Here is a 66,129-nt window from a genome sequence, read left to right as displayed (position 1 = left end):
ACCTGGGTTTGAATCTTGCCTTTTTTCACACTCTGTTGACCTTTTCAAATTAACCGATCTCTGAGTGTCTGCCATTAAAAATGGCACAATAGGGGAGTTCCCTAGTGGTCCAGTGGTTAAGAATCCACCTTCCAGTGCAGGGCACACAAGTTGATTTCTGGTTGGGCGGGGAACTAAGATCCCACATGTTGCTGGGCTACTAAGCCTGTGTGCTACAATCACAACTAGAGAGGTAGTGTGTTGCAAAGAAGACACAGTAAAGCCAAAATTTTAAAAAAAAAAGGAGGGAGGCAATAATAATTCCTGCCTTTTCTGTGCTGTGCTTAGTTTCTCAGTCGTGTCCGACTCTTTGCAACCCCATGGACTGTAGCCTGCCAGGCTCCTCTGTCCATGGGGAGTCTTCAGGCAAGCATACTGGAGTGAGTTGCCATGCCCTCCTCCAGAGGATCTTCCCAACCCAGGGATCAAACCCAGGTCTCCTGCGCTGCAGGAGGATTCTTTACTGTCTGAGCCATCAGGGAAGCCCAACTAGACAATTAATAGCTATTCAATTTTATCAAGTGGTGGGGATTGGCTGTACGTACATAAGTGGACGTGCATGTGTTCTTCACGCGGGTTTCACACTCAGATGCTCTCACAGCCACTAGGTATACACAAGCCCATCCTGCCGCAGGACAATCCGGTAAACATTCTCTCCCAAATGCTTTCTGGCTCAGAGTCGTACCATCAACTCTAACCTTCATCATGGTTTACTCTTCTGGTTTGTTTTTTACTCACAGCAGGGCCCAGGGGACTTGCCAGGAACACAATAAAAGCCTGGCCAATCTGGCCATGTGCCCCACTTCCCTTCCACATAAAGGCTGTCTAACCTCCAGGCATCTGGCCTGAAAGACCGGGTCAGGACCTGTTTGGCATCTGTGGCTTTGCTTAAAAGACCTGCTAACAGGAAAGTGTCTGGTTCCTTTCCACCCCAAACAGGAAGGGCCTGCCTCTGTCCAGAGGACAGGGCAGCCAGTCACTCATAAGAAACACACCCACCTCCAGGCTCTGCTCTGGAGTGTCAGCCTAATCTTTGTGGGAGGGAGTTTTGCTCTCTAGGAAGGTTGGAGGTGTGGGGCTCCAGGGGCCCCTCCGAGGGGTGGGCGGTGGGTGATAACAACAGCTGGCATGGAGCAGGCCTCGAGTGTTCAACGAATACTCACTGAGCACTTACTCTGTGCTCTGTGGGGAAGTAGGAAAGTCCTAGACATGTTTTTTTTTTTGTTTTAACATGTTTCATTTTATGCTATGTGTGGTTTATATATATATATAAATTTATTTATTTTAATTGTAGGTGGGCTGCCATCTCTGGGGTTGCACAGAGTCGGACACGACTGAAGCGACCTAGCAGCAGCAGCCGCAGCAAACATGGTTTTTGAGATTCGGGAGTTTGTAGACAAACCATGCCACTTTTTTTTTGCCTTTTATTTATTCATTCAATACAGGTTCTCCCTCTCTCACTCTCTCTCTCTCTCTCTCACACACACACACACTTTTTTTGGGTGTTTACTGTTTCAGGTGTTGTACAAGGCGCCAGGGGTGTTCAGAAATGAACAAAGCAACCCAATGACAGAACAAGTTGGCCTCTAAGCAGGTAGGCAAGCCTTGAATTACATGGTACAATTGTGAGTTCCACAGGATTTCACAAGTGGCGAAGGATCCCTGTGGTCTGGTTTTTACTCTGGTGGGAGTAATAACCTCTCCCTGCTTCCTCTCTCGCCTGCTAGTCTGTTCTCCAGATAGCAGCCAGAGTAATCCTGGTAAAACAGGTCAGATCCTGTTGACACGCTGCTAAATGGCTCCCTCTACTGGCTTCCCTTCTCATCCTGAGTAAAATCACAGTCCTTGCAGGGTCCTGCTGCTGCTGCTGCTGCTAAGTCGCTTCAGTCGTGTCCAACTCTGTGCAACCCCATAGACGGCAGCCCACCAGGCTCCCCCCGTCCCTGGGATTCTCCAGGCAAGAACACTGGAGTGGGTTGCCATTTCCTTCTCCAATGCATGAAAGTGAAAAGTGAAAGTGAAGTCGCTCAGTCGTGTCCAACTCTTAGCAACCCCATGGACTGCAGCCCACCAGGCTCCTCCATCCATGGGATTCTCCAGGCAAGAGTACTACAAGGCTCTATTCCAGTACTGGAAGGGTTAGGAAGCCAGACTGGGTGGAGGCAGCTTAGAAACGACCAAATAGCAAGAACACTCTACCAGCCATAGGCTGGAGGGATGAAGGGAAGGAGCCCAGGAGCCAGGGTCATCGAGGGAAACTGGGTCTCTGGAGAGACACTCATTGTGGCAGACAGAGAAAGGAGGGGATGAGGAAGGAGAAAGAGCCCTCAGAAAGGAGTCTTAGCCACTGGACTACCAGGGAAGTTCTGATCCTCCCTTTTTTCTACTACCTAATTTCCCACCTAGATGCTCACTAACCATTCTAACTGGAAGCTACCACCTAAAGGAAACTTTGAAATTGAAACCAGCCTGCAGTATTCAACTCCCCAAATGAGGACCCGAGGAATGGATCAGGCAGAAACAGACCCAGTACTAAGACCTTCCCAGACACATTCTGCTAAATGCTGATGCGTGAAAAGCACCTGCTGTCTTCCCTAAGTATGCATGCTCAGTCGCTTCAGTCGTGTATCTGAAGTGGGTGCCGTGCCTTCCTCCAGGGATCTTCCAGACCCAGGGATCGAACCAACATCTCTTATATCTTCTGCATTGACAGGCAGGTTCTTTAACACTAGTGCCACCTGAGAAGCCCCCTAAATACACAAAGAATCTGCCGGCAGATACACAGAGTGAGGATTAAAGTTTGTTGCAGATAATCATCCTCAGGCAAAAGCCTGGAAGGCAGGAAGGTACAGGAGTCAATCTTGAGTCTGTTGGCATTAGAGAAAAACCCTTGGAAAGAAGCCCCAGAACAATGTGGAGCTGAGAGGAGTTCTCTGTTTCACAGAGTTCTCTGACCACAGACCCTGTAAGAACAATGAGTTTGGCCCAAAGGCCTGGTGGTGAGCTCTGCTTCTGTTCTTCATTGTCTGTGTGAACATGGTAACAAATTTCACTTTCCCAAGTTTCAGTGTTCAGTCTACAAAATGTGCGTTAACAGCATGTCTATTTCACAGGGCTGTCCAGATTAAATGAGATAATGGATATACATAAAAAATTAAATGTCACTCCTTTGATTAGATGTCTCAGAAATTCCCCAGTTTTAAATTTAACATCTAACCTCCTCCACAAGGCACACAGGATCTTCAAGATGTGACTTCTGCCTACTTCTTTCATTTATCACCATTCCCCACCCCTGCAACTCTGCAGACGAGCCAGACTGAATCACTTAGAATTCCCAGAACTTTGCTCTTCCCTGGTGTTTGCAAATAATAGCCCTTTCTGCCGGTTCCTGATATACAGCCCCCAGTTAATTCCTGTTTTTTCTTCAAAGCTCAGTTTAGGAAGCATCTCTTGCAGGAAGCCTTCTTTCATCACCCCTCCACCCTTCACGTGGGCTAGGTGCTCTTCCTCTGTGTTCAGAGCACCCTCTGCATCCTCCGATTCTAGGATGTTCAGTAGTTGATTGGAATCACAGGTTTTGCTGTCCCTCTTCTGAGAAAGCACTTCCTGGAGGACAGGAGTTGCCCTGCTTCCTGTTTCTCTACCTCTAGGCCTTCTAGAACCTGACACCTAGTAGACCTCAGGACATGGCAGCTGAGAGAAGAATCCATGAATGCAAGCATGCATGAATCGTGGTACAAATGAAGGGGTCCATGATGAGCAACAGTTTTTGTATATCCATCTCTCTTTTCTTAGACTTAAAAAATAATTTTAATTAATTAATTAATTAATTTTTGGCTGTGCTGGGTCTTTGCTGTTGTGTGAGCTTCTCCCTAGTTGAGGCCTGCAGGGGCTACTCTTTGGTTGTGGTGCGTGGGTTTCACGTTGCGGTGGCTTCTCTTGTTTCGGAGCACAGGCTCTAGGGCACTCGGGCTTCAGTAGCTGTGGCACGTGGGCTCAGTAGAAGTGGCTCCTCAGCTCTAGAGCACAGGCTCAGTAGTTGTGGCTCACAGGCTTAGTTGCTCCTCGACAAGTGGGATCTTCCTGGACCAGGGATTCAACCCGTGGCTCCTGCATTGTCAGCTGGATTCTTTATCACTGAGCCACCAGGGAAGCCCTATCCATATCTTAAAATACTTCAATTCTAAAAAAATTTGAAAAGAGGAAGAAAAACCTAGAAGTCCTGTCCTCTGCTTTCCCCACCAGCAATAACCCAGTTCTCTCCTCCCTGACTTCTCCTCTGGGTTATCTTCCTCGATCTATAAACTGAATGGCTACATCGTTTTTAGTCATGAAAAAATTTTTACTCCTGGGACTTCCCTGGTGGTCCAGTGGTTAAGACTTCGCCTTCTGTTATAAGGGGTGTGGGTTCGATCCCTCGGTGGGGAGCTAAGATCCCACATACCTAGTGGCTAAAAAACCAAAACATAAAACAGAGACAATGTTGTAACGATTCAATACTTTGAAAATGGTCCACATTAAAAAAAAAAGACTTTCAAAGAAAAGAATTTTTTTTCCTTTAACTTTGCTTATTTGGACCTGTCTATAGAGCTCTGTGCGGAGAAGGCAATGGCAACCCACTCCAGTACTCTTGCCTGGAAAATCCCCATGGACGGAGGAGCTTGGTAGGCTGCAGTCCATGGGGTCGCTAAGAGTCGGACACGACTGAGCGACTTCACTTTCACGCATTGGAGAAGGAAATAGCAACCCACTCCAATGTTCTTGCCTGGAGAATCCCAGGGATGGGGGGAGCCTGGTGGGCTGCCATCTATGCAGTCGCACAGAGTCGGACACGACTGAAGTGACTTAGCAGCAGCAGCAGCAGCATAGAGCTCTGTGACCCTCTACATCCAGAGCTGAGCTCACATTTACTGCTAGTATAATAAAGATGACCTCTTGCCTCCTTTTCTTACCTGAAGGCAATAATCCTTTTCCCCCTTTTACAACAAGAATGTATCATCCAAATATTAACAGTAATGGAAGCATTTTTCTTGAGGTTCTATGGTCACAGTGGTCTCTAGCACTAACTATTTCAAAAGTACTTTTGTCCATCTGTTCTCTGTTGTATGATCCCAATCCAGATGACCCTTTAGTGCCTGAGATTGCTTGAATCATTGGACTGGTCTTCCCATAGTTTTTATGTAATGGCACATACGAGAACATCAGAGCAAAGACATACAAGTTCCATATGCCATAGATGCCAGTGAAAAAGGCACTGTTCACTTGGACTGTGACATTGCCCCACTTCCAATGACCTTCAGTCACCTAATGATGAAGAAGATGATGTCATGGCAGCACAGGATAAGGTGATAAGCATGAGGAACTTGAACTTGAAAATTAGCCCTGAATTCTCCCGGCTGGTTTTGTCCATATGTTTCCTAGTGAATCTGAGGTTCTTGCTTCGTTGGGAGAGAATTTGCATACAAAGTGATATTTGTATTAAGAAGTGGATTTATTTATTTAGAAAGAAACACATTCCACAGACAGACTGTGGGCCATCTCAGAAGGCAAGAGAGCCCTGAAGGGAGTAATTCTGAACATACCACTCCACCTCCAGCCCAACGTGCTCCTCCTTCCGTTTCCTATCACAGTGAATGACTAACCTATCCACCTGTCAAGTGTGGAATTTACCCAGGACTTCTTGCTTTTTTCCCCACTCAAACTGCTCACCAAATCTTGCCCATTCTACTACCTATGTATGTAAGGGATCTTTTCACTCACCTCCATCCCCACAGTTAAAACCTAAGTCCAGGCCACTATTATCCCTCACCAGAACTATTCCATTGATCACCTAATTGGTTTCTTTGCTTTTAGGCACCTCCCATCTCCATACATTCTTCCTATTGCAGCCTGAAAATGCAAATCTGATCTTCCTTTAAAATCTTCTGGCAGGAGGTATCCACTGCCTTCAAGACAAAGCACAAACTCTAATGAACTTTACAAGATCTCAGCTCTTTAGCCCTCTACTCTTCTGGCTTCATCTCCTACCACACTCCCCTTGCCAGTAAACTTCAAACATATTGAATCATTTGCTTCATAGCTAGGGAAAAGCACTTTTCCCTTCTAGAGAAGTGCTTGGCTTCCAGTCATCATCTGTAGTTTGGCTCAGATGTCACGTCGCTTTTGGAGAAAGTGTCCTTGTGTGCTCTCTGAGCTTTCACAGCCTCATTGCACTCTGGAGAGCTCGAGCCCCCTCTAGCCTGTACAATAGAATGGTCAGACGCACAGGCAGCGGTGTCTGGTAACCGGGATTCCAGTTCCACGTTGGCCATTTATCAGTTCTGCGACTCAGGGCAAGCGAATTTTGCCTTCTTGTCTGTAAGGTGGGCACAGTATTTCATTAGTCAATGGTGAGAATTCTATGAGATGATGCAAGCTACCTGACAGAATTAGCTATTATCCTAGAACTGAAAACTAAAGCTCGATTCCTCACCCTGACACATCTTCAGGGTTCAGTTTGTGTGTGAATTACCCGCCCCACCCCCCCCCCCCCCAATCTTTTGGCCCCGCAGCATGTCACATGGGATCTTAGCTCCTACAAACTCGCATCAAACTCGCGCCCCCTGCATTGGAAGCGCGGAGTCCTAACCACTGGGCCGCCAGAAAAGTCCCCTGTGTGTTATTTTAAGGCATACGTTTGCTCCAGTGTCACCTCGTAGTCTGTTACCCGACAAGGTAGTTAACGGGGAAGCGACTCGGTCCGTCAGGAGTTTCCGTCTGGGAACAACTTCCAAGGCCCCCAGGTGGTTCAAGCAGTGCACAGCCCAAACCTACTGAACTAGGGCATACCATTAGAAATCTGATAGAAAGAAAGGCCTTTTCTAACCATATAACCTATGTTTATAAGGCCTCTTCTCTTTCACTTCCAACCTCGAATTCTATCAGATCAAGTCAAGTGAGAAACAGGACTGTAATCAGGACGGACCGGGTAGGCTCAGCTTCCGCCCCGTCCCGACCGCGGCGTTGGTACTTCCTTTCCTCAATTCCCTCTCAATAATGGTACCGTCCACGGAGGGGGGAACGAGAAGGGATTCTGAAGTCCTCCGAGTTCGGAGGGCGGTCCTAGCACAGAGTCACCCCTCGAGTCGCGGCGCTGTCGTACCGCCCACTGCCCTCTGATTGGCTGCCGAGGGCCCGCAGTCGAGCCCAGCGCGCCGCGCCGCCCTCAGTACAGCTCCGGCCGCCGTGCCGCCTGGCTCTGGTTTACCTTGTTCTCTGCGGGCTGTGGGGGCTTCGCGCCGCGGCCGTTAGTCATGTCGGGTAGGTGACTTCTTCAGCGAGCAGCGGCAGCGGCGAGAAGGGGCCCGGCGGGGTTGGGCCGTCTTCCCGCCCACCGGAGGGCCCCGAGGGAAGCCTCCGGCCCTGAGGGAGGCTGGGGTGGGGGGGCGGCCGCGGCCGCCGCCATGTTGGACTGAAGGGACGCACGCTCCCAACGCTCTCCGTCTGCAAAACTCGGCGGGAGCGCCTCGAGCCCCCAGTCTCTTGACCCAGCCCTTGGAACCTGAGGCGACGTGCCGCTCCCGGGGGAGGGTGTGTGAATCGGGGTGGGGGCGGAGGCCGCTACGCCATCGTAGGGGCGGGGGGAGCCCGTGATTAGAGCATCAGCCGGAGAGAATCGGTGCTTCTGGTTCTCCGCTTCGCCTCAGATCTTTCAGCGAGGCCTCAGGCCAGTCGTCTCGCCGTCTCGTCCCTCAGTTTCCCCATCCGTGAAGTGGAGCTGGGCCTTCCTGACTCACCCATTCATCAGGTGCGGGCCTTGATGCTCTAGGAGCCCTTTTTAAAAGGATGTTGCCTGACACGAAATCCTACATGTCGTCATTCATGTAGTAGCCTCCCTGATTCGAGTTGGGGGTGTTTGCATCTAATTCAGCATCCTGTTCACCCTTCTCTGTCATCTTCTCAGACTCTCTAAAGTTGTCTCCTCACGAGCTTGAAAGTGAGCCTTGTCTATTATTAATGGGCTCGTGTAGATGCTTGCTGCATTTACGTTGAAACATACAAACGAAAGGAAAACGCAGTCTTCCACCAAATGATAAATGATAACACTTAAAATGATACAGGAACCCCCCGCCTCCCACCCCACCTCGTTGTGTGGAGGAGACAGAGAGGCCTTGGTCTCATCAGGACAGCCCATTTAGATCCTGCTAAAGCAGAATATACAGTCTGGAAGGTGGATCTACTCTCTTTTTGGAGTATAGCCGATTAGCAATGTTGTGGTAGTTTCAGGTGAACAGCAGAGAGACTCAGCCATAGATACACATATATCTATTCTCCCTCAAACCCAGATCTGCCCTTGATTTAGCACTCTTAGATGCCACACAAGGTCCTCTGCCGTTTGGTACATCACCGGCTGCAAAGACAGACTCAGCTTTCCACTTACTAGAAACCGTCACAAGAGTTAGATACTACTGTTGAGGTGGAAAAGCAGAACACGTACCTGAAAGCCGTGTGATTGGGATGAAAATGACTGCTGGCAGAGTATTTTACATTTTTTTCCCCAAGGGAGAACCTGTTGATAGGAAAAAAAAAAAACAATTCCTTTTCTCCAAGTAATCCAGTTTTGCAGACGGGTGGAAATGTGTGACAAAAAGAAAGCAACAGGCTAAGAGGAGACCATGTTAGCAAGAATATGGGGAATGATGAACATTCCTTAAATTAACATGGATGTTAAGTCAGAATGTTGACCTTTTGGGGAAAGGGGCATTTACCTGATGTAAGAGGGTAGTAATTGAACAGAATTAATTTCTTTAATTCTTGCTCAAATGAGAAGTAATTTCTTACCCCAAAGTAGATGTTGGGATACATTTAATTAGGTGCATAATTTGGAATGAAGTCTAGTAAAGTTCCACAGAAGTACATGTAAACACACTCTAAGGAGGGTGTGAAACCTCTCTATGATTTAAAAAAGTTTTCATACCTTCATGGAGAAATTTACCATTTCAGTGGATATAGTTCTCATTAGCAACTATTGACCTGTCTTGATTTTTAATGTGATTATTGGTTTAAAGCAGTGGCTTATTTTTGTAGGACTGGGTAGCTTTTATGGAAAATTAGATTTTAGAGGTAGACTGTTTGCAAAATCCATGATTTTCAGTGTGTCATAATAGTGTATGAGCTGGTTAATGCGTTATTACAGATCTTCAAAATCACCGACAGTACATATCCTTGTTTTGTAATTTGAGTGTTTTTAATATTGAAATTGACTTTCATGTCAAAAAGAACTATTTAATAATTTGCTTATTTCTACATTAAGTCAATTAAGTTCTACTTAGTGTTAGATAATATTTGTACATTTTGTAATTTGTGTATAAAAATAATACTTACGACTTGGTATAAAAATAGGAATGATGTTTTTGACTTATTCTTGATGAATGTTTAAGTTAATAAATTTAACAGCTGACTCCCTCCTAAACAACTAATAACATTCAGCTTATGTAAATCCGTTAAACATTCCAAACTATACTTAAAAATTTATCAAATTGACTCAACCACTCTAGGTGCCTGACAAGACAGATTTATAAATCTAGTAAGATAAAGTGTGTACATAATCAACAATTAAGTCAGAATTGTAAATATTGTGAGTCAGACTCTCAGATAAATATTAGCTGACACCTTTGAAGTTAAAGTCAAATCTGTTATCACTTATACATATAAAAGTTACAAAGTCAAGATACTTCTTTTGGCAGTATGGCAGACTAAGATAACTTGCAAATATTCTGTCTACAAATAAATAAAAATGCGGGAGCTTAACATAAAACAAAGGGCGGGCTTCTGCTGCCAGAAGTGAAGTAGAAGCCAGCATGGTAGGCATAGAGCTAACTTGGTGGTTTCCCTGAAGAGGATGATGTAGGTCACAGTATTCAGAGAGTTGGAGTTTATTGCTCAGTTAACTAAGCACAGGAGATGAAATATTGAAACCTTTAGAGCCTTGTAGTGGGACCTGAGACTCTTACTTAAACCCTGGATGTTTAAAGGACTGTATCTTTAGTGAGAGAATGAACTAGAAAAAAACCTTTGTATCAGCATAGGAGATAACAAACCTGGGCCTTGAGTAAGGGGGGAAAAAGTCTTTTTCCGAGAATTTGTAACCTGGGACCTGGGCTTCATAGTTCAGTGTACATTTAGACTAGTTATGAGGTCCAGGAAATCTCAAGCCAAGAAATTTAATGTAAAAGTTGGTTCTAGACTGGCAGTAAGAACCTTGGGGTTCTTAGAAACAAATGAAAACCTTTTCTGAGGAAATTTCAGAGCGTGGGTCACTAGGAATTTTATTGCAGAATTCTGGGAAACAACTCACCAAAATGAGAGTGACAAATGGTATTTGTACCCCTAATTAGATGGTTTGGACAAGCGTATTGTAGGTTTAAAATTATTAAAAACCTAAAAAGGAATCAGCCCTAAGACCAAGACTTGAAAAAAGGTTACATATATTTGAAAAAGAACCAAGTGTAACTTCTAGAGGTAGAGAAAGTGGCTAAGTTGAATTGCAGATAGACGTAGCCAGAAGAAATAACTAGGGAGATAGAAAATAGATGGGGTTTAATAATTACCCAGGATTCAATTCAGAAGGTTAAAATGAAGAGTGAGAGATTAAGAAACGTGGGAGGGACTGTCCTTGGTTGTCCAGTGGTTAAGATTTGATGCTTCCAATGCAGAGGACGTGGGTTTGATTCCTTGTTGGGTCACTAAGATCGCACATGGTCTGGCGTGCAGTCAGAAAGTTCAAAAAAAAAAAAAAAGGAAAGTAGATTGGGAAGCTCTGACATACATCTGAGTTTGAGAAGGAGAAAATGGTAATTGATACTTGAGAATTTTCCAAAATTGATGGATCAAGAAGCAGTAGTCTCAAACATGAGACATAAAAGTCAGTTCATACCCAGATACATAAATGTGAGACTACGGATTTATGAAACACCAGTAACAAACCTATCGGAAGAAATAGGGAAGTGGTAAGATTGGTAATTTCTTAAAAGTTTTAAGAAGCCGCTAAATAATGAAGTGATCTTTGAAGTTTAGAGGAAAAATAACGTATGACCTTGAATTTTTTATCCAAATAAAAGACAATACCACTTTCAGGCCTTTACTGAAGGAACACAGAAAAAGAAATCCAGAAGGGAGGGGTAGGATGCAAAAAAATGTAGAGGAAATAAATGCAGTAGATAAAAAGTATTGACTGTATGGAATCTTGAAGATTAAAATGATTACATTTAGAGTTTTTACAGTGGAAGCAAATGATACAGGAAAAAATGTGGAAGCAAAATAATAGGTGAAGGCTGTAATTGGCGTTGTAGCATTAAAATTCTTATATTCTAGTGGAGGTTGAAGATCATTTTGAACTTGGTCAAAAATGTATGTTAAAAATTGAACATAATCTTTAAATTAATGAATGGTAACTTATTGCTGCTGTAACTTATTATAAAAACAGAATTTGAGCATCTAAAGCAGTAGAGGGGGAAAAGAGGAAAATCCAGGAGAAGGAAGTGAAGGAGTTGGGGGAAAAAAGACCCTGGTGAGTCCAGTATAGGCTAGTAGTAATAAATAAAAAGTAACAGGAGTGGAAATATGAAAACATCCATTGAGAGACAGATTGTCCACATTGGGAAAAATTGATCTAGATTTATGCTTTCAAAAATGATACAAAAAGTGAAAATGTTAGACAGTCAGTGATGCCTGACTCGACCCTGTGGACTGTAGCCGGCCAGGCTCCTCTGTCCATGGGGTTATGCGGGCAAGAATACTGGAGTAGGGTGAGCATTCCCTTCTCCAGGGGATCTTTCCTACCCAGGGATCGAACCACGAGCTTCTGCATTGCAGGCAGATTCTTTACCATCTGAGCCACCAGGGAAGATCTCTAAAGCATCAGAATAAGAAATGTTAAGAAATATAGAGATAGGAAAGACTAATCGGGCAAACATCAACCAAAAGGAGGATTGCTTAGTTACCAGTCAAAAGAAAGTTTGGACGTTTTTAGTGATAGTCTTCATGTTAAAAGCAATGTTAAAAGGAAATTCACCAGGAAGGTGTAAATATGTACTTTTATGTGCCTGACAGTATAACCTCAAAATGTGAAGGCAAAAAAACACAGAAGAAATGGACAAATACAGAATCAGACAGGGAATTTTAAGTTTAAACATACTTCTCTGTGTAATTAATAGATCAGGTAGATGAAACAGTAGGAATAGGAATGATAGAATTAACAAGCATCTTAACAAAATTCTTTGAACATTTAGAAAATGCAGTTCTTTTCAAGCACATAGGGGGCATTTATGGAAGTCAAAGTATTTACGAAGGGGAAAAGCAAAATCCTGACAAATACCCAGAATAGAGAAAATACCTTTTTCTGGCTGCAATGGGATATAATTAGAACCACAAAGAGTATCAAAACCCTGTACACTTAGAAGTAAAAGCACTTCTGAATAATTCATGGGCCCAGATAATAAGGCTCAAGTGCCAAGTACTTAATAATGAGCAGTTGTTTGAAATGCCTTAGAATTTATTTTTTGTCATACAGTTTATAAACTGATTTTCTCTGAATGTAAATCATCTCTACTTTTTCAGTCAAGTATACTAAGGGCTAGACTTGTTGGTCAATATGCTTCTATGTTCTAGAGTTTTAAAGTCAGCCAGCTGAAGAAGACATATTTACACTTCCAGAGAGAAGTGACTGGGTTAAGAGCTCTAATCCTTACTTCATAGATTAGGGTCGTATAACATGTGTGCTGTGTACTTCTATAATTCTTGCCTGAGCCAAAGTATAATAAGATCTTGGACTCTACTTTGTTGCTGGGAGAACCCACATCAGTGCCTTGGGATATAATTTAACCTAAAGCTTTATATCCCTAGTGTTTGTATATTTGTTTCACTCTTACACTCCCTCCTTCCACTGTAATCCTTCTTAGTTTCTGAATTGGTTGAAACTAATTTCCTTTGCCATTTGATAGAAGCATCTAATATTTTAGATACACCTAGTCTTTGAGATGCATCTAACCTTTTTATGATCTAGGTAGATTCTATATTCTTTTCATATATTTCTTACTTGATTGTTAGCTACAAATCTAGTCATTTTATTATTACAGGCTTGTGCGTGCTAAGTCACTTCAGTCATGTTTTACTCTTTACAGCCCTATAGACTGCAGCCCACCAGGCTCCTCTGTCCATTGAATTCTCCAGGCAAGAATACTGGAGTGGGTTGCCATGCCTCCTCCAGGGGATCTTCCCAAGCCAGGGATCGAACCCATGTCTCTTAACATCTCTTGCACTGGCAGGCAGGTTCTTTACCATTAGCGCCACCTGAGTATTATGGGCAGTGATGCACAATTTTTTTCCACCTCGGTTAGCCACCAGGGAAGCCAAGTTCTCTTTTCTAGTAGCTAAGTCATGTCCGACTCCTGTGATGATGCTGTGGACTGTAGCCCGCCAGACTCCTCGGTCCATGGGATTTCCCAGGGAAGAGTACTGGGGTGGGTTGCCGTTGCATTCTCCAGGGGATCTTCCCGACCCATGGGTCAAACCCGCAACTCTTGCATTGGCAGGTGGATTCTTGACCACTGTGCCGCATGGGAAGCCCCAGTTCTTTTACTCATCACTGAGAAAGTTAGGTCATTCATTTGAATCTGAGGAGAATCCCAAAGGATGCATACTAATTGGCCAAGTCCCTGAAAGCATTGATAAAGTTGGGGTTAAACAGCTGACTTAGCTTTTTACCAAGTCTTCAGAGATCTTATTGTTTCTGCTGACAGCCAGAGCAATCCAGTCCAATCCAAGGGAGTGCTGTATATTCTTTTCCTTTCCTTTTCTTAGAGTGTGATTTTCCGTTTTTTTAAAATCCTGATTAGTTTTAACAGATGTCTCTTTGTATATAAAGATAGTATAGCTTGAGCTTTGGAGTTTTTGTTAAAAGGATGGGTTTTTCACTGATTGTTTCTTATTTATTTACTTGTTTTTTGTGACATCAGGACATATTTGTAGAGTAGTTGTTTTCAGAGATATTACTGTAAATAGCCAATACTGTTGACACAGATTTTTCCTTGCACTATATTTTTAACTTGTAGTTTTCCTTTCTGTAGTTACTTTTTATAATATTTTCTTATCACATTTCATCTGTAAGAGCTAAAGTCAGCCTTTGAGGGAAGCCTACTTTTAAATAAGATTAAACATTCTTTTTATGTGTTTTAGATTCTGGAAGTTACGGTCAGTCTGGGGGTGAGCAGCAAAGGTAAAGTATATGCACATTTCAGTAATACCATGAATGAGTAGAACTGAGGAAAAAAGATACATTTAGTCAGGTGTCCCTCTTGAGATGTGGTATCTTGATGTCTTAGAGTTAAATATTAGCTTGTCGAGGGGAAAGAGTTGGCCTAGGTACATAGATGCTATAAAATATATATATATTTTTAAAGGCTGTTTGAATCAGTAAATATAGATGCCCCCTAGAGATTAAAACAAATCTCACAGGTATTGTAAAGATTGTTTTCTTTAAGAAAGTTTTCAGCAGAAATCATTATTAAAAGGATTTAAGCAGTTGAACTATAGCAGCTTCTTTGAAAAAGCATTTTTTTGATTGTATATAATATGCTAACATGTTTCTGGAGTGGATTTTCTTGAAGTGCTATGATAGTGTTTAGTGTTTTTAAAGGCTCCTTGCCATGCTCACAATAAAAAGTCTGTTTTTATGTGAATACATTCACATGTAGTAGAATTCTCTTGCTTCCTAGAAATACAGCCTTTAACTTACACTATAAATGTTTTGCAGCTCAGTGTGAGATTTTCAGGAGAGCATCTCAGAATCATCTGTCATCAAGTTTTAAGCTTAATGAAAACAAGACCGATTTGACTTTTTTATTTTTATAGGATAGACCCTCATAGTAGGCAACTGGCAAATGTTTATTCAATGAAATATATTTTATAAAGTTAAATTCTTTTAGTACTTGACAGCTCTAAACTAATACTTTGTTTGGCAGATGTTTTATTTTTCTTTGGCATATATTCAGAAAGTTTATTTCTGTTAAAGCTTATATACAATAACATTAAAGAAAGTTCGAATCTGAGGAAGCTACATGTATTCATTCAGTCAAAAACTATGCCAGGCTGTGTTGTAACACTGAGGGTACAATACACTTTTACTCTGTGATAGTGCTCTGAAGATATGCATACCTCTATTACTGAGGCACTAAAAATTGGACATTCAGTGCCACACTGTGCCTCTTCTAGGATCTTAGAGGCAAGTTAAGGTAAATGGTAGGAAGAAATTAACCTGTCAAAGCACAGTTAAATTGATTGAAGCTCTAACTTAGAGTCTTTTTTTTTTTTTCGCGTTACATATTTATGAGTCTGGCTACCATGTAGTCATTCCTTTCTATCCCAGCCTCTCACCATCCAAGCATAATTCTCTTGGGACGTTTTAGCTCTGGTGGTAAAGTTTTTGTTTGTTCTTTTTTTTGCACAATAAGCGTATTTTTATTTATTTTTATCTTGGGCAGCATTGGGTCTTAGGTGTGGTGAAGTTTTTTTTGTGGGAGATTGTCAAAGCAAAACTTCTGGTGATTGACATTCAAGAGGTCTCGGAACAACTTCATTTGTGTTTTGACAGTCTTTGGTTATCACCTTTCAATTTAGACTCTTAAGAGGTAGGCAGATTGACCATTTTTCAAGAAAGAAGCTTGTATTTGGGTTGAAAGTTGAAAATAAGGATAGCGTTCTTGTAAGCTTTTAAATTCTAGCACATATCTTTCAAGTAGTACGTCTTTCTTTTACAGTTATTCTTCCTATGGAAATCAAGGCAGCCAAGGTTATGGACAAGCACCACAAGTAGGTTAAATATAAATTGAGTTCTTTATAAATAGTTTTAATTTTAAATATACAATGAAACTTGTATTTATCTAAATTTCAGAGCTATTCTGGCTATGGACAAACTACTGACTCTTCATATGGACAGAACTATAGCGGCTACTCCAGTTATGGACAAAGCCAATCAGGTTGGACTGATTTGTTAAATTTACTATTTTAGAAGTTAAGAAATCAGAACCTTTCCTAAATGTATATCCATTCAATCTTTAGGTTATTCACAGTCCTACAGTGGTTATGAGAATCAAAAGCCCAGCTCATACAGCCAGCAATCTTACAATAACCAGGGACAGCAAAATATGGAATCATCAGGAGGGTAAGGAAACAGTAGAGTGCTGAGGTTGTGTTGGGAAGTGAAAGGAACACTGTGGGTATTAAACAGTTTCCACCAAAAAGGCCTTGCTTTAAACACTTCAGAAAAGTGTTGATGAAGTATGAATTTCATAGTTTTGTGTTATAAATAATGTGGAAATTGTCAGTTGCTATTTTGTTGTTTTCATGTGTTAGTTATAAAATTAGTTCAGCTCTAAATGAATGCATGTGATTTAAATGTTAAAAAGTAAAATTTGGACCTCTGCTTTGTACCTGAGATGAAATAAACTGCCTGTGTTTACTTACTTTTTATTTCCATTTTATTTTTTAACCATTTTAATGTCTTACCTTTTCAGGGACAAAAGTATTAAAGAAAAAGTGCCAAAAACTATCCACATATTTCAGATACATTAAAAAATGTTTTAATTGTTAATATAGGTAGGTGAATATTAGCAATTTTACAGGTCTTTTTTTAATAATTTTTGGATTTGAGGGGCCTGTCCTTGTTATTAATTTTAATAATAGCAACTTTTTTTACTGTGCTTTACAGTTCGTGAAATGCTTTTGCATTCCCTAATGTAACTGGGAGTGCACTATGGGATAGTACCAGTAATTATCAAAAGTAAAGAGAAGTTGTTAAGATTATATAGCCTTGCAAGTTACAGAGCTAAAAAGTGAGACAGAAATTGAGGTCACTAGTATTTTTTTATCTCTGCAGGAAAGAAATTATTCTAAGTGAAATTCAGTTAAATAAAAGCATTGGGAAAAAAAATTAGGAAAAGATTTATGAGATCACATTTATCAGTCTTAATAGATAGAAGAGTGCTTTGAAAAGTAGAAATGGAATACAAACATAGGGAATACTATCCTGAAAGCATGTTATGTTAGAAGGTTCTTCAAGTCCTATCGGTTAGTTTTAAATTTAAGGAGAATCTTTTTATAAGGATACATTTTTGGAAATGAGACATCTAAGTGTGGACCAAAGAGAAATGTTAGATTTGGTTTAAATCATTCTCAAGGAAATTCTAGGATTCTGACCATTGTGATGTGTTTTGGATAGGGAGTTGGGGAACATACTGATCTTTATTAGATGTTTTGATCATTTGATGCAGAATAAGATGTGACTATTAAGATAGGAGGCCATTTTTGTCCCCCCTCCCTTTTTTTTAAAGTAACTCAAAACATTAGAACTCAAATCCAATGAACACTCCCATCATGAGAGCAGGTAATTAATAACCATGTTGCTCAGAACCTGTTTAGAATTTTTGTAATTGCCGGAGATAATAAAGCAGTCTTCTTTGATAGTTAGACTTCTTTTCAGTTAAAAAGTGGCATCACAAAGCAAGTTCCTTCTACTCAGCAGACTAAAAATTTGAATGATTTAATTGCTAGTTTCTAATAGCAATATTTTGTACTATTGGATATCCTTAGAAGAGTATACTAATGATAAGGTTCTAAAGATAAGAAAGTAGTCCCCAAAATATTAAATATGGTTTTCTTACTTCTCTATAATAGTTTTCAAAGCTGTGTGCTTTTTCTCATAATGCGACACCTCTTTAGTGATAGTAGAATTATTGTTTGAAAGTCATTTCATTGGTGATAGATTCTCTAGATGTAAAAACTAGATAATTCTCACCAGAAAGGAGTAGTAAATGTGGTTGAGGTCTTATAGCCATCACTCAGTCAGCTTAACTACAGTAAACAGTCCTGTAATGTCACTTAAGTTGTTGATCTCTGTTTTAGACAAGGTGGAAGAGCACCTTCATATGACCAGTCAGACTATGGTCAACAAGATTCATATGACCAGCAGTCAGGCTATGATCAACATCAAGGCTCTTATGATGAGCAGTCAAATTATGATCAGCAGCATGATTCCTATAGTCAAAACCAGCAGTCCTACCATTCACAAAGGGAGAATTACAGCCACCACACACAAGGTAAGATATGCTGATCTCTTTTTTTCTTTTTGGTTGTATTTTCTTTTTTTTTTAAATATAAATTTATTTATTTTAATTGGAGGCTAATTACTTTACAATATTGTATTGGTTTTGCCATACATCAGCATGAATCTGCCACTCTTTTTAACCTTCAGAGAATTGTTTGTATATTGAACTTTGTTTTGAAAGCCCCAATACAAATTACAGATTTCAACTGTAAAAATTTGGAGTGACCTTGAACAGATGTTCTCTCTCATATCCATCAAAGTTAGTTTCTTAGATTGATGTTTCTGAACTTCTTAGAGGCTCCAAATGGTCACGTGATTTTTTTTTTTGCTGGCTAATTAAAAAGTTTCCTTTGTTGTCTCAATAAAGTGATCAGTTGACAGTGCTGCTACTGCCATTTTTTTTTTAAATTTGAAAATTTTGTATTTTTTGACTGCACCATGAGGCATGTGGAATCTTCAGCTTCTAGCCAGGGGTTGAACCCTTGCCCCCTGCAATGGAAGCACGGAATCTTAACCACTGTACCACAGCAGGGAAGTTCACACTACCAGTTTTATTTTTTGGTGGTGGTGCTGTATGTGATTTGAGAAAATTGTGATCCTATATTAACTTTCTCTAACATCATACCACTTTGTTTTGGTATTTAAGAATCTGACCAGCCATAAAAATGAATGCTTCAAGGGCAAAGGTCCTGCCTTACTCATTTTTATGCCTGCTTAATAAATATTTGTTGACTAGTTGAATGAATGACTTAGCAACTGAGTAAAAGAGAAAGTTCACTCACTAAATACCTTATTCAGTGAATATATTCACTACTGTTTCTCAGTTTGAAAATCTGGTTATTCCTTATCTGTGGTTTATTTACATTCAGATATTTTTGACATGAAAAAAAGTAGCTTTTAAGATTAGGATGTCCTTTTAATTAACTAGGGTTCTGTACCTAATGTACTTAAACTATTTCATGTGACCATCACATCAAAATGTGTTAACCATGTCACCATTTTGTTGTCTAACTTTGGTAGAATGGAATTTGACACAGGTATAATTCTCATACCTTTAATTCCAGATTGTGTTATGGTGACTTGCATTTGAGTTTTGTGCACAGGTGCCATTTTCTGAGGGTCACAGGTGATTTAAAGAGCCATTTAGGGTTGTGTTGTGGAAAGCCTTTGTCAGAAATTTCAAGTTACTCATGTGTGTTTGCTTGATTTTCTTTTCTGTAGATGACCGTCGTGATGTGAGTAGGTATGGAGAAGATAATAGAGGATATGGCGGGTCACAGGGAGGAGGTAGAGGGCGTGGGGGATATGACAAGGATGGAAGAGGTCCTATGACAGGATCAAGGTAAGTTTTTAGGTACAGATGCCTACATTTCTTTTTTTTTTTTTTTTTTAAGCTGGTTTGATTCCATCATCTGATTTTGTTAAGATGCCTAAAAAAGAGATTTGTATTCTAGACAAGAGGACAGAAATTCAAATTTTATTTTCAGTGTTAAGATGTCACATAAATTATCTCAAAATAGGTCTTCTTAGCAGTTAGTTTTTGTGGTATTAAAACCAGTGGAGAAAACTTCCCTATTATAATGTGGTTAAACCACTTAACAATGTTTTTCATGCCAGAGCTATAGACTCTAAACTCATTTAAAAGATGACTCTGGGAAATCCAAGTGTTTCAGTCTGTAGAAGATAAAAGGTAAGTTTAGAATTCTAGATTGGAAGATAGAGAGGCTGTTTTTTAATCTTGAATCCCCTTGGGATGGGAAAATATAGGAAGCAATAGCAGAGTATAAAGTTGAGGTTGGCAGAGGAGAGAAAGATTGTATGTAACTGAACTGTTTTGTTCCTATTTTTAAGTAAATAATTACTGAAATAATTAGTACAATGTCATATACCATTGTGTATTTTGTGTAGACTAAGCTGTGGAAAAGGAATGACTTTTTAATTCAGCTTTCCTTTTTTTTTTATTGTTAGTTTTACCACGTTTTGGTATTTACTTACGGCATATGTTATGAAAGCTGGTTTTAAAATTACTTTCAAGTATATTTGTAAATTTAGCACTTTTGCTCTAAAAACAGGAATGAAAAAATAGTCGGCACTTATTGTCCTCAGATGAAATTTGTACATTGCAAATTTCATGTATAAAATATACAGGCTTAAAGGATTATTTGTGTTCTTTGGGAATTGAAATTGTCAGCAGCATGTTAACTGGCAATAATACCTCAGTACTCTTTTTGCTTCTTAGGGACTGAGTGAGTATCTGTTCCCTGAGGTAACCTGAGAAAATCAGTTACATATAGCACTGTTAATTTTTCAACTGAGCCAGGAATTCTGTCTCACTGACTTTTTCTGTTTAGCGTGCAGTGCTTTGATCTAACAAATCTAAAGTCTAAACATATTTGAAAAATGTTTATAAGACTTGAACATTAAAAGTTTTGATTAATAGCCAAAGTCAATGTATTAAGGTAAAGCACCTATGTTGTATGCCTCTTCATTATCAAAGAGGATAGTGTATCATCATGTGGATATAAATGAACAGTGTACAGTGATTCAGTGCTTACTCTCTATCCATAGTTTCCACCCCTCAAACAGCATCTCAGACAGGATAACTAACAGGTTATGTGCTTTTCCAGGTAATATGTTTTAGATCAGTGGTCCCCAACCTTTTTGGCACCAGGGACTGGTTTCATGGAGGACAATTTTTCCACTGACTGGGATTGGAGGGGGATGCTTTTGGGATGATTCAGGTGTTTTACATTTATTGTGCACTTTATTTCTATTATTATTACATCAGCTCCACTTGAGATCATCAGGCGTTAGATCCTGCAGGTTGGAAACCCCTGTTTTAGATAATTAGCCGCCTTGGGATGCTATATGTTTTATAGTATATCATAAGTTTCATTTTCTTCATAAGGAGGTTATAATTATATGTATAGATTACCTGTTAAATTATGTCTGTCTGAGAATAGTAGAATTCCACTTTTTAGAAGGAGGAGAGTAGGGAAGTCTTCAAAAATATGTTTTCAACTTTGGCAGATGACTTATCTTAGAATCAAAGAGTTGAAGGACCTTTCCTGATAAAGGAGGGAAGATCCATATCTTAACCAACCCAGGCATTTTAAGCGCTTTGATAACTCCTTGGCAACATATTTCAGTATAATTTTTGACCCAGGTATTGAATCATGAGCTAAATTTTTGATTTTCAAAAATTTTATTTAACTTTAGAAGCTCTTCAAACAAAATCTTATATACAAGCCCAGTATATATTAGGTCAAAATATCTGGTTCAGGTCAGGGTAGAATTTGGGCCTCCCTCCCCCTCTACTCCCCTTCCCACCCCACTAGTAAATGGAATGTACATAAAAGGTCTTTTTAAGAAATTTATGTAGTTGATTATGTTTACTTTCTATATTGGATTGGCAGACTTTATGTGAAAGGCCGCATAAGTAATTTAGGCTTTGCAGGCCATGTGTTTTCTGTTGCAGTTGCTCAGCTCTGCTCTTGTAGCACCAGAGCAGCTATAGACATTATATAAGTGAATAAACATGGTTTTGTTCCAATAAAACTTAATTTATGGGTACTAAAATATGAAGTTCATATAATTTTCATGTGTCACAATATCTTGCTCAGGATGTGATTTTTTAGCTTACTTACAGGAGTAAAGTATTAAAAAAAATAGAGGCCCAGTTTCAGGGCTTACTTTCCTGTACTTGGTTTTACATTTAAGTACCAAAATACCCAAACATGTTTTGTTAGTCTTCATTAACACTCCCATTTGTGTTTGTAATCATCTTATTTAAAAATAGCAAGATTGAAAATATCCTTTCAGGGCTGTTTGAAGAATATCTGACATTAGTTGGCTTTATTTAAAGAAGAAGGGGCACAGTTTGCTGGTTAAGGTGGGATGGGTGGTAAAGGATGGGACATTCTTAAGATTCAGGTTGTTGCTTGACTGCAGGAAGAATTCAGACCAAAGAGATCTGTGAGCTTTCCAGTTACCAAAGAGAAACATGTGAAGGCTGTAGGAAACAATGTTTTTCTTTGGAAAACACTTGGCAGCAAAAAAGATTGAACTTCTAATTGTCATCTGTTAGGTTGGGGCAAATGTAATTGTGGTTTTGAACTGAATTTTAAATCATTATAACTAGGTTCAAACACATCTTTATTAATCAAAGTAGAAGCTGTTATAATCAACCATTTTTGCCAATGACAGATAAGTTTGTTTATTTCTGTAGCATAAAAATCCATGCTTCTGGCAACCATTTTTGCCAGTGACTGACAAGTTTGTTCATTCCTGTAGCATAAAAATCCATGCTTCCGGATTCGATGAAGACTTGGAAAGCATTTTCTGCCTTCTACTGGTTACGGAAGCATTTTCCCTGCAAAAAGTTGTCGAGATGCTTGAAGAAGTGGTAGTTGATTGGCAGGAGGTCAGGAGAATGTGGCAAATACGGCAAAACTTTGTTGCCTGATTCATTCCACTTTTGAAGAGTTGGTGGTGTGATGTGTAGTTGGGCCCTTTCTGTTGACCAATGCCAGCTGCAGGCATTGCAGTTTTTGGTGCATCCTATCAATTTGCTGGACATACTTCTCAGATGTAACGGTTTTGCTGGGATTCAGAAAGCTGCAGTGGATCAGATGTGCAGCAGGCTACCAAATAGTGACTGTGGCCCTTTTTTGGTCCAAGTTTGACTTGGGAAGTGCTTTGAAGCTATTTCTCAGTCCATCTACTGAACTGGTTGTCACCAGTTGTCATATAAAATCCACTGTTCGTCACAGTTCACAATTCCATTGAGAAATGGTTTGTTGTTGGATAAGAGATGATGACACTTGAAAATGCTTTTTTTGATTTGTGGTCAGCTTATGAGGCATCCACTTATCAAGCTTTTTCACCTTTCCAGTTTGCTTCAACTACCTAGTAATCATAGAATAGTCAACGTTGAGTTCTTCAGCAACTTCTCATGTAGTTTTAAGAGGATGAGCTTTGATGATCCTCTCAGTTGGTCATTGTCAACTTCTGATAGCCAGCCACGCACTCCTCATCTTCAAGGCTCTCGTTTCCTTTGCAAAACATCTTGACCACCTCTGTACTAATGTGTTCGTTAGCAGTTCTTGGGCCACATGTGTTGTTGATGTCATGAGTTGTCTCTGCTGCTTTACGACACATTTTGAATAAAAAAATTGCTCAAACTTGCCTTTTGCCTAATACCTTTTCCCTAGTCTAAAATAAATGTAAAATAGACAGCAAGTAGTAAGTCATTAGCAAAAACACAGTGAGAAATGTGCATTAATATGATGTATAACATAATCACATTTATTTATTTAAGAGTGTATTACAGTATCAGATGGCAGAGTTCAACAGTGCAAAACCACAATTATTTTTGCACCAACCAAATAAAATGCCATTGACCTTCTAGTGTACTAGAAGCTTAAAAGCCATAATTTTTCTCAGTGTTTTTAACTTTATCATTGCAGTGAACGCATTGCAAAATTACTAAAACTAGATGATCATTTTCCATTATTAGTATGTCATCACATTAAGTAGTTTTTTAGGCTTTAACATCTTAAGTCTCAAAAAGTTATCTTGAATTTTGAATGTTCTTAAAAGAGTTTTTGAATAGCTTGCTTGGAAATGTGCATGTGTGCTAGTGATAGTCCAGACAGTGCTGCCCAATAGAAATATGTGGATCAGCAGTGAGCTACATATGTAATTTAACATTTTCTAGTAGCTATGTTAAAAAAATAAGCAAGTGAAGTTAATTTTAATAATAAATTTTATTTATTCTAATATACCAAAAATATTTTATCATATTATTATAAAAATTGAGATATTGCACATTGTTTTTTTCATACTAAGACTTTGAAATCCATTTTGCATTTTACATTTAGAGTACATGTCAGTTTAGGTTCTCCATATTTCAGAAGGTCAACAAACAGCTACATATGGCTAGTAAATGCTGTATTGGACAGTGCAACTCTAGAATGATAAGATTCTTGGCCTTCTGAAATGTTGATAAGTATTGACTCCAGAAAGCCTTTTTACCATACCTATATGGAATGGAAGGAAATAGAACATAAATACTGAAACTTCCCTGTGGTTCGCTGGGTAGGACTTCACCTTCCAGTGTAGGGGGTACAAGTTCATCCCTGGTTGGGGAGCAAAGATCCCACCCACATTCCTTGTGGCTGAGAAACCAGAACAGAAACAATATTGTAACAAATTCAGTAAAGATTTTTAAAATGGTCCACATCAAAACGATAAAAAACAAACAAACAAACAGAGCTACTGTTGAGAAATGGGATCTAAATCCACTTGAGTCATTTATGTTTGGAATTAATATTAGTCTGGCATGCTGCAGTCCATGGGGTCACAGAGTCGGGCACAACTGAGCAACTGAACTGAACTGAATGTTAGTCTTCATATCCAAAAAATTACATCCTGGACTACTGGGATGAAAAATCAAACATAGTTTTTTAAAGAACTAATATTTTTCACCTTTTAGCTAAGTTGCTTTTTCTCTCTCGTTATTGAGTTTTCTGAGAATAAAGATTCCTGTATTGTCCTGTTACTTTTTGGAAGTTTTAGTCCTTGAATATAGATACATTTGGAGTTTTAAAAATTAAATTTTGGAATAGAGATTCTGTTGAAGAACATTTTCTTGACAAGCACCTGAAATTAAATCTGATGATCTTCTCTAAATATGTAGTGCTGTAACAGTGAAGGAACCCTCAGTCTACCCTTGAGTAGGTTTCTCGTCATTTTGAACCTGGGACAACCATTTCTGTAGTTGAGTCAAGAATATACAGTTGAGTTTCTTATGCAGGGGACACTCAGTCGTAAATTTGAGTATGGTTATATTATGTCTCTAGTAAATACCTCTACTTCTTTACTTTAAAACATTCTTCAGGAATTCTCTGTGTGTACAGTTTTGCTTTTCCTGGGAAGAGAAAAAATGTGTTGTGGCAACACCTTGACTCAGACGTTCATATGCCTTCATGTCTTAATTTGCTAGCGAGGCCTTAATTTAGTTTATAGAAAAGGAACTTGTAACTTGACTGTAGATTTGAAAGAAAGATTCATAACCAAAGGCCTGTCTTCTGTTAACTGATTTGGTAGTGGTACTGTTTGAGGTTTGTTTATTGTATTTGATACAGTGTTTCCTAGTAAGGAACTGTAATTAATTGAACTCACCTCATGCGAAGAGTTGACTCATTGGAAAAGACTCTGATGCTGGGAGGGATTGGGGACAGGAGGAGAAGGGGACGACAGAGGATGAGATGGCTGGATGGCATCACCGACTCAATGGATGTGAGTTTGAGTGAACTCCGGGCGTTGGTGATGGACAGGGAGGCCTGGCGTGCTGCGATTCATGGGGTCAGAAAGAGTCGGACATGACTGAGCGACTGAACTGAACTGAATAAGGAAAGAAAAGTGTTGAAATACTGGAAATTGAAAGAAAGCCCCACATAAAATTATAGATTATCTAGACCAGTGCTTCACTAACTGTAATATACATACGAACTCCTTGGGGATCTTATTAAAATGTAGGTTCTGATTCAGTAGGTCTGGGTGTGCTTGCTTTTCTGAGACACTTCTAGGCTCTGCCTTTGTTGCTGTTCCGTAGACCACCTTTCAGATAGTAAGGATGTAGACCAGCAATCCTAACCTTTTTGGTACCAGGGACTGACTTCATGGAAGACAATTTTTCCATGGACTGGGGATTACGGGGATGGATTGGGGATGATGGAAGTGCATTACATTTATTGTGTACTTTATTTCTAATCTAATGCTGCTGCTGATCTGACAGGAGGTACTGGTTTGTGGCCTGGAGGTTGGGGATCCCTGATGTAGACCTTTATTTTGTGAAAGAGGAAACAGAAGCCAAGGGAGAATTACTGACTGGTCTGTTTTCAAGATTGATTAGTGATAGTTAAGACTGTATATCCTGAGTCTCTTAATTTGAAGACTGGTATTAACATACCGTGTTTGAAGTGTTCAGCTGTTGAATTTTCAAAGTGCTCAGTAATGATAATTTAAGTTAAAATATTATTAAATGGAGGAATAGGAAATTATAAACCTATTCAAATTTATTTTATATCCTTTATATTTTACAGGGAGTATGTCCTTTTTTTTTCCTCCTTATTTGTTCAAAGTTGTATTGCTGGCCAGAATAGATATTATGGGAACTAGATGATGTATGAAATTGTATATTTTCCCCCCACTGCAGCCAGATATGAACAGTTTGGTTCTTGGTTAAGGTGACAGCAAAATAATTCAGTGGTATCTCTTCTAGCACTTAGTTGTGAAAAATTACTGTTAAAAAAAAAAACAGCTTTATCCTGGGTGTTTTGATGTCCTGACATAGGGATATGGGCTCAATATTTTCCCTAGTTCTTTTCTCATCATTTCTAGTGATCATCTTTGAAGAAATCTGAGATATCTTGTTTCTAATAAGATTTTTAGTAGTGTAATCTCAGAACTCTGGCTTCCTTTCCCAGAAGAGTTAAGCAGCGATAAAAAGGCCATTTAGAAGTAATGGGTTGACGGGAGGGCCCCTTGGGTAGTGTTTGGAAAGAGGAGTCTTAGATACTCAGCAGGGAACTGTGCACATGAAAAGGCCTGAGCTTCACTTTGTCTGCGTAGCCTTGAAATAGGCTTATTCTCCTGTTTAGATTTCCTGGGTATCAAATAAAAATTAATAGCAAATTGAGATGCTTGTGTCTATGACTATATACCAGTTGCAAGGGAATTTTTTTTTTTTTAACATCAGGGTAGTTAGAATAGACTTAAAAATTTTTTTCTCATTTAGTCAGAGGATTTTTCTCAGGATGGCTCAGAAAACCCGTCTCGACAGCAGAGTTATTATTAAAGGGACGTTAGTACATTGGAATAGTTTCTTGAGTTACAGTAGAAGATGAGTAGTAGTAGAAAATTAGGTATCACTATCTGAAAACTTTTTGATTATTTTTATGTCCGTATCAGCACATGAATCTTAGAGGATTACATGGTTCAGTTAAGAGAAACAAACTTTTAATGTATGAGTATTTAAAGAGTTCCTTGATAAGAGATTTTCTTATATAAAGCTATGCACGCAGGGGCATTGACTTCCTGGCAGTGGAAATTGCCACTTAAAGTGATTTCTTGTGGAGTATGTAGCATTCTGTCTCTGATGTAGTCTCCTGATTGGTGTGGAGGGCACTGAGTAGCTTGAATTTCAGCAGTTCTGTGATGAGATCTAGCATATGGCAATTTATACTTTCTGCTAGCTCATTTTGCTAGGTATCTGAATGATTCATATTTCTAAGACTGCTTTCATTCAGTCTCACTTTTGTGTGTATTTGTACCTCGCTTTTTCCCTCATCTCATAAAAGCCACTGTTTGATATCACAGTAGAACATAGTGCTTGAGCTTTTTCCTCTCCCATTCTGTCAAAATTTTAACTTTGCTTTATATTCTTCTAGTCCTTTTCTTTTTTCTCATATTTAACAAAAATATCCCCTTGGAAAGAATGTTTGCTCTAGTTTAGCATTCTTCCTGTTGTGTCTTCAGTTTAAGTTGATTTGAATAGTATCCCTTTGGCTTGGGGTTGGGAAGATTTTAAAGTAAGAGTATATTAGATATGTTCTGTAATGCTCTTGAAAAGGCACCCTTGTGGAAATAGATCCTTGGGAAAACATTTAGGTGAAAACAACATTTTGAAGTCTATGAAATGAAATTTACTGGAAAGTTAGAGGTGCTACTGTTTTCCTGGGCACTCTACTTGAGACAGTTAAGTGTAGATTGAGCCCAGGGCTCAGCACATTAGAGACTTAAGGAAGAAATCATTTCTTCAATTTTTCCTCTGCAGTGGTGGTGACCGCGGTGGCTTCAAAAATTTTGGTGGTAAGTGCTGAGTATCCCAAAATGTTTCAGTGGAAATGCTATATAAATCTAAAAGCCACCAATATCCCGCAGACGTAGTCTAAGCCCTTTCTTATTCTGTTGAGGCTGGTGTGTGTTGTGTGCTTTAAAAAGTTATATACATATTTATCTCAAAATATTAAAAAAAGACAAAGTTGATCTCAAATAGTCCAATGGGTTTCTACACAGTGAATTTGCATGAGAGTCTGTGGTGACCAATGAATGAGACCGTCACTGGATTTTGTCAATAACGTTTTTTAATAAAGGTAGCTGACATGGTGTTTTAAAATTACTAGGGTTTTCCAATCAGCCTTCACAATCAGAGCTTAACAAAAATGATGCTAGCATAACGCCAAAGTGGCTGGTGCCGTCTGGGACAAGCTTAAGGGAATATTGACATTCATCTTGATTTCTTAAACTTTTAATAAAACTTAATTTATATATTTACTTTGTAAATCTGTGATGGTTACTTACAAGGATTTTGAAAGTATTGACTTTTCATGCCTTGGTTATTATTACTGTTTTAAATGATTTCTGATGAGTTGCCTTAAATAGCTTTCTTTTTCTTTCTCTTTTCTTTTCCCTTAGGTCACAGGGATTATGGACCCAGACCAGATGCTGGTAAGGTTTATAATAGTTTGTGACTTTGCCATTAAGGAAATGTTAGTTTTCCATTTTTTCAAAGGAAGAATATGTGTGTTTGGAGGAGTTAGTACAGGAGAAAGATTTGATTTGATAGTATTGCCAGAACCAGGAAGCTTCCCTTTTAAAGATGTTCCAGCAAGAAAAATTTAAGGGATTTGGAAAGTTTGCTAAGGAAAGTCACTGTTTGGGAGCTTTCCCCTGCTCCCTCTTGCTTTTGTGAAGAAGTACTTGATTTTGTATTGCTCATTAACATTATTTATTTAATGACACTAAATCAGGTACAAGAAGATTTGTATCATTGGGGAATTAGAAGTAGAATAGCTGTGTTGAAGAAAAATGTTCGATGAATAGTCTGCTTAATGGGCCTAAGAAACCTGAAATCATATATGAGAAAATTGTCTTACTCTGTGCAGAGGTCACTAATTTCATGTGCCTTTTTATTTTCAAATGAGGTTCATGGCTACCTGGAGCCTTTTGAAAGTAATGATTTAGATATTAAAAATTTGAGTTAAAAATTTTTAATATATATTGAAATCAGAACTTTTGTTTTTATTAAGATGCTAAAGTACTCTATGTGGATGTCAATTTCTGAATTATCTCTTGATGGACTGAATTTTTGTACATCTTTCTTACTTTTTTGTACTAATCCAAAAGTATGTGAGTAAGGTAAGGTGTGTGTCAAGGTGCTCCTAATAATCTCATAAGTATTAACATATTCTGGTTAAGATACATAGACTACGTAAGAAGTCCACACTCTAGTATCATTTGTCTCTTATTTATACCCTCTGGTATATATAAAGCTTATTACAATGAATGGGAAATGAGCAATTCTGCTGGCTTGCTTGGAAGTCCAGAGTGTCAGATTTGGGGAATTTCTACCAGAGAGCCTTAAAAGTATTGATTAGCCAGAAAGAATTAAAGCCCTCCAAAGAAAGGAGTGCTACTTAATACTTTCTTCATCTCTTCCTGAGCTTGAGTCCTGTATCTGAATTTGAAGAGTAAGATTTATAAGATCTTCCTTAATTGGTCTGTGTATTTGGCAGCGTGTGGACTTGAGCCACTTTTCATGAAGTTTAGTTGCAAGAATTGACCTACCAAACAACTACTGTGACCACTTTGTATGTTTATCATAAGAGGTTTCCTGTATTGGACCCTCTTCCTTTTGGTCATAGAAATAGTTGAATATTGAGCAACAAATTACTGTTCTTTGTCACTAAACAGGATATAGTTAAACCTAAGCAGTATATAAAATTAATCATATATATATTTTTTCCTTTAGATTCAGAATCTGATAATTCAGATAACAACACAATCTTTGTACAAGGACTTGGGGAGGGTGTGTCTACAGATCAAGTGGGGGAGTTCTTTAAACAAATAGGAATCATCAAGGTGAGTAAGAAGTTGGCTTATGTTGAAAATATCATAATTATTAGCATATTCTGGTTAAGATGCATAGATTATGTAAGAAGTCCACACTCCAGTATCAGTTGTCTCTTAAAATTCCCTGATGCATGTGTTCACCCCTGGCTGTAGGCCTTTGCTGAATTGCTAAATACATAAAGATTTTATTCCTTGCTTGTGTTTACCTTTCTGCAGCCTTCCACAACTTTGGTTTTCAGTCTTAGTACTCTAAACATAGTCTCGGCCTACCTCCTAAAATTGTGAGAACCAAATGAAATTGTGTGAACATTTTTATATTCTGAAATACCAACATATGAAACCCAAGTTAATACTAACAACTTTTTATGTTGGTATTTAATGTCTGCTGTATATTTGCCCAATATAATAATGCTTTATTTCATAACTTTATTGTACTTAAGTGTCTTGTGCACTGTCTTTTTCATGCATATATTTTCATCTTCAACTAGAAAGCAGCATTTAGAGCCGTGTTAGTAGATTATAGCATTTGCCTGAAATCAGGGTGTTTTTGGTGTCTATGGAATTACTTGAATCACTCCCTCCCCCCTCCCTTCTTGGAGAGCAGACATTTCTTAAGAAATTAACACATAAAATATGTTAAAAAAAAATTCACATAGTTTCGAAAAGTAAAAATTCTTGTTTTCTACTCCCTTCTCAGCCAAATCCAGTCTGTATGCCTTAATGGTAATTTATTTGCTTGGTGAACATTCTTCCTGTTTTTCTTTTTTAGTTTTACAAGGTAAATGTTTATATGAAGCATAATTTTTATTTCTTTGTGGGTTTGAGGAGATTATATATGGATAAAACAGTATGACGTGTATCATTTTTATAGTTTGCTTTTCACTTAATGTATTTTAGAATTTTCCTTTTCAGAACCTACAGATAACTTCATTTTTATGTTGGTAGTATTTATAGTATGGATATGTGGATTCCTTTAAAAAATAAGGAATTTTAATTATCTGAGTGGTTCATCACTTTTTCTTAAAATACTAACACCAGCTTGTTCGTCCCTCAGACAAATAAAAAGACTGGAAAACCAATGATAAATCTATACACAGACAAGGACACAGGAAAGCCAAAAGGGGAGGCAACAGTATCGTTTGATGACCCTCCTTCAGCTAAGGCAGCCATTGACTGGTTTGATGGTATACCTCATTCATATACTTTCAGTGTGTGGTTTTGATAAATGTTTTCTGGTCTAGAAGTCAAAATATGTTCTGGTAGACAGTGATTATCTTGCTCTTTACTTTTTTAAATATCCTATTGAGAATACAGGCCAGAATTCTTGTATACCTTTAGAAGTGAGATGAACTGTTTCTTTGTCTAAAATATTTCCTAATGTCATCCTTTGTGCTTCAGGCCACCCTCATAGAAATGTAAAGGGTTGGCCTGGTTGACTATATTCTTTTAAAATTTAGGTTAATTTCCCTTCAAATGCAATGTTGATATGTAGTAGAAGACTAGTACAATAAGACTTTTTTCCCCTGAAAATAAGAAAATATTAAAAAGTAGAAGAAAGGAGTAAAGCTTCCATAGTCTACACAGAGAAAACTACTGGTGTTTCTTCCAGCTCTTTAAAATGTATTTTTAAAATAGTTTTATCATTCTACTCCAAAAGTAATTTTGTCTCATGCTTTTATTTCCTTGATGTCTTATAGTCATTTCCCCATGTTGTAAATTTATTGTTTTTGTTGTACCTTGTAATGGGGCTTCCCAGGTGGCACTAGTGGTGAAGAACCCACCTGCCAGTGCAGGAGAATAACACTGCGTGTTTACTGTAGTTTATGAGCTAGGCATAGTTCTAAGAACTGTATGTGCATTAACTCAGATCTTCATAGTAACTGTTACTTTTTTTTTTATTGCTTTTATTACCATCTTACAGATGATGAAACTCGGGCACAGAGAAGATAAGTTAATTTCCAGGACCACAGAAGAAGTGTAGAGTTAGGGCTCAAACTCAGGCAGTCGGGCTGCATTCTCTCTGAAGAAGTAAATTGCGCCTGATTGAGAGGCACATGTGGTTTCTTGCAGTTCCAAGATTATTGCACCTGTCTTCCAATGCATAGTTGCATTTTGATTTTTTGCTCTAAGCAGATCTTATCCCCTCGCCCTTGAAAGGCCAGGTCCATCCTCCCTCACTATGTGTTTGTTTAGTAGTTTCTGTGACTCATACAACTATTTAGCTTATAATATGTTAGAACACTTTCTCTGTCTTTCCCTCATAGGGCAAATGAGCCTCTTAACAGAAACTCCATAGTTCAGATCTTAATTACCAGGTCTTTGCAGAGCTTTTAAAATATTTATCCATGGTTTGTTTCCTATGTCAAAGAGCTTGCTATACCATTTGACAACTGTGGAAGGTTGCCAGTCATAGCAGTTAGAGTTTGCTGAGAGGGCTAAGGCTCCTAGATTTATAACTATTTTATGAATTCCTTGGGCACCTTTTTCTGATATGTCTGTTCTCTTGTTTAATATATAGAGTGAAAAGGCTAATTTTTGTCTCCAAGGCCCTGGGACAGCAGAATATGTATATATGTACATGTGTATAATCACAAATGCACACATTATTTTTTAAGATACTACTTCAGACGTGGTACCAACAGTATATAGTAAAAAATGAGCTTCCTTTCTAGCTTTTCACCTACTGAGAGTTAAGCAACAATAGGCAGTGTGTAAATAGGCATATGTGTGCATATGCACGCACGCACGTGCGCACACACGCATACACACTCATTCCCTTAAAAAAAGGAATGGTAGCATACTACGTTCATTGGCTTTCAGGTGAAAATGGCTAGACGTGAGCTTTTTTGCTCAGTAAGGAATGGCTGTCTCCCAGGGGCAGATCTGTCCTATGCAGTAGATTGTGTCATGTTCTAGGATAGTCACCTTGACTCTTGAGCGTTGCTGTGTGAATTTCTGTGAGAACATGTGAGGCATTTCTCTGAAATTAAACATTTCCGAGGCAGTTTTATATTTTGTTAAGAGGTGGAAATGTGGAGTAGCATTTCTTCAAAACTATTTTCATTTTTTTCCTTTAGGAAAAGAATTCCACGGCAATATCATTAAGGTGTCCTTTGCCACCAGAAGACCTGAATTCATGAGAGGAGGTGGAAGTGGAGGTGGGCGACGAGGTAAGATTCTTGTTCACAGGCTTGGGTATTACACAGAGGGTTTAGATTTTCTGTCTTAAAGTGAGATACAGAATAGAAGATTAGGTAAATAAAGTGTCATAACTAAGAAAGGATGGAAAAAGGTTCTAGAAATCCCTTTGGAAAGCTATATAATGCAGTTTGTTTCAGTTGGAAATTAGGAGGCAGTTGTTTAACTGATACCTAATTTGGTAGTTAATCTGGCCCAATGTGAGTTCCCTGATACAGTTAGTGCCAACTTGTTTATTTCTGTTGTGTTTTAATTTCTTAAATTTGGAATATGTCATCTCACCTAATCTTTATCACTGAGATTCTCAAACTGAGGAGGGTACTGTAGAAAGAAGTTTCTTAGTGCATTATTTGAACTATAATGTGCACCTTGGAGCTTCTTCCATATTTACTGCATTGACTGAATAAGTAAAGCCCCAAATCAAAGAATCATGGAGTTCTTCCATAAGAGGTTAATCTGGGGGGAGCTGCCCAGTTATTGATGAACACTTAGTTCTTTCACCTGATGCTTTTCCTCTGCTTTGTTAATATCTGCTACTGATTCTTCCCTCCTCCTTACTTATCCCAGGCCGTGGAGGATATAGAGGTCGTGGAGGCTTTCAGGGGAGAGGTGGAGACCCCAAAAGTGGGGACTGGGTTTGCCCTAATCCGTAAGTATCCTATTTACTTTGGTGGATGTAGGGGTTGGGATTGGATTTGCAAGGTGCAGGAGGGGGTTCTGAATCCATTGGAAACTGTTGAGCATTTTATTTTCTTTCTTTCTTAGGTCATGTGGAAATATGAACTTTGCTCGAAGGAATTCTTGTAATCAGTGCAATGAGCCCAGACCAGAGGACTCTCGTCCCTCAGGAGGAGGTGGGTCAGCCTTAACGGCATCTGCTTCTGATCTTCTGGCTAGCATTAAGGAGGCTTTCCATGATTCTGCTGGCCTTATTGGTTTTCATTTCTACCTGCAGATTTCCGGGGAAGAGGCTACGGTGGAGAGAGGGGCTACAGAGGCCGTGGGGGCAGAGGTGGAGACCGAGGCGGCTACGGTGCAGACAGAAGTGGGGGTGGCTATGGTGGAGACAGAAGTGGCAGTGGTGGCTACGGAGGAGACAGAAGTGGGGGTGGCTATGGTGGAGACAGAAGTGGGGGTGGCTATGGTGGGGACCGGGGAGGTGGCTATGGTGGGGACCGTGGTGGGGGCTATGGAGGAGACCGAGGAGGCAACTATGGAGGAGACCGAAGTGGCGGCTATGGTGGGGACCGTGGTGGGGGCTATGGAGGAGACCGTGGTGGCGGCTATGGAGGAGACCGAAGTGGCGGCTATGGCGGAGACCGAAGTGGCGGCTATGGCGGAGACCGAGGAGGCTATGGCGGAGACCGAGGAGGTTATGGCGGAGACCGAGGAGGCTATGGCGGAGACCGAGGAGGCTATGGTGGAGACCGAAGTGGGGGGGGTTATGGAGGAGACCGTGGTAGTAGCGGAGGCTATGGTGGGGACCGAGGTGGCGGCTACGGAGGAGACAGGAGTGGTGGCGGCTACGGAGGAGACCGAGGTGGAGGCTACGGAGGAGACCGAGGTGGCTATGGAGGCAAAATGGGAGGAAGGTGAGTATTAGAATGTATTCGCTAATGTTTCCACCTCACTGCTCCTAGATTTTAGAGTCTAAGCCCCTTTCAATCACATTTTCTTCTTGTCCAGTTTTTTGTGACTTGAATTTCCCATTGTCAACTCTTTCAGCTAGGATGGAGAAGATCCACTTATTTCCCTGCTTAGTAATTTCCAAAATTTATTTTGTTTTGGAAATTCTTGTGATGTTTATATTTGAATAATGTATGATAGGTGTATGCATTCTTATAGCTAAAGATAATAGAGATTGAGAGATGATTTGAAACTGTGTAAGTCAGGGATTCTTAATCTAAGTGAGGGGCAAGCATACCTTTTATGCTTTTTCAGTCACATGTGCTACCTTGCAGCTGTTTCTTTGGAGATGGTTACACCTTTTCCAGGTTAAAAATCACTGGTGGTATTGATGGGAGTGTGTGATGCACGCGAAAGGTGTAGAGGCAGAAAGAGTTGAGTAACCAGTGATGCAAAATAACTTCAAAGCTGTACTAAGCTTCTCCTGTCATAAACAGTGTAGGGCAGCCAGAATTAGTATAGCATAGAGTTTGGAACACAGAGTTTAGAGACAGATCATCTTCTTTGAAATCCTGGCCCCGCCACTTATTATTAGCTGTGTGACTTAAAGCAAGTTACTTAACTCTTTGGAGCATCATATTCTCATCTGTAAAATAGGGCTAATGGTATGTAGCCCTGTTTTGTGGAGTTGTATTAGATTATATTACTGCTGGCCATGGTAATCACTGAATAATTGTTACCTACTAGTAATGATCATCTACTGAATACTTCTTAGTGTGTGGCAAATTGTGTGAAACTGTCTTTGTATACTGGAGTTCCAGTCCCTCTGTCAACCCAAGAGGTAGATGTACTTTCCATTTTATGGAATAAGAAATGTTAGGTAACTTTTCCAAGATCACATAGTAAGTGGCAGATCCAGAATTCTTATATGAAGGTGTTTCCTTGCTTATTCCAGTAATCTATTCCCTTTAGAATGCTGGAATGGCAAGGTCTCCAACCTGAAATACCACAGTGGTTTAGAGTCTTTATTCTAGATGAAAAATTTTTAAGAGAATTAGTCACAGCAAAGCTTCTAGGAACTTTGTATGTCTTAAAGCTGATAAATTAGACATTTAGTAAGCACCTTCTAGAAGTAGAAAAATACACTAGGCATGTTGTCATCCTTATAGAAATTTGTCAAGCAGATGCTAGTCACCAGCATCCTGAAGAAGTGTCTTATGCTCCCTCTTGGTAGAAAATTAGAATTTAGTCTGGCTCTTTATTTTTCATTCCTAGAAACGACTACAGAAATGATCAGCGCAACCGACCATACTGATGACTGTTTTGAATGTTCCTTTGTCTCTGACAAGATCCATAGAGAAATTGCCAGAGTTTTGCCTGCTGCTTTCCTCGTGGCCTCTTCTTGGGTAGTGAAATTAAATGACATTTGAATTTTTATTTGGGTGGGAGGGTGGGGACAGTTTTTCTTTTAGAAATGTCAGTTGAAATATCCCCCTTTAGTTTCCAGCCTTCTCCTTCTCAACTCTTGAAGCTAAGTGCGTTGTAAAATATTGCCAGAATGGAAAGTGTTTTGTAATACTGCAATAAAGAATGCTTGTTTTGTGGACTTTGGTACATTAGTGCATTGTTCTGTCACACTTAGGGTGCAGTTGCAGCAGACTTGAACCCTAAAGAATTAGGAAATGAATTCTACTTCATGAAATTAAAATGTTACTTCCAACAATATTTACTGATCTCCTACTCCGTTAAAAATAGTAGTTTTCCAAGCATGACTGTGTGTCTGAACCACCCGAGGAGGTTGTGAAAATTCCAAATTCCTAGACCTCATCCCAGGTCTGCTGGATTAGAAATTGGTGGGATGTCGGGAGGTAGAGCTGGGAATCTTATTTTAAGATCACCAGGTGATTTTGATATAGTTAGTGGACAGCTGAATATCATTTATTTAGGGGAGTGCTCTAGATGCTGGGAATATGGAGGTACAAGAGCTAGGTAGAAGAGTCAGGGTTTGACAAACCAGGGTTAAGATATCAATGCACATAGCATGTTATGTGACATTCTTTAAAATATTTTCCTACCCTTAGCAAGGATAAGGCACCGCATCAATGCTGGACATACTGCTTATCAAGCAAACAGATAGTATATAGTTTGATAAGTGCTACAGTAAGAATAAATGCAAGGTGCTTTGATGGCTGGTTGAAAGGATGCTTAACCCAGTCGGGTGGGGTTGGGAAGGCTTGATGAGTATTGAAAGAAGACTAGGAAATTGGTTAAAGAGGCTGGGCTGAGGAAATGATGTTCCCAGCAGAAAACTGACATGAATAAATCAAGAGTTAACAGTGAAGAACAGGCTATTCACTTGAAAACTGTGTGGTTGTGATTGGAAGAAGGAATTTAAGAATGGGCAAGCAAAAGTTAAGGTGGAGAGGTAAACCAGCTCTATGATAAGGTCCTTGCATTTCGTTTTCCCCTTACCTCCATATGGAGGCGCCATTAAAACATTCTAAGCAGGGGAGTGGCCTGATCTGAGTGGCATCAACGGAAAATTGTGGCTGCCTTGTAGAGAGGTTGGACTGGAGACAGTGGTACGCCAGGTGAGAGAGGATACTGGTCTGAGCTCAGTGACTGGACGAGGAGGAGATAATAGATTTGAGAAATGAAGGGGGGAAATTTGGCAAGATTTGGCTAGATGTCAGAAGTAGTGGGGGGAGAAGTCAGGTTTCTGGTCTGAGCAGTCGGGTAGATGTGCTGCTTATTAAAATGTTAAGAAAGGAAACGGGAGTAAGATGAAGGAATTGAATTCGGTTGTGGGTAAGTACAATTTTTGACACTTGTGAAACTTTCACATAGGGACATTCAATAGGCAACTGGGTGTGCAAGTTGCAACTCCATTTCAGTGGCTCAGTCGTGTCCGACTCTATGACCCCATGGACTGTAGCACATCACCAACTCCTGGAGCTTGCTCAAACTCGGGTCCATCAAGTCGGTGATGCCATCCACCCATCTCATCCTCTGTTGTCCCCTTCTGCCTTCAGTCTTTCCCAGCATCAGGGTCTTTTTCAATGGGTCAGTTCTTCACATCAGGTGGCCAAAATATCAGGTGGCAACTCAGGAGAACAGCAGAATTCAACATTACGCTCCACTGATTCCTTACTGACTGCTTTCTCCTTCGCTAACTTCTTATTTTTCTCTCTTCCTTCGCTCTTTACACGTTAGAAGTTTCTCAGCTTGTTCTGATCCCCTTTCTTCTGCTTACACTCACTCTTATCCCGGGTGAACTCATTCAGGCTGTGGCTTTAAGTACCATGTAATATGATGACTACACCAAATTGGTGTCTCCAGTTATCTCTTCCCTTAACCCTGGATTATATCCAGCTGCCTACTTGACCTTTCCACCAAGTTGTGTGGAACATTACTTTTTTGAAGACTGCTGGGACCAAACAACATCTCCAAAATCCATTTCTCTTTTCCTAGTATTCCTTATCTCAGTCTTCACCATCCATCCAGGTTGGATCAGATAAAAAACAACTTTGGTTTCTTTTACTCATTTATACTTGAAAATCCTTTTAATTCTACCTCTAAAATACAGCCTTGAAACCATCTTTATATTCCTAGTTGTAATCCTAGTATGAGCTATAGTCTCTGGTAAGTGCAATTAGCCCATTAATAGACCCCCTCCCCCTACAGTCTTGCACCTCTAAAAACCATTTTTCGTACAGTAGCCAACAGTATTGTATGTCATGTCTCTTTAAAGTCCTTTCAGTGACCTCCTATTGTACCTTGGCTTTCAGAGCCCTGAGTGATCTGGCCTTTGTCTCTGCGACCTCACAGAACACTTATCCATATTAGCCTGCCTTAACCACAGCAGTCCTAGCTCTTAAAGGTACCAAAAGTGCTTCTGCTTTAGCGTGTCTGTATATGGTTTGTCTCGGGTTCTCTTTTCTCATGCTTACCTGGCTGACTGCCTTTCATCACAATGTTGGGTCACGTTCCACCCTCCCTCCCAGGTCTTTGCTGGCCTTCCTATCTACAATACTTCCAGTCACACATCACCTCTTGTAATGTCGTCATAGTACTTAGCACTACGTGAAATCTTTTTGTAGTTAGTTTTTCTCCATTAGGAGGTAAGCTCCAGGAGAGTAGGGAACCTCTTCTCTTGATCACTGTTCTACCCCAGTACCTAGAACAGTGTCAGACACAGAATAGGTAGGTACTCAATAAATACTGACTAAATTAATCTATTACAGATTTGAGTCATTAGTGTATAAACGGTAATTAAAGATGAAAGTGGATATGATAAAGAAGACTAGTGGTTTTTCCATTCTCAGTGAATACTAGAATTAGGAACTTTTTTAGAGAGTAGAGCCTAGGACGAAACCTTGAGAAATACCAACGTCTAAGAGATAATAGAAGATATGGAAGCAGACTGAATGACCAGTGAGGTGTCTGTGGAACCCAAGGGAAGAGTGGATTTCAAGGAGAGAAAAGCTACTGATGTCAAGTGCTCAAGTTGGCCAAGCTATATAAAGACTAGGGGCTTCTCTGATAGCTCAGCTGGTAAAGAATCTGCCTGCAAGTCAGGAGACCCTGGTTCGAATTCCTGGGTCGGGAAGATCCCCTGGAGAAGGGATAGGCTAACCAATCCAGTATTCTTGGGCTTCCCTTGTGGCTCAACTGGGAAAGAATCTGCCTGCAATGCCAGAGACCTGGGTTCAGTCATACCTGGCTTTGATTCCTGGGTTGGGAAGATCCCCTGGAGAAGGGAAAGGCTACCCACTCCAGTATTCTGGCCTGGAAAATTCCATGGACTTCTGGCCTGGAGTATATAGACCATGGGAGTCGCGAAGAGCCGGACACGACTGAGCGACTTTGACTTTCACTATAGGAAGCATTCGTTATGTATAGCAACGTGGAGTTGTAAATTATCTTTGCACAGGATTTCTCAACCTTGGTGCTACTCACAGTTTGGGTTGGATAATTCCTTGTTGTGAGGGGCCCTCCTGAACTTTGTAGGATGTCTAGCTGCCTCCCTGACACCAGTAGCAGTCCCCAGTTGTGACAACCAAATGTATCTCTGGACATTACCAAATGCCCCTGGCTGGTGGGGGCAGCGGGGGTGGGGAGGAATTACCACTTTTGAGAATCACTGCCTTAGCAAAGGTGGTTTTGGCAGAAAATTGAACCCAAACTGAAGTAGGGTAAGGAATTAGAGAAATGGAGACAGGTGATGTGAATGACGATTTAAGAGCCTTGATTATGAAGGGTGGTTAGAAGTAGGATGAGTTAAGAAGGGGAGACGTAGACCAGGGGTATGGGTTTTTATTTTTAAGATGGGTGGGAATTGATCATGTTTATGCACTACTTGGAAGGAAGTGGGGTAATTGGTATTTAAATTCCTTGAAGGAATGGCATCCAGAACCCGAGGATTTTGCCTCAGGAGAGGAGAGTGCCTCTTGCATCGTAATCGGATTTAAGTGCAGATGCTGTTAAGAGTAGTAACAAATGACTAACATTTATTGGGAGCTTCCTATGTACCAAGTGCTTAATAAATTGGTGTGTGTTAACTCATTTAATTCTTGTAACAATGCTGTGAGGCAAAGAGGTATAGGGAAAAATACTCTTTTTGAATATGAAATCACTGGAGAGGTGAATGGTGTAAATGATTTTGATTGCTACCAGAAGGGGCTTTCAGAGGATACACTGAGGAACAGAGGCTCTGAAAGGTTAAGTACCTTACCCAGCATCATGTCTCTAGTTAAGTTACAGAGATCAGATACTAACTAGAGTATCTGGCCTTAGTACCTGTGCTCTTAACTACTGTGTATAAGGATTCTTATAACAGAGATGGCAAGTATTTGGGGTAATTTTCATCTGATGTCTTTTTTTTTTTTTTCTCCCTGAAGAGAAATTACAATGGTCTGCTGAGAGTTGAGGAGGTAATGCAATAGAAAGTTTGAAGAGACTGTAGGAAATGTGACGAGAACAGAGAAAGCCTGAAATAACTTGTAGGAAATAGGAAAGTATCATTACTCAGCACCCATAAGGTTGCCAGAGAGCAATAAGGGCTCAGTTAAGATAGGAGGCAAGTATTTTGGAACCAGTCTATGGATGTGTGAATTCTCTCCACCGTAATCAGCAACCTGGTTATAGGATCAGAGGCAATTTGATTCAGGGTTGGGAGTTTTATTAGGCAGGGAGAGAGATGCTAGTGGAAGTATGAGGCTAGTGAGGAGATTGGTTGCTGGATGGGGTCCAAGCTGAGTAGAAATTATAGTGAGAGGGGGCTGGCTAACAATGTAGGGAAATCAAGAGCTTAGGGTTATTGATGAGATTCAAAGGACTGGTAGTGGGGATAAAAAGAGCTGGATAGATGGGAGATTCGGGTCAGAAAGTATTACAGATGTTCATGAGTATTTTGGAGTTGGAGCCATTCATGGGGGTGACAAGGGCTAAGCGTGGCCACGGAAATGAGTAACTGAAAGGGAAAAGCCTTTGTAGCTGAGCTTAAGGACCGAGGAGCTGAGGTGTCAAGACGGTTGTCCATAGCGGTGGCGATAGCAAGACTAAGATTCAGGCAGCGAATGAGAGGAACTAGGGAAGTGGGCAGAGGGTGGGAGAGCTAGTTTGAGCCAAGACCCTCAGGGAAACAATGACAGGAGATCGTCACGTTGGAAGGAATGCAGGAGGAGGAACATCTGCCGTTTCGGGAAGAGGCCGGTTCAAGAGCCAGGTTTCAGTTACAACAGAGACGGGTGAGAAATGTCTGAAGAGGTAGAGTATAAATCCGTTCCCCACCCCCACCCCCCCATTAGGGAGTATCTAGAGATCCCACTAGAAAGGGAGGAGAAGGGAGGGGTCTTACATTTTGGATGGTGTCCAAAATCAGTCCCAACAGATCCGGATGGTTGAGAAGAGTGGGCAGTTCAGGCCTCAGAGAAGTTGCCCCAGCTTGGACTAAGCATGTTTCTAAGAACGTTGGGTCTAGGTAGCTCTAGTACCGGGAAGACTGGAATGTTGATGGTCTACCAGATGGTAGATGCTGTATGCCGACCTTTATGCTCATGCTGTGTTAAATCTGGTGAGGGCTGGTGGAATTAGGATGGAGGTCCTGCTGAGCAGAGACTGTGGTATTTGGCTGAATAATGAGACCCCCTGCTGGAGAGATCCACAAGTGTGGAAGAGGAAGGGTTGGAGATCTGTGGGCAGAACTTTGCAGGGAGTGGAGAGCCTGAAGTAAGTATACAGTTAAGGACTCATTTTGTACCCATAGGCTGTTAAAGTGTAAAAATGTTAGTTGCTCAGTTGTATCCAACTCTTTGTGACCCCATGGAGCCTGCCAGGCTCCTCTGTCCATGGAATTCTCCAGGCAAGAATACTGGAGTGGGTAGCCATTCCTTTCTTCAGGGAATCTTCCTGACCCAGGGATTAAACCCCAGGCTCTTTCATTACAGGCAGATTCTTTGCCGTCTGAGCCTCCAGGGAAGCTCACTTTCACTTTTCACTTGTACCCACTTGTACCCACTGTTAAGGCCCAGGGAAATTTAGGTTAGGATGCTCATTGGTGCAAAACTGCAGAGTGGACAAGAGAGGAAAAGATCATTTTTCCATCTTTGGCCTTTGTGCCACACTATTAGAGGCAGTGCTGCTTATACCCCAGGATAGTGATACTGTTCCTTTGGTTTTTTACTTAAAATTCTATAAAGCAAAGCATGAATTTATAAGTGGTAGGGCAGGTGGGCAGATAAATCTCAGTGACATATACCATGCTGGATTCAGAATAACTGGACTACTCTAGAACCTGGAATGTGGGGCGGTAGAAGGGAACATTTTGTTTCACTTTGGCCTTTCCTGCTCAACGGGAAGAACTTGACCTCTCACTGACCACTCAATAAGATGGCAGGGGTAAATGAAGGCAGCAGAGCTTTTTAGATCTCTGGTGGTTACAGGCTTACATGGCAACGCTGGAGAGAGGAACAGAGAAAAGAAATCTCCACTTGAGTGCCTTCTATGGAATACCAGGCACCAGTAGGTTTTGTGTTATTCTGACTTCCCAGGTGGCACCAGGAGACGTGAGAGATGCAGGTTCAATCCTCAGGTCGGGAAGATGCTCTGGAGGAGGCATGGCAACCCACTCCCAATATTTTTTGCCTGGAGAATCCCCATGGTCAGAGGAGCCTGGCAGGCTACGGTCCATAAGGTCACAAAGAGTGGGACACGACTGAAGCAACTTTGCACACACGCACGTAATCCTAAGAGCCCTCAGAAGTAGTGTGCATTACTCCCTTCATTTTGTAGGTGAGGACGGTTCAGTAACTTCACAGTCGAAGATCAAGTGAGTGATGGGCCCTGGGACTTGATTTCAGATTTGTCTGACTCCAGAGTCTGGGCTTTTCCTTTTAATGGAGGACATAGCTTGCTGGGATTGGTGTGACCAGTCCTATTGGCCGAGGGAAACTGAAGCATTTCGTAAAATGAGGGAGGCGCTAAGGCAGTTCTTAGAGAGTAAATTGAGTCTGTCAGAGGGAATGACCCTAAGGGAGTTGGAAAGCAGGTGTGAGAGAAGAGACAGTGAAGAGGATGGTTATCTCTTGACCACCAATAGGGAAATGGGGAGGGGGGATGGGGAGGGACTAGTTAGTAAGAGGAAATGGCCCAAGAGCCAAGCTCTCCAGGATTTTCTCCCATTTTCCTCCTCAGCAGCCCCCTCTGGACAGAGGCTCAGCTCTGGCTTTGTCATCACATTCTGGGTGCAGACAAAGGACTTGATGTAGGACGACAGGCTGGCCATCCAGAGCAGGTTTGTCTCGTGGAAAGGACATGTGGCTGAGAGCAAGGAAGGCCCAGCCAGGAGTGAGGAGATCTGTGTTTCAGTGCAGCTCATGAGGAAGGGAACCATCATCATGATGAAGGTAGGTAGAGTGATGCTCATTTATTCATGGAAGATAAGTACTGAACATTTTCTCAGGCGAGCCTGAGAAGCACCCTTAAGAAAAGAGCAGGGACTCGACCTAAACCACTGACCTAGTTGGGGGTCTCAGCAAAGATCTGGAGCTGTTTTCTGATCCCTTGTGCCCAGGACCCCTGTGACTTGTGTTTTGGGGATATAGAGAAAGAGGGTAGGAAGCCAGGGGTATCAGACCCTTTCTGGGGGTTTAGCTTTTTCTGGTGGTCTAACATGGCACTGGACTTTGTAAGAAACAAGGGGTTCAGCTCTGTAAGTTGAAAATCTTGGATATTTGACTCTTCAGGTTTCTCAGGCTCTTTCCGGAACCTTGTGAACTCCACCTTCGTGCTGGTCTTTGGCATCTCACATACAAAAAGAACCTTGTTCTTTAGCTTGTTTTGGATCCAGGGATCGATGGAGGCCAAAAGAATTAATGTTTCTTGTAGCTGCATTGAAACAAGCCCCGTGGCTGGCTCCCTTCAGGCCAGCCCTGGGAGGCGGGAAGGGGAATTCTGGCCACAGGTCACTCTGAGTCCCAGGGAATGAGGTCAAGGGACAACGTCTAAGGGCTTATTCCCCTCCCCTCCGTCAGAGGGCATGTTGTGTGAGGAGAGTGGGAGAGGCTGGAGGAAGAGGAGAGCAGGGATGCCTTACACTCTTCTTCACAGACGCGTTCTTCTCCACATCCAGCATGTCCAGGACCAAGTGGAACACCTGTGGGCTGCGGATCCCCAGGACACTCTGGCAGAGGCAGGATGAGGGCATCTCAGTAGCCGGCCCAGGAAGATGCCCCGTCTACACTCTCTTCCATTCTAGTGCCCTCGTGATGACCCTTTACCTGGACAGGAGATGTGGCTTCCCAGCTGCTTCCTTACCTTTGAGGGCCTGCCTCTGCATTGGGTTCTGGTACAATTTTTTTCACCAGAAGAGTCAAGATAGTTTCTGTCACATCTGAGCAATGCCCCTCACACCCTTCACCTGTCCCTTCTCCTACCCAGCTCTAGTCCTGCAGAAAAGCTTTCCCTTAACTCCTGGTACGGTGGGTAGTCTAAAAAAGCTGGCAAACCACCTCCCCACACTTTGCCGCCCTTTCTTCCCCTCAGTAGCTCTCCTGGACTGCCCACTCCCCCAGCCATCAACACATCTGGTCAGAGTTGCGGAGCTGGCCTTACCAGAGAGATGACTGCTTCCTTGCGTGCCAATGCATTTGAGCTCATCAGCTGCCTGAAGAGAAGGGAGTGAGTGTGTTGTGGTCCAGTTAAAGGGTAGGGGAGGAAGACTGGCTGCTTGTTACAGTCCAGAGTGACTCAGGTATAAAGCTGATGAGTGATGTTAATTTCATTAACGGCCCCTTCTTGTTTCTTGGGTCAGGAAAGGGACTGGAAAGGGAAAGGTCGGTACAACAGTTTTCCAAGGGGCTCTGTGTGATGATCAGGACTCACATTTGTCCAGAACTTTACCGTTTACAAATCCCTTCCAAGTCCTCATCTTAACTTGAGCTTTAAATAGTACCTCTGAGTGGTAGGTATTACCAGCCCCTTTTACAGATGAAGAAAAGCCCAGAGGTCAAAGAATGACTTGGCCAGTGGCCTGGGCAGTGTGATCTCAGACCAGGCAGTAGGCTCTCTGCTCTCACTGGCCTTCTGTCCTCTTCCCACAGCCTAGGATTTGGCCCTGGTAGCTCCCAGCCCAAGCCACTCACGCCTCCACCAAGTTCAGCATCATGGGCTTCATCTTAAGCTCTTCCACGGTTTCAGCAACAGCCTGCCTCATAGCCTGAAGAGAGATTAAGGTGGGACAGAGGCTCAGGGGTGTGCTCTTAAGTGCTTCCCAAACTTTTCTTTTGGATGTGGACCATTTTTTAGCCTTTATTGAATTTGCTACAGTATTGTTTCTGTGTCACGTTTTGGTTTTTTGGCCCACAAGGCATGTGGAATCCTAGCTCCCTGACCAGGGATTGAACCCACAGCCCCTGCACTGGAAGGTGAAATCTTAACCACTGGACCATCGACCTTCATTGAGAGTTTACTTTGTGCTGTGTGTATGGCCCTTGCCTCAGGGAGCTCACGGTCTGGTGGGGGAAACAGACAAGTGAACAGGCAGTCAGACTCGTGAACTAAATGTAGGGACAACAGGAGGGTCTCCTAACTCAGTCTGAGTTCCAGGAAGACTTCCTGAAGGAAGTGATGTCGCAGCTGAAACCTGAGGCATGAGTAGGAGTTAGCCAGGCTGAGAGGCTAGGGGCCAACTTCCCTGGGCTGAGGAAAGCAGGTACAAAGGCCTGGAGGCAGGAGAGAGCACAGAGAGGTTAGGGGACAGGAAATGGTTCAGTTTAGCTAGGTGACCATACAGAGTCTTCAGAGTGGGACACTCTGAGCAATTACACTGGGACCATGGGTGTGAGTCAGGACAGGGTGCTCCTAAGCACTGCTGGTGCGTGGCTGGGCACGAGTGTGGTGAGGATAAAGAGTCAGACAGGTCTTGGGTGGTGAAGGGCTATGTAAGCCCTCCTGAGAGCTTGGGGAGTAACTGAGAAGTTCTTTGCAGAGGTGAGCTGCAATCTGATTCACAGGTTAGAAAAATGTCTTTAGCAGTGCTGTGGCTGGCTTTGTAGCAAGGTCTAAGAAAGGTAAAAGTGCAGGGGAAGGCAGGGTGATTCTGTTGGTGGTGATTGGAAAGCTTCCCATAGGAGGTGTTGTCTGGGCTGGTCTGGAAGGGGTAATCATATTTTAATAGGCAGTAGGAGAGAGGAGCTACTTACCAGTGGAACTGAAAGCAGAGGCAGTTTTCCACCTTTCAGGGGAGGGAGGAATAACAGGGCACTTTAAGCTGAGAGGACTGCCTGCACAGAGGCCAGACAGCTTGGAGACAGGAGCTGTATTCTGGGGAGTGTGATGCACGCTTTGGGGGGCATGCATACACAGAAGAACTACACAAAAAAGATCAACGACCCAGAGAACCATGATGGTGTTGTATGGAGCCAGACATCATGGAGTGTGAAGTCAAGAGGGCCTTAGGAAGCATCACTACGAACAATGTTAGTATAGGTGATGGAATTCCAGGTGAGTTATTTCAGATCCCCAAAGATGATGCTGTGAAAGTGCTACACTCAATATGCCAGCAGATTTGGAAAACTCAGCAGTGGCCACAGGACTGGAAAAGGTTTATTCCAATCCCAAAGAAAGGCAATGCCAAAGAAAGTTCAAACTACTGCACAATTGCACTCATCTCACATGCTAGTAAAGTAATGTTGAAAATTCTCCAAGCTAAGTATGTGAACCGAGAACTTCCAGATGTTCAAGCTGGATTTAGAAAAGGAAGAGGAACAAGAGATCAAATTTCCAACACCTGTTGGATCATAGAAATAGCAAGAGAATTCCAGAAAAACACTTACTTCTGCTTCATTGACTATGCCAAAGCCTTTGACTGTGTGGATCACAACAAACTGGTGTAAAATTCTTAAAGAGACAATACCAGACCACCTGACCTACCTCCTGAGAAATCTGTATTCAGGTCAAGAAGCAACATCTAGAACCAGGTGTGAAACAACGGACTGGTTCCAAATTGGGAAAGGAGTATGTCAAGGCTGTATTTTGTTACCTTGTTTATTTAATCTATATGCAGAGTACATCATGCGAAATGCTGGACTGGATGAACACAAGCTAGAATCAAGATTGATGGGAGAAATATCAATAACCTCAGATATGCAGATGATACCTCCCTTACAGCAGAAAGTGAAGAGGAACTGAAGAGCCTCTTGATGAAAGTGAAAGAGGAGAGTGAAAAAGCTGGCTTAAAACTCAATATTCAAAAAACTAAGATCATGGCATCCCATCAGTTCATGTCCCATCAGTTCATGGCAAATAGATGGGGAAACAATGGAAACAGTGACAGACTTTATTGTTTTGGGCTCCAAAATCACTGCAGATGGTGACTGCAGTCACAAAATCAAAAGACACTTGCTCCTTGGAAGAAAAGCTATGACCAACCTAGACAGCATATTAAAAAGCAGAAACATTACTTCACTGACAAAGGTTCACATAGTCAAAGCTATGGTTTTTCCAGTAGTCATGTATGGATGTGAGAGTTGGACTATAAAGAAAGCTGAGTGCCGAAGAATTGATGCTTTTGAACTGTGGTGCTGGAGAAGACTCTTGAGAGTCCCTTGAACTGCAAGGAGATCAAACCAGTCAATCCTAAAGGAAATCAGTCCTGAATATTCATTGGAAGGACTGATGCTGAAGCTGAAGCTCCAATACTTTGGCCACCTGATGCGAAGAAGTGACTCATTGGAAAAGACCTTAATGTTGGGAAAGATTGCAGGCAGGAGGAGAAGGGGACAATAGAGGATGAGGTGGTAGATGGCATCACTGACTTGATGGACATGAATTTGAGCAAGCCCCAGGAGTTGGTGATGGATAGGGAAGCCTGGCTTGCTGCAGTCCATTGGGTTGCAAAGAGTTGGACACAACTGAGTGACTGAACTGAACTAAACTGAACTGAACTTTGGGGGGGCAGTGTGGTGGGAGCCAAGGCAGGGTGGGGGTCCTTTAGGGAAAGGTGAAGAGACAGGTTTGGGCTGTCTGGGCTTGGGAGCGTTGGTCTCACTTACAAAGAAGGGTTCATTATATGTCTTCCTCCTGAGTAGGTCAAATGTGAGGTCTTCCAGACCATGTGCCTGGATCCATTCCAGTCCTATGGCCTTGAGCATCTGCATGGCTTCAAAACGGTGCTGAGGGCAGACACAAAGGACAGCCCACCTTCCTCATCCCCCAGCACATCCTTGTGCTGGAGCAGGAAGGGTACTAGGCAGTTGAGAGCTTACCTCCAGGACGCTGGAACAGGACAGCTGGTCCAGGATGCTCCTGACAACTGTGGCTGAGTGCACACCCATTATCTTGACCAGCACAGTGAGTGCCTGTGGGGGTGGGCAGGGCGGGGTGGGGTACACCAGACCAAGAGGCATTTGGATGGCCAAGCACGCTTGAGGGCTAGAACTTGTAGGAAACAGGCAGAGTCCTTTCTCCTCCCTCTTGGCCTCATGAGTGAGTGTGTAAGTTCATGTGAGCGCACACGTGCACATATATGAATGAATGGACTATACACAGATCTGTGTACACTGGCTCCCACGCAACCCATATACATATTCACAAACACACAGAGGACCCTGCGGTGCTCCCTGCTGAAGCTCCTTTTCTCTGGGATGAGGATGACAGGGACCAGAGCCCACCAGAGTCAGCACCGTTTCCCCAGGGCTCCCCAGGGAGCCCGGCCCCCCGCCCCTCACACCTTCATCTGCTGGGTCTTCGGCCCTTGGCACAGGCACTGCAGCAAGTGCTCTCGGGCCACGTTGCTGTGGGGCCTCAGGAGCCCCAAGCACAGGGCCGCCTCCGCCGCCGCCTTGTACGCTGCCTTCTTTATCAGCATCAGTAGCACCAGCGCCAGCTTCTCTTCATCCTCCACCTGAGTCCTCTTGAGAGGGAGACGGGGCGGTTGGAGCAGGTCTCCGGCTAGGCTTTGTGAGGGCAATTCATGACTGCTTCCAGCCCATTCTCCCTCTTCCCCAGAAGGAGTCTCCTGTCAAGAGCTCAGTTTACCCACTTCCCTTCTTCTTGCTGCCATCTGCTTGCTCCCAGCTACATCCTTTCACTTCTCTATGACTTTTTCTTGTGAGTGGGTCGGCGTTACTCTCTTTAATACCTCTGCTGTCTCAGCTCTTGGCATTTGAAAAAAATATACAGGTCATTGCCCCGACGCCTCTCCTCCCATAACCTTGTCCTTGGCGCTATGTCAGCCGTCAATTCCCACAGCGGGACTTCATCGTTACCCGTTACTGCAGCTTCTCTCTGACTCCCTCTCCTCCTGTCTTTCTGGTTCTCCTCTGATGTCAGCACTTGCTGTTCTACCTACTGTATAGCACAGGGAACTCTGCTCAGTGCTGTGTGATGACCTAAATGGGAAGGAAATCCAAAAACGTATGGGGCTTCCCTGGTGGCCCAGTGGTGAAGAACTTGCCTGCCAATGTAGGAGACCCGGGTTCGATCCCTGGGTTGGGAAGATCCCCTGGAAAGGGAAATGGCCACCCACTCCAGTATTCTTGCCTGGAAAATCCAATGGACAGAGGAGCCTGGTGGGCTGCAGTCCATGGAGCTGCCAAGGAGTTGGACATGTTTTGTCCAAGTTTGTTGACTGAACAGCAACAATAGATACTAATGACTGATTCACTTTGCTATACAGTGAAAACTTAACATAACAAGGTGAAGCCAATGAATTTTTTTTAAAGGAGTATATTAAATAGCTTTACTTTGAACTTATTTCATTATCTGTACGTGAATATATATGTGGGTTAGTTACTCATGTAATTTTTTCTATCGTAAATTCTCTATAAAATTTCCTTACATTTGTATAGTGCGGTCAGAGTGCTCCTATTTATTCCTGTTGTTAATTGAATTCTTCTAAACAGGAATTGGGAGTCTTTACTTGGATATTACATAAAAGATGAGTTCTTTTATGTAAATGTAGATGTATATACGGGGGACTGTGAAGGTTTATAAAAGTACACGGTCAGATCTATCACTTGGGCATATTGTGTTATTGCCATTGCTCTTTTATTTTTTAAACTTTTCTTAATGAAAGAATTTATCCGTAACTTTTATATTCTTTACTTTCAAATTCTTATAAATAAAAATGAAAGTGAATTTTTTTGTATATTTAATGCTAATAAATCACTCTATTTAAAAAGTTGTTGGACTGCATGAAGACTAACAATTCATTGAGCAACTTTGCCCTCCTCCTCACTTTCTTCCCTTTTACCCAGCTTCAGTTCCATGGTCCCTGAACTCCTTTACCCCCTCTTTATTGTATTAAACTCTCCACCGACTCTATGCCTGCACTTCCCAGAGGAAATCAAAGTAATGATGACTAATCTTGCTTGAAGTATATGAACACAAACCTTAAGAAAACCCTTAATGATGCCTAACAGTCAGACTGCTTTTCCCTGGGCAGTTCTGTTTCCCACCTTCCTAATTCATATTCCTTCCTCTGGACACTCTAACACTTCCTCCTCTGTTCTCTTAAGTTGATGACCTTGCTTCCTACTTTATTGAGCAAAATAAAAGCAACTAGAAAAGAAGTTCCAGAGACACTCACCACCACTCTGTCCAACTTTCAACACCTGCACCCATATTCCTTCCTTTCCGCATTACTGTGGACCATGACCATCTATCTAAAAAAGTCAATCTTGGGGACTTTCCTGGTGGTCTGGTGGCTAGGACTGCACACTCCCATTGCAGGGGGCCCAGGTTCGATCTCTGGTCAGGAAGCTAGATCCCACATGCTGCCACCAAGGGTCCACAGGCAATGAGAGATTCCGCATGCCACAACCAAGACTTGGTGCAGCCAAATAAATAAAAATATTAAAAAAATAAAGTCAGTCTCTTATGTGTTTGCTCTCGTCCCTTCTCATCTTCTCAAGAACATTGCTGCCCAACTCTTCCCACCCTCTTCCAAACGATCATTTTCCTAACGACTGGATCGTTACTCCTCAGCGTTGACACATGCTGCTGTTTTTTCTCTTTCTAGAATTTACCCCTGCTGCTGACTACAGCTCTATCCAGGAAAACTTGGACAGTTGCCCATTCTTGCCAGCTTGCCCTTCTTTCCTCCCATTTTCTCTTAACCCTACTCCATTCAGACTTTCACTGCCCCACCAGAGTAGTTCTTGTTAAGATAATCAATGATCCACCCATGTGGTTAAAGCCATTGTATGGATTCTCAGCCCTTATATTATTTGATATGGTTGATTTGTCTCCTTTTCCTTGATGAAGGTTCTCTACTTGATTTTCAGTATACCACACTATTGGTTGTCTTCCTACCTGTTGGCTACTTCTTAATATTTATTGGTTCTTCCTCTTATCTCTGACCTCTAAACACTGGGGTGCCCCAAGGCTTGATTCTTGGTTCTTAGTGATCTCATCTTGTTGAATGACCTATATGCTGACAACTCATAGATTTCTTCCACTGGTTCAGGCTTCTGAACTCCAAATTGTATATCCAGCTACTTGTTTGTTGTTTCCTTTGGATGTCCAGAAGACGTCACAAACACAACTTGTCCAAAACTGGACTTCTGATATTACCTCCAAGCCTGTTCCATGTGCAGCTTTCTCCATCTTGAAGTGAAGTGAAAGTTGCTCAGTCCTGTCCCCATGGACTATACAGTCCATGGAATTCTCCAGGCCAGAATACTGGAATGGGTAGCCTTTTCCTTCTCCAGGGGGATCTTCCCAACCCAGGGATAGAACCCAGGTTTGAATGAACCTAGGTCTCTGGCACTGCCAGCAGATTCTTTACCAGCTGAGCCACAAGGGAAGCCCAAGAATATTGGAGTGGGTAGCCTATCCTGTCTCCAGGGGATCTTCCCGACTCAGGAGTTGAACCAGGGTCTCCTGCATTGCAGGCAGATTCTTTATCAACTGAGCTATCAGGGAAACTCATCTTAGCCGATGACAACTCCATCCTTTCAGTTTCTAGGCCAAAAGCCTTGGCTTCCTCCTTGTTGCCTCACTTTCTCTTATAGCTCACATTTAACCTGTCAGAGTTTTACTTTAAAAATATATGCAGGGGATTTCCCTTGTGGTCCAGTGGCTGAGACTCCCAGTGAAGGGGGCCTGGGTTTGATCCCTCTTCAGGGAGCTAGATCCCACATGCTGCAACTACAAGAGCCTGCAGGCCGCAACCAAGACCCGACACAGCCAAAACAAATCGATAAACATTAACACATGTATACATATTCAGAACTTAATGACTGCTTACCAGCCCCACTGCAACCACTGTGGTCCAAGCCACCATCGTGCCTCACCAGGACTGCTTTAACAACTCCTAACTGGTCTCTCGGCTTCCACTTTTGCCTTTCATCCCCTGCCCGTCTTTCTTCAACACAGCAGTCAGAGTGAACGTTTTTTTGTTTTTTTTGGCCACTGTGCCACATGAGGGATCTTAGTTCCCCAACCAGGGATCAACCAGGGACTGAACCCAGGCCCCCTGCACTGGGAGCACAGAGTTTTAACCACTGGACCACCAGGGAAGTCCCCCAGAGTGAACTTTTGAAACGTAAGTTAGATCACATCATTGCTTTGTTCAAAAACCTATTCCACTCGGGAGAAAAGCTCAAGTACTTAAAGTCGTCCAGAAGGCCTCATATGCGCTAGTCTCCTATTAGCGTCTTTGGCCCAACTTCATTTCCTCCTGCTTTCTCTGCTCCCACCCCACTTCTGTCACACGGCCTCCTTGCTGTTCCTTGCCCATACCAAGCCTGCCCCTGCCTTCGGGACTTTGGCTCGATTCTTCCTTTGCTGGGAATACCTTCTCTCAGATATCTGCAAGGCTCACCCCTCACCTTCGTGCTTGAGCTCAGACGACGACTTCCACGTGAGGCCTCCCCTGTCCCTCGTGTTTAAAATCGCAACTCATTCCATCTGCATTCAGCATCCCGGTCACTCTCATCCCTCATCATCCCGGTCACTCTCATCCCTCTACATAAGTCTCCCACTTGCTGTATCTAACATACTCATCTGCACTCAGCATCCCCAGTCACTCTCATCCCTCATCATCCCAGTCACTCTCATCCCTCTACATAAGTCTCCCACTTGCTGTATCTGACACACTCTATAATGAAATTTGTTGGTTATTACATGTCTCCCTGGGCTTCTCCTGTAGCTCAGCTGGGAAAGAATCTGCCGGCAATGAGGGAGACCTAGGTTCGATCCCTGGGTTGGGAAGATCCCCTGGGGAAGGGAAAGGCTACCCAGTCCAGTATTCGGGCCTAGAGAATTCCATGGACTGTATAGTCCACGGGGTCGCAAAGAGTCAGACATAACTGAGTGACTTTCACTTTCACCTGTCTCCCCTCCCCACTTCCCCCACCCCACTGGAATGTAAGCTCTACCCAAAGCTGAGATCTCTGCTTGCTTTGTTTGCTGACATATCCCAAGGGCCTAGGTTGATGTCTGGCCCATGATAGCTGTTCAGTGTAGGTTTGTTGAGTAAGTGGATGTAATGAATTCTATTTTATGTGGAGCAGTGATGGGGTCAAAATAAGAGGATCCTAAAGGGGAAAAATCTCAAGTAGTGACAGCAGACTTCCTTGGTCCCTGTCCCCTCTGGGCAGAGGTTTTCCTTTAGCAGGTTATTTTAAGGATGAGGCGTGGTCACTGGAAGAGCACAGGCGCTGGGACTTCCGTGGAGACCAGTGGCTAGGACTCCACACTCCCGATGCAGTGCGCCCAGGGTCGATCCCTGAACGGGGAACTCTATCCCACATGCCACAACTAAGAGTTTGCATGGCGCAAATAAGACCTGGTGCAGCCAAATAAATAAATGTATATAAAAAAATAAATCTAGGCATTGAAGTAGGTGCTTTGCATATATTATCTCATTTAATCTTCTCAACGGTGCTGTAACTACTATATCCACTTTAGAGAAGGACAAATGACAACTCCGAAAGCTGGCTTTTCAGAGGTGGCATGACCAGTTCTGGAGCTACACCAATGATTCTGTCCCGGCAACCTGTTCCTCAGGGGACTCCACAAGGACATCATCCCCCTCATCAGAACTAGGAGCTGGTTACCCTCTCCCTGGCTTAACCCCCAGTCAGCACCATTGATGACCTGTCCGACCTTGCCCCGGGGACTGACTCTTCCCCCCCAGTCACCTGATCTCTGGGGACAGCAGCCCAAGAGTCCAGAGCCGCCCGAAGTGCTATCAGAGTATCCATCCTCTGCCCCTCATTTTGGCCCTTCAACTTCTTGATGAGAGTTTGAATCACGTGCTTTTTCAGGCATCCTGGACAGGGAGGAGCCTCAGGTCAGGGCGGAGCCTCTGGGGCAGCTCCTCTCTGCCAGACTCCACCTGACTCCACTGAGGTCCCACGGTCGGCCGTCCCCCCAGGACACCAGAGCAGCTGGCTGAGCATGACCGCAGTTCCCAGAGCCTGCTCTCTGTCTCCCTCCCACCTCTTCTCCCTCTTCACCCCACCTTCCTCTCTCTGCCCAACAATCTCTGGGATCACTCCCAGACCTGCCAATGACTAGGTTGCAGGTGGGGGGCCGTCCACTGCCTTCTGTCTTTCCCTAAAGGTGGATTGTGGCTACATAGCCTCCTTCCTCCCCTGCCCCTACTCCCACCCAGGGGGGGACCCACTCACCCAGGATGGCCAGGGTTCGACAGGCCTCATACTTCAGTTTCTCCGATCCGGCTTGGGCCTGATTTAAGGGGGTGGAGGGTGGGAACATGCCCTAAGGTGGTGGAATATCAGGAGCTTTCAGGATCAGCTCAGCTTAACTTTTCATTTTACAGATGAGGAAACCAAGGCCTAGAGAGTGACCTGTTTATGTTCAAACACGGGTGTGGGCAGGGTGGTGTGATGGAAGGACCATAACTTAGGAGTAAGACTTTTGTTCACATCCCTGTCTGGTGTCTGATAGCCACGAGGCCTAGGGCAGGTCACCTGGCCCCTCGGAGCTTTCATTTTCTCATTAGAAAAATGCAGCTACTGCTAACTAGTTCTAGTATCAAAAGATTTAAATGAGATTATGGGTAAGAACACAGCCCACCCCCACCCCCAAAGTCAACTTCTCTGTCAGACAAAGGGGATCTTCAGATCCCCCCTTCCCCATCCTTTAAGATCAAGCTGCCCTTTAAAGGAGCCAAGGGCATGAGCTGGGCACATGTCGCACAAGGCGGCTGCCTCCTTCCGGCATCTGACCCATCATCCTTGGCCCTGGTGGGCCTTGTCTGTGCTCAGGTGCCAAGGCTCTGCAGACCGCAGGCCCTGTGTCCTCCTCTCCTGGACTCCGTGCAGCCCCAGACTCACCACCTGCCACAGTGCGTCCAAGACAAACTTGTCGCTGACCCCCAGGCACCCCAGAGCCTGCAGGAACAGGAGAGAGGAAAAGGAGGAGAGCCTGGACACCACCGCCACGAGCTGCCACCTTCTGGACACTGCTGGAGGTTGTTCTTGGAACATCACTCCCTCCCCGCCCTCCACCTCCAGCATCTTTCTCCTCACCAGCTCAGCCGACATCTACCTGGCCTGTAACCACACCCCTCCACCCTTGCCACTTCTCACCTGGGCTGCGTAGAGCTGCTCATCCTCCCTGGGAGATTTCAGGCTTTCTGTGAGTTCCTGCCCATCCAGGGAAGCATGTGGAAGGGAAGAAAGGGACAAATATAGTTCTATCATGCTTCTTTCAAAGTGGAAGGAGCTCACCCATTCCACTCTTCTTCCCCCGCTCCCTTTTGCTGGCGGGGTCTGAGGGTGGAAGGATCGTGTGAGCCCGAGGTAAAGGCATCCTCAGAGTCTCCCCATTCTGCCCCGGCTCCTGCCATGGCCCCTGACCTTTAACCTTTGCCACTTCAGGGGGTCTCCAGCAGGGTCTAAGGGCTTGGACTCCATTGGAGACCTGTGAGTCAGCTTGCTCATGGGGAGATGGAGCTTTTGGCTGAGGGTACCCTCCTTGAGGTACCTGTGGGAGAAATCACACAGGTAGCCCTGGTCCCCTTGTTCCCTTCCTCCTTACTTCACAGACTCTCCTCTGCCTCTGGTCCTCAGCCCAGCTCAGATCAGCTTCCATCTACCCCAGGGTCTCCTCGGGGGTCTGTAGGCTGATTTGGCCCACCCTAGCCCCCCAGCCCCACTCCACCCCTTTCTTCTCTTTCCATCCTTTCTTAGAAGATGGGGAGGGCGTGGAGAACAGGAAGAGACGAAACACACCTGGGGTGATCTCTCATTTTCCACAGTGTCTTCTGGGCCTCCCGTTGCTTTCGGCGATCATACAGGGTATACCAGTGTGTGTAGAGCTCGGGCTTCTTGTAGTAGCAGTAAGGTATGGCATTTGGCTTGCTCGGGTGCTCCCTCCAGCACTCTGGACTTGGGGGAAACTCTTCCTTTGGTGCCTGGAGGCAGGGGCGAGTGGCAGAGCAGCCACAGGGGACATTTCTCAGCCAGGAAAAGGGCCAGGGCGAGAAGGGACTAGACGAGGGAAATACCCTTCAGCCTCTCGTCCTGAAGACACAGCCAGCTCCTAACAAGCTGTGTGACTCGGGCAAGCGACTTTACCCTACCAAGGTCTCAGTCTTCTCATCTGCAAAATGGGGCTAATCATCCTTGTTCTGTACCCCTCCCAAGGTGAAGGACCACTGACATAAAGACTGGGAAACCGTTGCCGGTTTGTAAGTTGATCTGAGTACAGTTGGCCCACTGTATCCACAGGTTCCACATCCATGGATTCAACCAACCATGGGTTCAAAATATTAGGGGGAAAAACAATTCTAAGAAGTTCCCAAAAGCAAAACTTGAATTTGCCATGTACCCGGTAACCCTTTACACACCATTTACATTGTATTAGGTATTATAAATAATCTAGAGAGGATGTGTGTAGGCTATATGCAAACACCACTCCATTTTATACTTGAGTATCCGTGGAGTTTGGGATCCCCTGTGGACACCAAGGAACAACTGTCCACAGTTCAGTTAGTTTAGAATTTCAAGGGACTTGAGAAAGTCATCTGGGGACTTCCTGGTGGCCCAGTGGATAAGAATCTGCCTGCCAATGCAGGGGACGCAGGCTCGTTCCCTGGTCCGGGCGGATCCCACATACCAAGGAGCAACTAAGCCTGCCTGCCATAACTACAGAGCCTGCGCTCTAGAGCCCATGAGCCGTGCCAAGAGGAGCCACCACAGTGAGAAGCCCACAGCAGGCAGTAGCTCTCACTCCCCATAACTAGAGAAAGCCCGTGTGCAGCAGTGAAGACCTTGTGCCACCAAAAAGAAAAAAAAGTCATCTGGGCAAGGAGATGAAAAGGCCAGGGGCAGGGGAGACGTGGAGTAAAGAGAGGGGTATTTTGGGCTCCTGCTCATTCACTCAGGCATTCGACAGATTTTTATTGAGCACCTACTATGTGCCAAGTGCTCAGTGCTGGGGAGACAGTTATCATTCCTGTCCTCGTGGAACTTAATAGTTTCATTGGAAAAACAGGATTTCTTCAAATAATCTGTCTTAGACACTTGTGAAACTGCAGCTCTGGTTGTGGCCAAGGGGTTTTAGATGGGTCAGGGGATTTCTCTGAAGATCTGACAAGGATTCATTCTTGTCTCTTCTCAAGCCGTCCTGTCTCTACAACAACTCTCTGAAAAAGAGCTTTGGCTACTGGTTCCCAGTGGGGTGACTGAGACCATCATGAATTCGCAGGTGATTTTCGTGACTTCAGAAAATGGGACATTGACTCACTATAAGCAGGGTTGTCAGATTTTGTAAGGACCAAGCAAATAAAAAACAGGATTGAGACTTCCCTGGTGGGTCCAGTGGCTACGATTCCAAGCTTTCATGGCAGGGGACCCGGCGGTGGGGAGTGATCAATCCCTGATCAGGGAACTAGATCCCACATGCCACAACCAAGACCCAGAGCAGCCAAATAAACTTCTCTACTTCAGTTAAGAACAAACAAACAAAAAACCCCAGGATGTCCCATTGAATTTCGATTCCAGGTGGTGAAGGCAATATTTAGGACATAAGCATGTTGAAAAAAGTTCATTGTTTCTCCGAAATTCAAAAATAACTCATTATTAAGCAACTGCCTACACAGCCAAAACCTTACAGATGTTATCTCATAGCCAGCCAACAAAGGGAGCGGGGCAGAGGTTGGCTTGTGACAGAGGCTACTCCTGCGGTTCAGGAAGGGAAAGCCACTTGTCCAAGGTCACACAGAGTTCGTGGCAGCCCCGGGGGTGAGAGCGGAGTTCTAAGTACATGTTTGTGTTAGTCATTCAGTGGTGTCCGACTCTTTGTGGCCACATGGACTGTAGCCCACCAGGCTCCCCCATGGAGCCTTCCCCTCGTCCATGGAATTCTCCAGGCAAGAATACTGGAGGGGGTAGCCATGCCCTTCTCCAGGGGATCTTCCCAACCCAGGGATCGGACCCAGGTCTCCTGCATTGGCAGCTGGATTCTTTACCGTCTGAGCCTCCAGGGGAGCGTGTAGGGTTCTATGAACCAGCCTTAATGGGGGGGTGGTCTGCTGACCCTCTTCCTCCAGCGAGGCTCTCGGGGTGGCGGAAGTCAGGGGTCTCACCTGGTGACAGGACAAGGAAAGTAGGACGGGAGCTGCAGCTCTTCTGAGTTCTGTGGTGCAAAGGAGACCATGGACAAGGGTGAGCTGAAGAGTTGTCCTTCCGGGCATGCGTTTATCGAGCATTAGCATTTAACGAACATGATATCAGGCACCAGGGACGTAAAGAAGCCACAGTTCCTGTCCCTAAGGGACTTGTACGTTTCTGGTGTCTTGGTCTGTGGAATAGCAGCATTGCCGTAGCCTGGAAGCTTCTCAGAAATGCAGAATCTCTCAGGCCTACCAAGTCAGGATCTTTATTTGAGGAAGATTCCTACGCATGTTGAAATTGGAGACACACGGGTCTGGCAGAGTAGGTCTCATCCCTGGCTGCGTATTAGAATTATTTGAGAGAATTTTTTTAACATGCCTCAGTCCTGCATCAGACTAATTGAATCAGATTGTCCAAGGAAGGGACCTAGGCATTTTAGAAAGCTTCCCAAAGGATTCTAATGTAAAAATGGTCAGTGGTTCTCAAATGTGAGTGGCACTAGAAAAAACTAGAGGTCTTGTTTTTTGTTTGCTTGTTTTGGCCATGCTGAGTGGCATGTGGGATCTTAGTTCCCTGACCAGGGGTTGAACCTATGCCCTGCTTTGCAGTGGAAGCAGAGTCTTAACTACTGGGCCACCAAGGAAGTTCCTGGAGGGCTTAATAAAATACAGATTTCCTTATCCCCAGATGAAGACTCATCCCCAGAGTAACTCTGAGGTGCGGTCTGAGAATTCACTTTTTTGGTTGAGGAGGGTGTGGTGCACACGGCATGTGGGGTCTTAGTTCCCTGACCAGGGATCGAACCCCTGCTCTCTGCATTGGTGGCACAGAGTCAACTCCTGGATCACCAGGTAAGTCCTGAGAAGTTGCATGTCTAACAAAATACTGATGCTGCTGATCCTGGGAACATATTTTGGGAACCACTGGTCTACTGGTAAGATAGAACCGTTTACTGGGGATTAATTAACAAAGGGAAATAAATGTGAGGATGGATAGAGGCATAGGTGATCGTGATGAGGGGGTCCTAACCTGGTGGGGAGGAGCAGGGAGGGTTTCCAGAGATTATCCACAAGCTGAGTCTTCAGCGCAAGTAGGAGAGGTAGCCAGACAGATGAGAGGAAGAACAATGGGCAAGAGGAACACCTCGAAACCTTGGCTTTGTGAGAGTGCAGAACAGGTGAGGAAGCAGAAGCTGGGGAGTCACAGAGACATCCCGCCTTAGAGGGCCCTGGAAACTTACCTTGAGGGGTGTATGGAGCCTTGAAAGTACCCAAGGATCCGCCCTGACTCTGCCCATAGCTTTGCTGACATCACCCGGACTCCTGCCTGGGAGTGGGGGCCAGGGAACTTCCCTTTTCGGGTCACTATTCCCAACTCCACTCCTGTCCATTCTAACCTCACCTTTGGTCCTTCCTGGATATTCCAGCCATGGGCAGTTGAACATCGCCCTGTTGATGTCAGAGATGTCGACTGATTTTTCGTAGGCCATCCTCTTCTCCTGGGGAGTGGGCAGGGACTACAGGGACAGCTCCCTTGCGAGAGCCGGGGCAGAGCTCAGGGAGACCTGTCGTCTGCGGCACAAGAGGGACTAGTGAGGTGTCTGGGCTTCTAGAGCTAGAAGCCTCCGAGTGTTGAGTGAGAAGATCACCTAGGTGCATGGAACACTCTGGTTCTACTCTGGAGCCCCAGCCCCGGCATCTACTGGCCTGTAGCTTGAGCCAGTCGCTTTCCCTCTGGGAGCTTCACTTTCCTCATCTGAAGGGAGGAAAGCCACGTCTGTCTGGCGAGCTCGAGGGGCGGCGGTGAGGCATAAATTAGAAAAGAAAGTCAAAGCACTTAATGAACCTCAAGCTCACGTAGCCCGTGCTATTTTTTTGTCTCCTCTGAAGTGTTTATTTTTTAAAATTTTTTTTCAAAAACTTTTTATTTTGTATTGGGATATAGCCGATTAACTGAAAATCGTGTGCCAATATAGTATATTAATGCATATATATGGAATTTAGAAAGATGGTAATGATGATCCTATATGTGAGACAGCAAAAGAGACACAGATGTAAAGAACAGACTTTTGGACTCTGTGGGAGAGGGCGAGGGTGGGATGGTTTGACAGAATAGCACTGAAACATGTATATTACCATATGTGAAATAGATCGCCAGTCCAGGGTCGATGCATGAGACAGGGCGCTCAGGGCCGGTGCACTGGGATGGCCCTGAGGGATGGGATGGGGAGGGAGGTGGGAGGGGGGTTCAGGACGGGGCACACATGTACTCCTGTGGCTGATTCATGTCAATGTATGGCAGAAACCAATACAATAGTGTAAAGTAATTAGCCTCCAATTAAAATAAATATAATTAAAAAACAAGCAATGGTGTGATGGTTTCAGGTGAAGTGAAGGGTCTCAGCCATACATATACATGTATCCATTCTCTCAAAACTCCCCTGCCATCCAGGCTGCCACACAGCACTGAGCAGAGTTCCCTGTGCTATACAGGAGGTCCTTGCTGATTATCCATTTTAAATATAGCAGCGTGTACATATCCATCCCAAACTCCCTAACTATCCCTTCTCCCAACGATACACATACCTCCTCCTTTGACAGCAAGAAATAAAAGTCTTTTGGTTGTTGTTCACGAACATATTTACTTTATTTCATTTTAGAAAAAAAAGTGAGTTTTTAAAACTATATGAGGACTTCCCTGGTGGTCTGTTTTGCTAAAAGTTTTGCTTTTGTTTTAGGTATGAAGGCTTTGTTAACGAAAGAGACCTCTTGATACACGCACTGTGCAATTCCAATATCTAATAGAGCATTGTTCGGCTTAATTTCAATATACAGTCATTAAAAGAAAAATAAAAACAACAGGGAAAGGTAACCGCATCCACATCAGCAACTTGGACTGAAGCCTGCATCCAGACTTGAGTGCTGGGAAGTCCCAGATGACAGCAATCCGAAGCCTGAACAAGACCACCTCCATTTAAAGTTTCCTAACACCGTCTGGGCTTAAGGCTCCATGTTTGCTCTGCAAGGGACACAGGTTCGATCCCTGGTTGGGAAACTAATATCCCACATGCTGTATGGTGCTGCCAAAAATTAAAAAATAAAAGAAACCCTTGAACTATTAAAAAAAGTATGAAAAGCAATAATAAAAATGCAAATGTGGACAGACACTCAATTAACATTGATAAGTAGAAATGTCGTCCCTTTACAGATTTTATCTCAAAGTCTATCAGCTGTACGTCAGCTTGCATTGCCGCCAGCAGCCCCCGGCTGTAGAGTCCTGCTTGCTGAGCCACTGCTTCTGGTTGAAGGTTCTGTGTCATTTGTACCACAGAGAATTCCTTTTATTGCTTGTGGTGATTGCTACACCGGACCCCAACGCTCGGCACACAGTGGGCACAGTGGGCACACAGTGGGCAGCTCGCTCTGAGAAACCGCGGCTGCTAAGTCCTCCGACTGGGCCTTCACTTCCAGTAAACTGACATCACGTGCCCTGATGGGCCACATTGAGAAAGACAGCGTCACCTTGTGGCTTTCTGCCGAAAATATTCAAGCTGAATCTCCTTATGGAGAAGCAAACAGACAAACCCCTTAAAAACTATTCTACAAAAATCCAGTCTGAATTCCTAGGAAAATAACAATGTACTTAAAGACAAAGTCTGTTAAATGACATGTTAGCTAAATTCAATATGTACTTGTAATTGGATCCTGGATTAAAGAAAATAATGACTATAAAGGGCATTACTGAACAGTTGTGAGCATTTGATCATGGATGGTATGTGAGAAATTAATATTTTACCAGTGTTAAATGCTACTCATTCTGTGGTTCTGTAGAATGTCTTGTTACTAGGAGATGTACACAGACTGTTAAGGGGGAAATGATATCTCATCTGCAACATTTATTTCAGAAAAAAATGTGTGTGCCAGCCATCCATATGACACACGTGTGCCACGCATGCACACATACGCACAGATAAAGCACATCGATAAAGTAACATTTGAATCTAGATGGGAAGTATATTCTTGCAAATTTCAGTAGGTTTGAAATCTTGCAGATTGAAGATGGAAGAGAAAAAAAGCATCAGCTTTGGCACTGGACCTTGGCCCTGGGGGGGTCTAAATGTTCATGGTACCCCCCCCCCCCCCCCCCTTTTTTTTGCTTTGGGGCCTTGGGCAAGTTATTTCCATCTCCTGCCAAGGGTTTTCTCCCACTATAAACTGGGTTAGTAACACTAACTGTCCCAAAGTGTTATGAGGATGAAGGATGGTGGAAGTAAGGAGCTGGCAGTGTGTGGCACAGAGTGAGCACTCAGTTAACGCCCGCTCTAATTATGAAGATGTATTTTGCTAAGACAGGTTCACGGGAAAGAACACATCAATGGGAAAGTTGGAATACTCCCACCTGCAAAGTGCTGGTACCCTTGCAGAAAACCACAAAATCCCCCCTTCTCTTTATTTGAAAGAACTGAGGTGTTTGGGAGGAATAGGATGAAAACCCATTCCAGGGGCTTAAAGAAACCACTGCAGGTAAGGGGTCGGGTGGGCTTGGGTGGAAGCCAGCAGAGCAGGCGGAAGGGCTATCCATGGTCTGGGGAAGCAGGGAGGGGTGAGGCAGGGAGGGACAGAAACTCTTGGGGCTCCAGGGCTGGGAGATAGTGACTGCTCTTCTCTCAGAGTAGAAAAACCACCAGTCGCTTTATCTGCCTTGTCCTGCCTATGTGCCTTCTCACAGAGCCTGCCCCCCGGCTCTGCTCACAGCCCCCAGATCCAGGCTGGACACCCAACGGGACAAGCCCTGGATCCAAGGCTTGGCTCACGAGGGAGGGGGCAGTTCTGGAGAGGAAATCAAACCAAGAGTCAGCTTTGCAATCACTTGGAGAATTTTAATGAAAAGCTGATTTCTCCACATTTGCCAGTCCAGCCCTCCCCAGTGAGGGGCCGAGATGGGGGCTCTGGACATGACCAGAGGAGCCCAGTCTCCCGCCCTCCTTCCCCTCCCGAGATGCCGACATCCTTTCTAACTGCAGAGCAGTGGCTGGGCAGGGGCTCTGGAGCTCGGAGCTTAGAGACCTTCTGTGCGCGAGGGCAGAGCCCCAGGAGCCCTGGGGGGCTTTTACAGCAGCTGCTGCGTGGGGTGGAATTGTGCCCTCCCAGAAGAGGGTGGGAGGAGGGCACTGCGGGGGAGCCTCCCAAGCTGCTTAGGACAAGAGCGAGAAGCAGAGTTGGCACAAGTTCAGGTTCAAGGCGTCCTCCACCCTAGCTCAACTCCAAACTGTTGATGTACTCTCGAACCCACTTCTTCTCTGGGTTGGCGCACACCTGACGGTTCTTCCTGGTGATAAAGCTGCAGGAGAGAAGAGAGGAGGACTTGGGCAGTGTGGAGACAGCCAGGTTTGGGGATGAGGGGGACTGAGGCCGGGAGGAAATGATACCGGGTGGGTTATTTTTGGAGCTCCACAATGGTGTTTGTGGCTTTCAAGGAAAGAATGCTTTCTCTTCTGTTGGGTCAAAGGGCTACAAGCCAGAAGCAGCTATGTGCGCACGGTAGCCCTCATGCCCCTGTACAAATACATGTACCCTGGAGAGCTCAGGGAATACAGGGCTCGAGGCGCCCAGGGTTGAGCGGGTCAACCACTCACTAGCCTTTTCTCAGCACTTCCTGTTTTAGAACCTGTGCTGGCTGCTGAAGATGCAGCGAAAAAGAGGCACCCTCCAGAACTGAGTCACGGCTGACTAAGTGCAAGACGAGGCGGCAAAACAAATGGGCAGTGTGGTTCTAGGTAACACAGCGCCTGCCACACGCAGCCACTCAACGAAGGAATCCGTCTGTGGATGAATGGAAGAAGGACTCAAGTGAGTCTTGAGTTCACCACTCACTGGTTAGATCACCTTGGGCAAATCGCTTAGGGCCTCTGAGTCTACACTTACCTCTAAAATACGGAGAGAAATAATTCCTACTTTGCACAATTGCTCAGATGAGATAAATGAGTGTGAATGAGTTTTGGAAAATACCATATATGTGTTGTTATTGGGGTGCTGTGGGGCCTCTGTTTTAGGGTGGATCAGAGCAACATGAGACCAGAGGTTCTGGTAGTGGATGTGGTGGCTTGGAGAGGTTGAGGGCCCTGAGATATGGACACTTGTCAAAGCAATTAACTGGCCGGGATGTGGAGGCCAGCCTACAGGTGTCGATGGTATCAGCTGGAGGGCTCGCACCCTGGGGACCATGGGCTCCGTCCAGCTGCCTGCCCTGCCAGTTTGCTGGGAGCGTGGTTCTCTCTGGGGGATGCCCTGGGCCTGGCCAGCAGTGCTTCTTGAGTTATTCTGTTTAGTAGCTAAGTTGTGTCCGACTCTTTTGCGACCCCACAGACTGTAGCCCGCCAGGCTCCTCTGTCCATGGGATTCTCCAGGCAAGGATACTGGAGTGGGTTGCCACACCCTCCTCCAGGGGATCTTCCCGACCCAGGGATCGAACACGCATCTGCTGCTTGGCAGGTGGGTTCTTTACCCCTGAGGCGTCAGGAAGGGGCCGGCAGGGCTGCCCGTTCATTCACGGCTTCCTCTCCACCTCACCCTGCCTCCCTGCACCTTTCTCACTTTGCCTTCTCCTGCAGGCCGCTTTCCTGCGTCTTTCTGGGATTTTTTTCAGACAAAGTGAAGGCTTGTGTTGTCTGATGAGGAAGCGGATCTCTGGGCCCCTTTTCCTGCTCTGTCGTGGAGAGAATGTGCTCTCAGGGGAGCTGCTGCACCTTCTCTGAGCTGCGCTCTGAGCGCCCCATCACCTCTCTTTCTCCCCCTTTCTCCACGTGCAGAGAAGAGAAATCGAGCAGAGGGCTGTTCTGAGTTGCCCTCTTGTTTGGGGTCGTGAGGGAGCTTCTGGCGCAGACCCTGCTCTGGGCCAGCCAGGTGTCATACAGGAAATCCTGCCGGCTCACTGTCCTCTCCTCCACCCCACTGGCTTGTGGCCAGGAAATTAAAGGTCAGGAAACCGCCATCTGGAGGCTCCTCCCTGATGAATGCGAGACTGGACGGCAGCCTCCCTTGCCAGGCCATCTCTCCCTGCGCCCCCCGCCTCCGTGGGGACCCTGTCTTGGCCCGACTGCCCTCTACCTTCAGC

General features: G+C 43.4%; 3 protein-coding genes and 1 long non-coding RNA gene across 6 annotated transcripts in view; 1 reads left to right on the top strand and 3 right to left on the bottom strand.

Annotated features, from left to right (window-relative positions):
• Positions 1-5,511: 5,511 nt before the first annotated feature.
• On the bottom strand, positions 5,512-7,014 carry LOC121820550 (uncharacterized). Its single transcript, XR_006061089.2, has 2 exons — positions 6,714-7,014; positions 5,512-6,394 (listed from the first exon to the last, which is right to left on the bottom strand). It is a non-coding gene; the product is annotated as an uncharacterized LOC121820550 (long non-coding RNA).
• Positions 7,015-7,245: 231 nt separating this feature from the next.
• Positions 7,246-36,527, top strand: TAF15 (TATA-box binding protein associated factor 15). Of its 3 annotated transcripts, XM_004023682.6 has the most exons (16): positions 7,246-7,338; positions 14,254-14,293; positions 15,834-15,885; positions 15,968-16,052; positions 16,135-16,237; positions 17,977-18,170; positions 19,400-19,520; positions 28,020-28,054; positions 28,661-28,693; positions 29,997-30,106; positions 31,152-31,281; positions 33,175-33,267; positions 33,863-33,944; positions 34,061-34,149; positions 34,251-34,887; positions 36,197-36,527. In XM_004023682.6, the coding sequence occupies exons 1-16, from the start codon at positions 7,332-7,334 to the stop codon at positions 36,234-36,236; spliced, it is 1,851 nt and encodes a 616-aa protein (XP_004023731.2). In that variant the 5' UTR covers positions 7,246-7,331; the 3' UTR covers positions 36,237-36,527. The 3 variants fall into 3 exon arrangements, with proteins under 3 accessions (XP_004023731.2, XP_060250750.1, XP_060250749.1); XM_060394767.1 differs by adding an exon at positions 7,725-7,825 and having other exon boundaries at positions 34,061-36,527; XM_060394766.1 differs by having other exon boundaries at positions 34,061-36,527.
• A 7,332-nt stretch (positions 36,528-43,859) lies between these two features.
• On the bottom strand, positions 43,860-60,957 carry HEATR9 (HEAT repeat containing 9). The gene is made up of 15 exons (XM_004013196.6): positions 60,418-60,957; positions 58,989-59,038; positions 56,632-56,813; positions 56,257-56,383; positions 55,987-56,043; positions 55,732-55,788; positions 55,063-55,120; positions 54,571-54,701; positions 49,152-49,334; positions 48,688-48,780; positions 48,475-48,594; positions 45,565-45,638; positions 45,035-45,086; positions 44,517-44,603; positions 43,860-44,308 (listed from the first exon to the last, which is right to left on the bottom strand). The coding sequence occupies exons 1-15, from the start codon at positions 60,503-60,505 to the stop codon at positions 43,940-43,942; spliced, it is 1,728 nt and encodes a 575-aa protein (XP_004013245.2). The 5' UTR covers positions 60,506-60,957; the 3' UTR covers positions 43,860-43,939.
• A 2,917-nt stretch (positions 60,958-63,874) lies between these two features.
• The window catches only part of CCL5 (C-C motif chemokine ligand 5), a 6,746-nt gene continuing 4,491 nt past the window's right edge, over positions 63,875-66,129 (bottom strand). Inside the window, exon 3 of the mRNA XM_027975305.3 lies at positions 63,875-64,356. Coding sequence (XP_027831106.1) covers positions 64,269-64,356 — 88 coding nt within the window. The 3' untranslated portion in view covers positions 63,875-64,268. The remainder of the gene's footprint in view (positions 64,357-66,129) is intronic.

This window comes from Ovis aries, chromosome 11 (genome assembly GCF_016772045.2).
Source record: "Ovis aries strain OAR_USU_Benz2616 breed Rambouillet chromosome 11, ARS-UI_Ramb_v3.0, whole genome shotgun sequence".
NCBI classification, from domain to species: Eukaryota; Metazoa; Chordata; class Mammalia; order Artiodactyla; family Bovidae; genus Ovis; species Ovis aries.
This window is presented reverse-complemented; position numbering and strand designations above follow the sequence as displayed.

What these genes read in the sequence shown, in the direction of transcription:
- TAF15 (XM_060394766.1), top strand. An exon ending in AATATGGAATCATCAGGAGG is followed by an intron (nt 16,238 to 17,976) that starts GTAAGGAAACAG and finishes TCTCTGTTTTAG; the next exon opens with ACAAGGTGGAAGAGCACCTT. An exon ending in AACAAATAGGAATCATCAAG is followed by an intron (nt 30,107 to 31,151) that starts GTGAGTAAGAAG and finishes TTCGTCCCTCAG; the next exon opens with ACAAATAAAAAGACTGGAAA.
- HEATR9 (XM_004013196.6), bottom strand. Translation starts at nt 60,505, where the DNA reads ATGGCCTACGAAAAATCAGTCGACATCTCTGACATCAACAGGGCGATG. An exon ending in AAAATGAGAGATCACCCCAG is followed by an intron (nt 56,384 to 56,631) that starts GTGTGTTTCGTC and finishes TTTCTCCCACAG; the next exon opens with GTACCTCAAGGAGGGTACCC. An exon ending in TCGAACCCTGGCCATCCTGG is followed by an intron (nt 54,702 to 55,062) that starts GTGAGTGGGTCC and finishes CTCCCTGTCCAG; the next exon opens with GATGCCTGAAAAAGCACGTG.